At 40.6% G+C, this 72,089-nt stretch overlaps 1 long non-coding RNA gene across 1 annotated transcript; it reads left to right on the top strand.

The window, feature by feature from the left end:
• Positions 1-30,890: 30,890 nt before the first annotated feature.
• Positions 30,891-62,899, top strand: LOC147626429 (uncharacterized). Its single transcript, XR_015268652.1, has 3 exons — positions 30,891-31,010; positions 31,096-31,148; positions 62,707-62,899. It is a non-coding gene; the product is annotated as an uncharacterized LOC147626429 (long non-coding RNA).
• Positions 62,900-72,089: the final 9,190 nt, after the last annotated feature.

The raw sequence follows: 72,089 nt of genomic DNA, 5'->3' as shown, positions 1-72,089 counted from the left end.
CCACGTGATAGAGCTAGATCAAATGCAATTCTAGCTCCTTGGTTCTTGTCATGTGAAGTAGGTCTCTTCTTGGAGTAATTGGATTTGTTAATGTGTATGGAACACAGCTAGATCGATGCATTCTTACTCTACCACATGGTACAGCTAGACCTCAAATGCAATTCTAGATCCACCACATGGTAGAGCTAGACCACAAAGCATTCTATCTCTACAATGTGCTTTAGGTAGAATACAGCTCTACCACAGTTACATTCAACCTCAGCCGGTTACATTCATTGAAGTCTAGCTCTACCACATGGTAGAGCTAGAGGAATGCATTCTAGCTCCACCACATGGTGGAGCTCGACCTTAAAGCTATCTAGCTCTACGATGTGGTTTAGGTAGAATACAGCTCTACCACGTGGGAGAGCTAGATCAAATGCAATTCTAGCTCCTTGGTTATTGTCATGTGAAGTAGGTCTCTTCTTGGAGTAATTGGTTTTGTTGATGTGTATGGAACACAGCTAGATCGATGCATTCTTGCTCTTCCACATGGTAGAGCTAGACCTCAAAGCTTTCTATCTCCACGATTCTAGCCCCACCACATGGTAGAGCTAGACCTCAAATGAAATTCTAGCTCCACCACATGGTAGAGCTAGACCTCAAAGCATTCTATCTCTACAATGTGCTTTAGGTAGAATACAGCTCTACCACAGTTATATTCAACCTCAGCTGGTTACATTCCTTGAAGTCTAGCTCTACCACATGGTAGAGCTAGAAGAATGCATTCTAGCTCCACCACATGGTGGAGCAGGACCTCAAAGCATTCTAGCTCTATGATATGGTCTAGGTAGAATACAGCTCTACCACATGGTAGAGCTAGATCAAATGCAATTCTAGCTCCTTAGTTCTTGTCATGTGAAGTAGGTCTCTTCTTGGAGTAATTGGTTTTGTTGATGTGTATGGAACATAGCTAGATCGATGCATTCTTGCTCTACCACATGGTAGAGCTAGACCTCAAAGCTTTCTACCTCTACGATTCTACCTCCACCACATGGTAGAGCTAGACCTCAAATGCAATTCTAACTCCACCATATAGTAGAGCTAGACCTCAAAGCATTCTATCTCTACAATGTGGTTTAGGTAGAATACAGCTCCACCACATGGTAGAGCTAGACCTCAAAGCATTCTATCTCTACAATGTTGTTTAGGTAGAATACAGCTCTACCAGAGTTACATTCAACCTCACCCGATTACATTCGTTGACGTCTAGCTCTACCACATGGTAGAGCTAGACCTCAAATTCAATTCTAGCTCCACCACATGGTAGAGCTCGATCTCAAAGCATTCTAGCTCTACGATGTGGTTTAGGTAGAATACAGCTCTACCTCGTGGTAGAGCTAGATCAAATGCAATTCTAGCTCCTTGATTCTTGTCATGTGAAGTAGGTCTCTTCTTGGAGTAATTGGTTTTCTTGATGTGTATGGAACACAGCTAGATCGATACATTCTTGCTCTACCACATGGTAGAGCTAGACCTCAAAGCTTTCTACCTCTATGACTCTAGCTCCACCACATGGTAGAGCTAGACCTCAAATGCAATTCTAGCTCCACCACATGGTAGAGCTAGACCTCAAAGCATTCTATCTCTACAATGTGGTTTAGGTAGAATACAGCTCTACCACAGTTACATTCAACCTCAGCTGGTTACATTCATTGAAGTCTATCTCTACCACATGGTAGAGCTAGAAGAATGCAATTCTAGCTCCACCACATGGTAGAGCTGGACCTCAAAGCATTCTAGCTCTACGATGTGGTCTAGGTAGAATACAGCTCTACCACGTGGTAGAGCTAGATCAAATGCAATTTTAGCTCCTTGATTATTGTCATGTGAAGTAGGTCTCTTCTTGGAGTAATTGGTTTTGTTGATGTGTATGGAACACAGCTAGATCGATGCATTCTTGCTCTACCACATGGTAGAGCTAGACCTCAAACCTTTCTACCTCTATGACTCTAGTTCCACCACATGCTAGAGCTAGACCCGAAATGCAATTCTAGCTCCACCACATGGTAGAGCTAGACCTCAAAGCATTCTATCTCTACAATGTGGTTTAGGTAGAATACAGCTCTACCACAGTTACATTCAACCTCAGCCGGTTACATTCATTGAAGTCTAGCTCTACCACATGGTAGATCTAGAAGAATGCATTCTGGCTCCACCTTATGGTAGAGCTAGATTTCAAAGCATTCTAGTCAATACATTTATTAATCTTGCTCTGCCACCTGGTAGAGATAATATCCATTGAAAAACGAGCACTAGAATACTTTGAAGTCGAGCTAGAATGCATTTATCTAGCTCTACCATGTGGTAGAGCAAGACTAATAAATGTATTGAGAGCTCCAAGATGGAGTAATTGAGATAGAATGCTTTGAGGTCTAGCTCTACCATGTGGTGGAGCTAGAAATGCATTTGAGGTCTAGCTCTACCATGTGGTGGAACTAGAATCGTAGAGGTAGAAAGCTTTGAGATCTAGCTCTACCACAGTTACATTCAACCTCATCCGATTAGATTCATTGAAGTCTAGCTCTACCACATGGTAGAGCTCGACCTCAAAGCATTCTAGCTCTACAATGTGGTCTAGATAGAATACAGCTCAACCACATGGTAGAGCTAGACCTCAAATGCAATTCTAGCTCCACCAAATTGTAGATCTGGACCTCAAAGCATTCTAGCTCTACGATGTGGTCTAGATAGAATACAGCTCTACCACGTGATAGAGCTAGATCAAATGCAATTCTAGCTCCTTGGTTCTTGTCATGTGAAGTAGGTCTCTTCTTGGAGTAATTGGATTTGTTAATGTGTATGGAACACAGCTAGATCGATGCATTCTTACTCTACCACATGGTAGAGCTAGACCTCAAATGCAATTCTAGATCCACCACATGGTAGAGCTAGACCACAAAGCATTCTATCTCTACAATGTGCTTTAGGTAGAATACAGCTCTACCACAGTTACATTCAACCTCAGCCGGTTACATTCATTAAAGTCTAGCTCTACCACATGGTAGAGCTAGACCTCAAATGCAATTCTAGCTCCACCACATGGTGGAGCTCGACCTCAAAGCTATCTAGCTCTACGATGTGGTCTAGGTAGAATACAGCTCTACCACGTGGTAGAGCTAGATCAAATGCAATTCTAGCTCCTTGGTTATTGTCATGTGAAGTAGGTCTCTTCTTGGAGTAATTGGTTTTGTTGATGTGTATGGAACACAGCTAGATCGATGCATTCTTGCTCTACCACATGGTAGAGCTAGACCTCAAAGCTTTCTACCTCTACGATTCTAGCCCCACCACATGGTAGAGCTAGACCTCAAATGCAATTCTAGCTCCACCACATGGTAGAGCTAGACCTCAAAGCATTCTATCTCTACAATGTGCTTTAGGTAGAATACAGCTCTACCACAGTTACATTCAACCTCAGCTGGTTACATTCCTTGAAGTCTAGCTCTACCACATGGTAGAGCTAGAAGAATGCATTCTAGCTCCACCACATGGTGGAGCTAGACCTCAACGCATTCTAGCTCTATGATATGGTCTAGGTAGAATACAGCTCTACCACGTGGTAGAGCTAGATCAAATGCAATTCTAGCTCCTTAGTTCTTGTCATGTGAAGTAGGTCTCTTCTTGGAGTAATTGGTTTTGTTGATGTGTATGAAACATAGCTAGATCGATGCATTCTTGCTCTATCACATGGTAGAGCTAGACCTCAAAGCTTTCTACCTCTACGATTCTAGCTCCACCACATGGTAGAGCTAGACCTCAATGCAATTCTAACTCCACCATATAGTAGAGCTAGACCTCAAAGCATTCTATCTCTACAATGTGGTTTAGGTAGAATACAGCTCCACCACATGGTAGAGCTAGACCTCAAAGCATTCTATCTCTACAATGTTGTTTAGGTAGAATACAGCTGTACCACAGTTACATTCAACCTCAGCCGGTCACATTCATTGAAGTCTAGCTCTACCAAATGGTAGAGCTAGACCTTAAATGCAATTCTAGCTCCACCACATGGTAGAGCTGGACCTTAAAGCATTCTAGCTCTACGATGTGGTTTAGGTAGAATACAGCTCTACCTCGTGGTAGAGCTAGATCAAATGCAATTCTAGCTCCTTGGTTCTTGTCATGTGAAGTAGGTCTCTTCTTGGAGTAATTGGTTTTGTTGATGTGTATGGAACACAGCTAGATCGATGCATTCTTGCTCTACCACATGGTAGAGCTAGACCTCAAAGCTTTCTACCTCTATGACTCTAGCTCCACCACATGGTAGAGCTAGACCTCAAATGCAATTCTAGCTCCACCACATGGTAGAGCTAGACCTCAAAGCATTCTATCTCTACAATGTGGTTTAGGTAGAATACAGCTCTACCACAGTTACATTCAACCTCAGCCGATTACATTCGTTTAAGTCTAGCTCTACCACATGGTAGAGCTAGAAGAATGCAATTCTAGCTCCACCACATGGTAGAGCTGGACCTCAAAGCATTCTAGCTCTACGATGTGGTCTAGGTAGAATACAGCTCTACCACGTGGTAGAGCTAGATCAAATGCAATTCTAGCTCCTTGGTTATTGTCATGTGAAGTAGGTCTCTTCTTGGAGTAATTGGTTTTGTTGATGTGTATGGAACACAGCTAGATCGATGCATTCTTGCTCTACCACATGGTAGAGCTAGACCTCAAACCTTTCTACCTCTACGACTCTAACTCCACCACATGGTAGAGCTAGACCTCAAATGCAATTCTAGCTCCACCACATGGTAGAGCTAGACCTCAAAGCATTCTATCTCTACAATGTGGTTTAGGTAGAATACAGCTCTACCACAGTTACATTCAACCTCAGCCGATTACATTCGTTTAAGTCTAGCTCTACCACATGGTAGAGCTAGAAGAATGCAATTCTAGCTCCACCACATGGTAGAGCTGGACCTCAAAGCATTCTAGCTCTACGATGTGGTCTAGGTAGAATACAGCTCTACCACGTGGTAGAGCTAGATCAAATGCAATTCTAGCTCCTTGGTTATTGTCATGTGAAGTAGGTCTCTTCTTGGAGTAATTGGTTTTGTTGATGTGTATGGAATACAGCTAGATCGATGCATTCTTGCTCTACCACATGGTAGAGCTAGACCTCAAACCTTTCTACCTCTACGACTCTAACTCCACCACATGGTAGAGCTAGACCTGAAATGCAATTCTAGCTCCACCACATGGTAGAGCTAGACCTCAAAGCATTCTATACAATGTGGTTTAGGTAGAATACAACTCTACCACAATTACATTTAACCTCAGCCGGTTACATTCATTGAAGTCTAGCTCTACCACATGGTAGAGCTAGAAGAATGCATTCTAGCTCCACCACATGGTAGAGCTAAATTTCAAAGCATTCTGGTCAATACATTTATTAATCTTGCTCTGCCACCTGGTGGAGATAATATCCATTGAAAAACCAGCACTAGAATACTTTGAAGTCCAGCTAGATTGCATTTATCTAGCTCTACCATGTGGTAGAGCAAGACTAATAAATGTATTGACAGCTCCAAAAAGGAGTAATTGAGATAGAAAGCTTTGAGGTCTAGCTCTACCATGTGGTGGAGCTAGAATTGCATTTGAGGTCTAGCTCTACCATGTGGTGGAGCTAGAATCGTAGAGGTAGAAAGCTTTGAGGTCTAGCTCTACCATAGTTACATTCAACCTCAGCCGATTACATTCATTGAAGTCTAGCTCTACCACATGGTAGAGCTAGAAGAATGCATTCTAGCTCCACCACATGGTAGAGCTGGACCTCAAAGCATTCTAGCTCTATGATGTGGTCTAGATAGAATACAGCTCTACCACATGGTAGAGCTAGACCTCAAATGCAATTCTAGCTCCACCACATGGTAGAGCTGGACCTCAAAGCATTCTAGCTCTACGATGTGGTCTAGGTAGAATACACCTCTACCATGTGGTAGAGCTAGATCAAATGCAATTCTAGCTCCTTGGTTCTTGTCATATGAAGTAGGTCTCTTCTTGGAGTAATTGGTTTTGTTGATGTGTATGGAACACAGCTAGATCGATGCATTCTTGCTCTACCACATGGTAGAGCTAGACCTCAAAGCTTTCTACCTCTATGATTCTAGCTCCACCACATGGTAGAGCTAGACCTCAAATGCAATTCTAGCTCCACCACATGTGATTTTTGAATATGATATTTTAAGTTTTTTTTTAAAGTGTAAGAATACAATAACTATAATTAACAATTGTGGTTTTTTGTTTCAGGTGAAAGATGTCTCAGAAAAGAAAAGTGGTGGAAGTTCTGGTCAGTGTTAACTTTGCCTCTGCTGATCAACGACGACAGTGGTACTTAGATATTTGGGGTCTTTAGGGTTCACAATTTAACAAAATTCATCTATTTGTTGCTAGCGATGTGGGCGTGGATACTTTTGAGGATCTAGGACCAATGACTCTATCTTATATTTCTGTAGTTGATTCTCATCTCGATATTGAATGCATACATATTGGGATACCTGGGATCCATGAGTATCAACTAGATCCCAAGGCATTCATTATTAAACGAATAGTAAGAGATAAACAAGATACTATGTTCTCTCAAGGGTGGAAGTTAGATTGTGCAAGCCAAGAAATAACTCTTGAAGAGTTGCAAGCTTCCATTGCTTATTGTGTGAAAGGCAAAAAAAAAAAGAGAAAATGCCCTCTAAAAATCTAGTTCAAAAAAAGGCAAAAAGCAGTACAGGTATTATGGATGTAGATGAAGCAGTTCTTAAATCTAAAGTAGAGAAAAGGCTTGGAAAATTCAACAAAATTAAGATTTGTGGATCCCAAAGTTTTGAAAAATGAGGTGCAAAAGGCACTAAAGAGTGATACAGGGGGTATGGAAAAATACTCTAAGTATTTTCCATTCAAGTACAAAGAGTATGAGATCCCTGTAGATCAATGCGTGCTAGCTCCTGATCACTATAACTCCCGTCAAATAGAACCTCACCGTGTGGATAAATGCATGTTATTTTTTGGTGCAAGTGCAAACAAGCCAGGAGCGTGTGCATACTTGATGCCTGTAAAGAATGGTGGCAAAAAGAAAGGAATTTCAATGAAACTAAGTGAGGTAACAGAGGAGAAACTCACTGAGTATTCATATTGGATTATTGATGGCCAACATTCCATCTATGCTGCAAAATTCTTATGGTATTAAGAAATGGAAAAAGATGGTCGTGCTCAAGACCTGATACAAGTGTATGAAAAAAGGAAGGCTCGAATTTTTGTAGATCCAGAGCCACAAGTTGCGACGGCCATATTTGCTATAGCTAATGAAGAGGCCCAATCATTATATGTCAAACAACCATACTATGATGTCTTGCAGCACTTGAGGAGTCAGTGGATCTTCAATAATTCTTTGTCAAGGCCAGCATCTGGAGTACCAGACTGGGATGTATGTCCATATCCCTTGCTCTCTTATAATTATATGTTTTGAAAAAAATACTTGATTTTGATCTTTTTTTTCTTTTTGCAGAAATTTTTGTGAATGGCTAGAATTACGGTGGGAGCATCCTTCATTTCAAAGCAATCTCACATGGTCATTTACTCTGATGAAGTTTTCAAAGGCTGGCTTGAAATCATGGAGAAGCAAAATAAGAAACCAACTGCCACAGTTTTCAGATGTCTTGCTGGGCTAGATGAACAAGAAGTCAAACAAATACAATCAGAAATCAGGTCTGGAAAAATTGTTCTTTCAAAGGGTACTAAGGATGTAGATGTAATTGACATGCCAGAGCGTATCAAGCAGCTCAAGCAAGATAAAATTATTCATCAAGATGCATTGCTTGTAGAGTTCAACACTCTGAACAAGGACAAACAATGTCAAGATTGGTCAGAATTGACTATCACCTATAGCATCAATGAGGTTGTATACTCAGTTCTTTTGAAGTTATGTGATGTGTATATAAAGTCAAAGCTACAGGTTGGATCAAAGAAGATTGATTTTCCAGTAGAAGCAAGGCAATATGTGGAGTGGAATATCAGCCTTAGCAAAGAAAGTTCAACCTTGTCCTTGGATCTTCCTTGGTGTATTTATGCTGTGAGTCTTCCATTCGACGGGAGTTACTACTTGAAACGCCACCTCAACAATCCAATTTCCATTGGGTTATGTGTTCTGGATAACACTGAAGATTTGGGAAGAAATATGCATTGGGATGTGGAATCATTTTGCAATCTTTTGAACGGCATTATGATCATTACAGCAACTGGTAGATCTTTGCCATCCCAATATGTGTTGCTTATCTTTCGAAATATTACAGATTTTATTCACTTGCAAAATGCTTGAAAAAATTTGAGTGGCATAGCAAAGGAACAGTATAATGGGGCATTGCATTTTCGACGTGACAACCGATGCATTAGTGCAATAGGGTTCTTCACATCCTTAGTGTTTTTCAGCAAGGGAGATGCATTTCAAGGACTAGCAAATGTTCCTGATCCAGGTACACAAGCGACAATATTGGATACTGGACTTCTTGATATAGATAATGAAGATGTTAAAACTATCCCAGACATTGAGTTTCTAAGAATCAAGAAGAATCTTTTGATCAAGCAATGTATTCGAAAGTATTGCACAGAAGGCTGCAAGCTTGTTGATCTTTTCAGTAATAGCTATATCATCGAGCTAGGGCTAGCACTAAATAAGGAAGTGATTTGCCTAGTGGAGAGTATTGAAGATCAAAGAAAGATGGGAACAAGGCTTCTTGAGTTTGCAAAGTCAAGAAATGAGCAACCAGTTCCGCCTATTACTAACAATGCAAGGAATACCACGGAAAGATCGAGACATGGTGAAGTTTGTTCAGCTCGAGATTTTTTGGATTTTTGAAGACAGTATGTAACTTCTTAATGGGCTTTCCTTGTATCTTCAATACTTTGATTTGGTGATGTTTTGACTTGTTATATCCTTGGTTCATTTTTTAGTAGTATTTAGTTCTTTTGATTTTATACAATGCTTTTATTATTTTTGTAGCTCTCTCCAAATTGGTCTTTGGAATCTAGAATCACCAAGTTATGGATCCTAACATGTTCATTGACAAATTCACTTTTTACATAACCAATTGGTGAATTTGGAAAGCCTACTTAGTGGTCGCACAATGGCCAGTTGGTGAATCTGAAAATCTTGCTTATAAATCTAAGATGATAGAGCTAGAGATCCTCTCATTTACTTCAATCCTACCCTGTGGTATATCTAGATTTCAATAGGTCTACAATTTGGTGGAGCTAGCTACCTCTTCAAAGTGGTGGACCAAGAATCCATTAAAGTCTAGCTACCTCTTCAAAGTGGTGGAGCTACGCCAATGCACCCCCCCAAAGACAGTTTTTGCAGAGCATCCATTTAAGTCAAGCTCTACCATATGGTAGAGCTAGGCCAATGCATTTCTAGCTCCACCACATGGTAGAGCTAGCTCAAATGCAATTCTAGCTCCTTGGTTCTTGTCACGTGCGATGAGCTAGAACCCATTGAAGCCTAGACCTAGAACCTATGGAAGTCTACAGGCTCCACCCATAAAGAAGCTATCTTGATCCCCAACTCAACCATGTGGTAAAGCAAGACTTATAAATTCTAGCTCTACCATATGGAAAATCTAAAACATCTAAAATTTTAGCTTTACCATATAGTTGAGTGGTTTTGTGTTTCTCACCTCCACCTACTCTTGGAGCTCAAGGGTGGATCTCAAGGCCTACTTCCAACAAGAGCTCCCTTGCAAACTGGCTCTACCAAATGGTAGAGCTAGAATAATGGGTGTATTTGGAAATCCATTTTAAACCCTCCAATTCTAGAGTGAGCAAGTAGAATTGATAATTGGTATCCAAACATGATTTCCTTTTAGATTACACCAATAAACATGTGTTAAGAGTGAGTGTTACAATTGTAAATTCTTTTAGTTTGAAAAATTGTTGAGTCAATGTTACTTTTTTTTCTTTTAGATCCCGAAATTGAGATAGTAGCACCAAGTGAAGTAGCTACGGAATGCCACAATCAAACTGTGGATGAGAGCTTCTCCCACACATTCAGTGATGTCCATCCAGACGGTTTAAAGACAAATGCTAACAATGAAATTGGGGTACCTAAATCTCCAACAAATGAAGCAATGGGTGAGAGTTTCCAGCCCGAAGAAGAAGTACCAAGAAGTACCGACACTGCTATCTCCAAGAAATCAGTGTTGACAATTGTGTTGGACCTGAATGGTCTACTACTGAAACGTTGTCAACAACAACCATCTTCAATACATGAAACTATTCAAATGGATTCAAAACGATATATTATACTAAGGCCAGGATGTATCCAATTCTTGAAGATTTTATTAAAAAATATTAATGTTGGGATCTGGTCAACAGCGACAGAGAGTAATGTTCTTCAAATATTGAGAATGTTACAAGACAGAGCAGGAGAGATATTGCCTTTTTTTGTAGTTTAGGCTCAAGAGCCTTGTGAGAAGGATAAAAGTGGTAAAATAGCTAGACCTGATAATCGAACAGTTCAGGCAATGTTCAAGCCATTGTCAAAAATCGTTTCATGTTTTGATTGTGATGCTCGTAGAACGGTTCTTATTGATGACTCTCCATACAAGGGATGTGCTTCTCCTGATAATAATTGTATATATCCTGCAAAGTTTGATGAAGAAAAGATGGTCGACAATATTCTCATTGATGAGCTGCTCCCTTACTTATTGCAGCTTGATGAGAGTGAAGATGTGCGTGAGATCATTGGCTCTAATTGCTACGGACAACCTCCAGTATCCAATGAAAATGAATACAGAGGTGTGGTAGATTTTTGGAGAAAGCGCAATTTAAATTGGTCACAGAAGACAATCTACACTGATAGGCTACCACTATCAGAGATTATACAAAAGTTTGTCGACAATCAAGAGGTATTAGCGAGACAATATGAAAACAAAAGAGAAGAGATAATAGAAATTATGGCAAAAGAACGAGTCAGTATTGCTAGCATGAGGGGACCACAAGTGATTTCTCTAGCTAAAAAATTGGGTTCTACCACAACGCCGTTGTTGAAGGCAGCCAATGCAAGGGCTTTCATAAACAAGGTGTTAAATGAGTACAATCTTCTCCAACGGGATAGAAATAACTAAGGTACTACCCAACATAAATGATAATTATAACCAAATACATGATTTTATACAACAATTTTGTATTCACAATGAAGAAACTTAATTTATGATGGTTTCTTATAGATTTATTTCAAGGATATTGTTCCAAGGAGTATTCACTTAAAGAAGCCATTTGTCACAAGGATTGTATTTTTTTTGGAGGAATTTTATCTTTTTGTAATCATGAATTGACAAGAAATTTTGTCATGTTTTTAAAGTAGTGGCAAATGTATTACTCTTCAGATAATTTTATAAATTTTGGAGTGCACTCTACTATAAGGGGCCTCCTAATTTGAAAATGTATGGAAGCTTGATCTTTGTATTATGATTTTAATTCCTACATATTTGGACTATGGTAGAGCTAGATCAATGCCTTCTAGCTCCACCTCATGGTAGAGCTAGACTTCAAAGCATTCTAGCTCCACGACATGGTAGAGCTAGACTTGAAAGCGTTCTAGCTCTACCATAGGGTAGAGCTAGATCAATGCATTCTAGCTCTTCCACGTCACCACATGGTTGAGTTGGACTTCAAACCATTCTAGTTCTACCATGGGGTCTAGCTAAAATATTTTGATATAGCTCTACCATGTGCTAGAGCTGGACTTCAAATATTATTTCTAATTTTGCAATGGGATCGAGCTAGAATACTTTGATATAGCTCTATCACATGGTAGAACTAGATTTAAAAATATTCTAGCCCTACCACATGGTTGAGCTAGAACAGTGCATTCTAGCTCTACATTTCTAGCTCTACCACGTGGTTGATCTAGATCAATGCATTCTAATTTCACCACATTCTGATACCTGCTAGCACATTTTGTTGCATCTTTTTAGAATCAAATGGAAAGAGTCTTTGCATCTTGGGTCATTTTGTAATGCAACTAAAGTCAACATTTTGGAATAGTATATAGTTTAATGTTAGCGTGCATAGTCACATTTGTTTTGTAATTGTTTAAAATCTATCTTTGCATAAGAGTAGTTGTAACATGCCTTCCCCCACATGCCCACCTTTATCATTAAGCATGCTCATTTTTTTCCAGGTCATGTAATTGATTCTAATTGGCAGAGGCGACTTCTTCGTCACAGTGCATTAGTACGTCACATGTCCAAGAAAATCCAGAGTGTACGAAGACAGTTGGTTCAGCGCCGTCTTGACCGTCTACAGGAAATTGATGCAAGGTTGCGCTTTGTGCATCCCTTTGAGGGGGTTATCATACTGACATGGTATTTGTCAGACCCAATATGCGTACCCCTACGCAAAGAGGATGACAGTATTGCCACAACAAAAGCCCAAGTTTGCAGGTGTTCTCTCACAAGAGCATTGTTCAAAATCCACATAGGTTATGCAGAATAGACAAGTTTTCTTTAAAAAGCTTGAGACCTTTTGGGGTCTCCATCCTTTGTACAACAAGAAAAATACATTGATAATTGATGATAGCTACTATAAGGTGTTTAAGAATGAGCGAGGAACCTGGTTAATAGTCCCAAAATTGTACCATCAACCTTCCAAGGAAAGGTATAGTTTTTTTATAGAAGATTTAAGAAATTGGTTGTTTTTATGGCTACAGAATAAAGATCGGCAAGAGTATACATGGGATAATGCATTTGAAGAAAAACCTAACCAATTCTCAGATGATGTGATGAAGAAATGGCTTGAAGAAGAGAAATTGGAAGTAGAGAATAGGAAAAAGGCAGAGGTGTGGAAGCGACAGCAGCAGGAGGCTGATGCTGAGGCAGAGAGGCAGGAACAACTTGAAATTCAAAGAAAGCAACGAGAGGAGGCTGAAGCTAAGGCAGAGAGGCAAGCAAAGAGTGAAAATCAAGCAAGCAACAAGAGGAGGCATCATGAAAGTAATACACCACCATGAAGCTCATTTTGTTTGTCCCTCATATAATCAAATGTAGAGGATGCAAGAAATTTGGCCTTTTTTTAATGTAATAAAAGTCCATATATTGAAATATGATATTGTAATCAAGCCTCTTATGGAGCATACTGTTCAAATGTTTGCCTTTGCAAAGCATTGAACAAATTCTAGCACAAGCAATAAATTCATGTTCATTTACAATGTCTTATTATAATTGAGTCATAAATGGAGTGCATCCTTCTCTAAGGGGACTCCTTTTATCCTTTTATCTTTTGGTCAAACTTTGCAAATTATTATTTTTTTAGTAGAGGAGGTGAAGACTTTTAACTATCATTTTGACAAAGGGCATCCTACTGCAAGGAGACTCTTTCTATCTTTAATAATGTTAATTTGTAGTAGTTGTGTATATAAGAAAACTTTCATCATGTCAAATTATAAATTCTTGTTTCAAATTATTTAGTCTTTGTTCATTACAATGCAGTCTTAAAATTGGAGAGTGCATCCTACTCTAAGGGGACTCTCAATATACAATCTCTTGTATCAATGTTTTTACTTGGGAGTCTAGATTGAACAAATGGTAGATCTTGGTTCTTTCAATGTGTTCTTGCTCCACGTGGTAGAGCTAGCTCAGAATTCTAGCTCTACCATGTGGTAGAGCTAGAATCCCTTAAAATCAAGCTCCACCATATGGGATGGTAGAGCTAGAATTCTATGTCTATATCTACCAAGTGGTGGAGCTACCATCCATTAAAGTCTAGCTGTATAATTTCATGGAGCTAGCCTAGCTCCACCATGTGGTATCTTATTGAGCTCTAGCTCCACCATGTGGTGAAGGTAGCAGCCATGGTCTCTTCATGGAATTTTGGCCTTACCACATGGTGGATCTAGTATCCATGTGTGGTAGACCTAAACCTTTGGAAGACTTAGTCATACAATATGACTAGAATTTTGAGTCTAGAGCACCGTTTGGTGGAGCTTGCATCCACTGAAGTCTAGCTCTATAATGTCCAAGTGTGGAACAGGATCTAGAATAGATAAGTCATGGATCAAGAAATCCTTTTCAGCTCTATAATAGACAAGTGCTAGATCTAAAGTGAAGAGATAAAGTGATTGATGTTGGACCATGCTAGACACCTCAATATGAGCAACAAGGCAAATATCTCGCTACATTGTCCATTTCAGACAAATAACTACACGAGTTTTCTTCAAAAAAGTTCATTTCTTTTGGGGTCTCCATGTTTTGTACAACAACAAGAATACATTGAAACTCGATGATAGCTACTACAATGTGTTCAACAATCAAGATAATAATTGAGAGAATAATCTAAGTGTGTGATCTTGTGAGTACACAAAATGAACATGCTTAAAAAGAAGCTCAATACCTCATTCAACCAATACACCCCCATGACACTAGCACATTTTGTTAATCCCTTTTGTAATTGAATGTAAATTGTCTTTGTAAATGGTCTCTATTATAATAAAATATAAAGGGTCTTTGTAATCTGGCCATCTTCGGGAGCGTGCTGTTCAATTGTGTGCCTTTTGCAAGCCATTGAACATATTTTAACACAAAAAAATAAATTCATTTTCATTTACAATGTTTTATTATAATGGAGTCGTAGATGGAGTGCATCCTACTCTAAGGAGACTCCTTTTATCTATTGACAAAGTGCATCATACTTTAAGGGGACTCTTTAGTAGAATAAGCTTCATCAAAATGAAATCTTTTAAGCATAATTTTGACAAAGTGCATCCTACTCCAGGAGACTCTTTCTATCTTTAATAATGTTGATCTGTAGTGATTGTATATATAAGTATACCTTCACCACCTGAATTTATAAAATCTTGTTCATTTTGTCTTGTTCATTACAATGAAGCTTTAAAATTGGAGAGTGCATCCTACTCTAAGGGGACTCTCAATATACAATCTCTTGTATCAATGTTTGTAATTGGGGGTCTAGATCAATCAAATGGTACATCTTGGTTTCTTATGGACTGTAGAATGGCCAAGTGGTGGATCTAAAAATCTAAAAATCCTCCTCAATGTGTTGTAGCTCCACATGGTAGAGCTAGCTCCAAATTCTAGCTCTACCATGTGGTGGAGCTAGAACCCCTTAAAATCAAAATTACACCCCCATGATACTAGCACATTTTGTTACTCCCTTTTATAAATGAATGTAAATGGTCTTTGTAAATGGTCTCTATTATAACAAAATATAGAGGGTCTTTGTAATTTGGCCAACTTTGGGAGCAGACTGTTCAATTGTGTATCTTTGCAATGCATTGAACAATTTTTAACACAATAAATAAATTCATAGATGGAGTGCATCCTAGTCTAAGGAGACTCCTCTTATGCATCCACAAAGTGCATCCTACTTTAAGGGGACTCCTCTTATGCATCCACAAAGTCCATCTATAAATAAATTCATAGATGGAGTGCATCCTAGTCTAAGGAGACTCGTCTTATGCATCCACAAAGTGCATCCTACTTTAAGGGGACTCCTTTTATCCTTTTATCTTTTGGTTGTTAATGCAAAATTTTTATTATTTCTTTAGTAGAATAAGCTTCGTCAAAATGAAATCTTATAATCGTAATTTTGACAAAGTGCATCCTACTCCAAGGAGACTCTCTCTATCCTTAATAATGTTAATTTGTAGTGGTTGTGTATATAAGGATACCTTCACCATGTCAATTTTTAAAATTCTTGTTCATTTAGTCTTGTTCATTACAATGAAGTCTTAAATTGAAGAGTGCATCCTACTCTAAGGGGACTCTCAATATACAATCTCTTGTACCATTGTTTTTAATTGGGGGTCTAGATTGACCAAGTGGTAGAATCTGATCTTGGGTTCTTATGGACTGTAGAATGGCCAAGTGGTGGATCTAAAAATCCTCTTCAATTGTAAAATATACAAGTGGTGGATCTAAAAAATCTTGAAATATTTCTATTTCTAAGATCAAGCTAGGTTCAATCTAGCATTACTTGTTGATAAAGCAAACCATTTTTAAATTTTTTATAGGTTGAAAAAGGTAGATTCTAGATTAAATGCATTAAATTTTTCAACGTGGAAATGGGATTTTTCCCACTTTACCTAATACGGTCTTTCTAGGAAGATACATCATTGCCCGAGAGTAGGAGTATACACATCTCGACCTCATCGTGATGGTGATTGCTCAAGGAGATAGACCAAGACCATCTAATGTGAATGAGGAACAAGAGGAGGAAGACGAGGATGAGGGGGACAAAGACCTACCTGAGTTTGGCATTGAGCAGGTAACTGAGCTTGTAACATCAACTTTTCCTATATCACCTCGGCTAGACCTAATAGAAGAGGAACTACAAAAAGCTAGAAAGGACAATGATAAACCACACTTTTACATTGACATTTTTCTCGAGTCTAGTCCTTGAAACTCAGGTGTAATCCTACTTCCTGCCCTACATTGAGATTAAACAAGAACAACACAACATATGAAATAGGTGAGTGAGTCTATATATAATGGTAAGTGAACATATGTACAAGATCCCTCTAAAGTGAGGTGACTACCGACACGCCGGGAGCTCGCAATGCATGTCGGGTGCTACCTGAGTATGCTAGTAGCTATCGACATGCACCGAGAGCTACGATCATGGACCAAGAGCACCCAATTCATCATGGGTGCTTCCTAGGCATGCTAGTAGCTTCTAATGCATGCCGGTAACTACTGACATGCCGAGAGATGCCAATGCATGCTGATAGCTTCCAAATGCATACCGAGAGAACCGAATGCATGCCGATAGCTTCCAATGCATGCCGATAATAACTACCGACATGCACCGAGAGCTACCAACATGCACCAAAAGCACCCACCGCCGAGTGCTACCTAAGTATGTCGGTAGCTACTAGCATGCACCGCGAGAACCCAATGTATGCCAGGTGCTACCTAGGCAAGTAGGTATCTTTAAATGCATGCCAGATGCTACCTACATATGCCAGTTGTCGGCATGCATTAAGAGATGCACCGAGAGCTCCCAATGCATGCTAGGTGTACCTAAGTGTTTTGGTAGCTATCGACATGCATCGAGAGCACCGAATGCATGCCAGTAGCTTCCAATGCATGCGAATAACTATCGACATGCACCGAGAGCTATTGGCATGCACCAAAAGCACCCAATCCATGCCAGGTGCTACCTCGACATGCCTTGGGAGCACCCAATGCATGTCGGGTGCTACCTAGGGAGGTGGGTATCTTTAAATGTATGCTAGATGGTACCTAATTATGCCAATAGTTGCCGGCATGCACCGGGAGCTTCCAATGCATGTGGGGTGCTACCTAGGCATGCCGGTAGTTTCCAATCCATGTTGATGGAAACTGACCTTGGACCGATGGTAGCTACCGACATCTCTAGGTGCATGTAGGATTGCATGTGGGGTAGCCCATACGGCTACCCCAAGGCATGCCGGTAGTTTCCAATCCATGTTGATGGAAACTGACCTTGGACCGATGGTAGCTACCGACATCTCTAGGTGCATGTAGGATTGCATGTAGGGTAGCCCATCTGGCTACCCCAAGGCAGAGTCTTGTGCTCTATGTAGCAGAGAGGGATGTTGTCCCATAAGCTGATGCTAAAAATGCAGATGTGCTAAGTGTAGAAAAGAGGGTTGTTGTCCCATAAGCTGAGGATTAAAATGCTGATGATAAGTAGCAAAGAGTGGGCTGATGCCTCAAGGTCTACTACTAAAGGAAAACGTTGTAGATATGCTATTAACGAAGAAGATGTGCTGATGTAGGGCAGGCGCTAGTAGCAACATCATAGCAGTCCCACACGAGACTAAAAATCTAAGGGTAAAACTATAAACAGAATGTTCTTGCTCAGTGTTTCATATCAAGGTCTATAAATCTTCTCAAAGAGGACGAGGAGCTAGCCGTTTTGAGTACTAGAACATTGAAAATGGACACCGTATGCAATAGTTATGACCCAAAACGTATTAGGCTACCTAGGCACGTCGGTAGCTTCCAATGCATGCTGATGGAAACTAACCTTGGAACCATGAGATCTGGAGTGGAAAACTAATCCCATGTGAGCCCATTCTAGCCAAGGTTCCACTCTATGTGTCCACCACGGTCAAGTCTGTATTACCGTGCACATGAAGCAATGCCAGTGCGTGCTCTGATTCTCCCTCTGGAATGATGTTAGGTGATCTGTGTATCTGGTCTACTGACCAACAAGTGCCGGACATCTATAGGTGCATGTAGGCTTGCATGTACAAAAGGGGCCATCCCATAAGGCTACCCCACGACAGAGTGTATAAACACGCACACAAGACTAGCTTCGAGGCTTGAGGTAACTTGGAGCTAGGCAGGGAGATTGGCAAGCTGGGACTGACGGGCGAGCGCCCATGTGTGGATGCCCGATGACTATCCAAGAGCCTATAAAATGGTGGCCAGGGTCAGTTAGTCAGTTAGAGTCTCGCAAGGCTATGTGAGAGCTCTACGATAAAGGATCCTGGATCTAGTGTAGACTTGCACTTGCTTCATTTGCAGGCGAGAGGCCAGCAGGAATCTCGTGGCCCACGAGGGTAGCATGTTGGTAGGTAATGCATGCCGGTAACTACTACTGACATGTCAAGAACTCCCAATGCATGCCGTTAGCTTCCAATGCATGTCGATAGCTTCCAAATGCATACCAACAGTACCAAATGCATGCTGGTAGCTTCCAATGCATGCCAAAAACTACCGACATGCTCCAGAAGCACCCAATGCATGTCAAGTGCTACCTAGGCAAAAAAGTATCTTTAAATGCATGCCGAATGCTACCTAAATATGCTCATAGCTATCTGCATGCACCGGGAGCTCACAATGCATGCCAGGTGCTACCTAAGTATGTCCGTAGCTATTTGCATGCATTGAGAGCACCGAATGTATGCCAGTAGCTTCCAATGCATGCCAATAACTACAGACATGCACCAGGAGCTAGTGGCATGCACTAGAAGCACCCAATGCATGTTGAGTGCTACCTAGGCAAGTGGGTATCTTTTAATGCATGCCAAATGCTACCTAAATATGCCGATAGCTTCCGGCATGCACCGGGAGCTCCCAATGCATGTTGGGTGCTACCTAGGCATGCCGGTAGCTTCCAATGCATGCCAATGGAAACTGACCTTAGACCAATGGTAGCTACCAACATCTGTAGGAGCATGTAGAGAAGGTGCCAACCCATAAGGCTCCCCCAAGGCAGAGCCTTGTGCTCTTGTTGTGCTCTATGTAGTAGAGAGGGCTGTTGTCCCATAAGCTGATGTTGGTCAAAACACTAATGTGTTGAGTGTAACAAAGAGGGTAGTTGTCCCATAAGATGAGGATAAAAATGCTGATGATATGTAGCAAAGAGTGGGCTATTTTTCCAAGGTAATGCTACTGCAGGAAAACATTACAGATATTGCATCAACAAATAAGATGTGGTGATGTAGGGCAAGCGTCGACAATAGTAGCAACAACAGTCCCGCACGGGACTAGAAATATCAGGCTAAAACTGAAAATAGAATTTACTTGCTAAATTCAGCATATGGAGGTCTATATCTCTTGTTGAAGAGGACGACGAGTTGGTCGTTTTGGAGTACTAGAACACTGAAAATGGACACCTTATGCAATAGTTATGACCCAAAATGTATCACGCTACCTAGGCATGCCGGTAGCTTCCAATGCATGCTGATGGAAAATCACCTTGGAACCATGAGAGCTGGAGTGGAAAATTAGTCCCATGTGAGCCCAGTCCGAGATGAGTCAACCAGGGTTCCACTCTATGCGTCCAAGGTCTACATTGTCCTACACATAAAGCAATGCTAGTCCATGCTATGAGTCTCCCTCTGGAATGATGTCAGGCTCTATGTATCTAGTCTGTGAGACTGAGTGCCGGGCATCTATGGGTGCATGTAGGATTGCGTATAGTGAAGGGGCCATTTCATAAGGCTACCCAAGGGCAGAGTGTATCTACCGTGTGGCAACACACACAAGACTAGCTTCAAGGTTTGAGGTATCTTGGAGCTAGGTAGGCAAATTGGCAAGCTGGGCAAGGGATGGACTGACAAGGGACTGCCCATGTGTGGATGCCTAGTGATTGGCCAAGAGCCTATAAAAGGGTGGCCAAGGTTAGTGAGTCAGTCAGAGTCTCGCGAGGCTATGAGAGAGCTCTGCGGTAAAGGAGCTTGGATCTAAGGCCAATAGCAGCCTCGAGGCCACGAGGGTAGCCTCATGGTTGTATGGGACGTCATGGGGTAGAGGCTGATCAGTACATCTAGCTAGTTAGCTCAACTCGTGGCTTGGTGGGGATAGCCAAGTCTTGTAGGCTTTGCCCAAGACTATCGTGGCTGGGTGGTGAGTCAAGCTTGCACCCCCTTCATGGTTTTATGGCTTTGTTTTACAAGTATACCCTATGAGGAGACCTTGGGGATTTGACAGGATGAGTGTGGGGACTGATGTGAGGTGATCTGTGTATCTGGTCTATGACCGACGCCAAACATCTGTAGCTGCATGTAGGATTGCCTGAGAAGGGGCCTGCCCATAAGGCTACCGTAGTGCAAAGCCTTGTGCTCTTGTTGTGGGCATAGAGGAGGTGTAGAACCACCCCCAAGGGGCCAGAAGGGCCCAGGCTACACCCACCAGCCTTGGCTTGGGCATAAGGGGCTATCGAGTACTACCACCCCCAAGGGGCCAGAAGGGCCGAGGCTACACCCACCAGCCTTGGCTTGAGCATGAGGGGCTATCAACTACTAGCACTATGGCCCATGGACAGCCCAAATAGCTAGCCCAGTGGCTGCCTAGCAACCAAAAGGTTTGCTTGGGGTGGCCAAACCATACACAGACAAGGGGAAGCTCTAGTCCCACAGGTATTCGGGACCCAATATCGTTTCCTCTTCTCCCTCTCTCTCTTTCTCTCTATTTTTTGAACATATACTTTAGTTTTGTCCATTATTTTTGTTGATAAGATTGTCGAATTCTGAGCATTAAATTTATTGATTATCTGAGCCCGAAGCTTCCGCATGTCATACCAACGAGCTCTCTATCAATTTGGTGATCTTCAGCCCAAGACCCTAGGAAGGTGTGGAGTTCAGCATTCAGCAGTACAGCAATTCAGCATTCATAAGTCAGCATTCAGTCAAAGTTGGCATCATCATCATTACATATCTTATTAGATCTCAGTTCTCATCTAATATAGTTGCATTGCATTTGCAGCTAATATAGCTGCATTTGCATTGAAACCATTCTCTATCTCTTAAGTATATTTTTAAGTGTAGTTTAGTTCAGACTAAGGTCATCGAAAAGGTGGCTAGCCCACAGGGCTACCTAAGAGCAGAGCCTAAGTCTCTTGCAGTGGGCATGGGGTAGCTTAGAGCCACGCCAAGGGGCCAGGAAGGCCCCAAGCTGATCCCACCAGCCCTTACATGGGCTAGTCGGCCAGCCCTAGGGGCCCTGGAAGCCAACAGGGCCAGGACCCTGCCCAACCAGTCACGTGAGTGTGGGGGCAGTCCCACACTGTTTGTGCATGGTTGCCCAGCAGCCTGGACACCTCTCTCTCTCTCTCTATTTTTCTACAAATCTATTTTATTCTTTCAAACAAGGTTGCGTATTATTACCGTGAATTATCTCTTGTGCTTGAGTAGAATTGCACACTCCTGCAGAACACCTTTGTGCCTCTAGCCGACTCGAAACTCTCGCTTGAGCTATGCGAGGACAAATTTCTTGCTACCTTCGTCCTAATCCTTGCATTTAAATGAAAACTCTATGTTTATTAAGAAGTGAATTACAATTTACAACCATCTCATATTATAATCAAAGATCTCTTTATAGGGGGTGCAGGCTTGACTCACCACCCAACCACGACAGTCTTGGGCAAAGCCCACAAGTCTTGGCTTGACTCACCACCCAACCACGACAGTCTTGGGCAAAGCCCACGAGTTGAGCTAACTAGCTAGACGTACTGATCAGCCTCTACCCCATGACGTCCCATACAACCATGTGGCTACCCTCGTGGCCTCGAGATTGCTGTTGGCCTTAGATCCAAGCTCCTTTACCGGAGAGCTCTCACATAGCCTCGCGAGACTCTGATTGACTCACTAACCCTGGCCACCCTTTTATAGGCTCTTGGCCAGTCACCACGCATCCACACATGGGCACTCCCTTGTCAGTCCACCAGCTTGCCAATTTGCCTCCCTAGCTCCAAGATACCCCAAACCTTGAAGCTAGTCTTGTGTGTGTGCTGCCACACGGTAGATACACTTTGCCCTTAGGTAGCCTTATGGGATGGCCCCTTCACTACACACAATCCTACATGCACCTATAGATGCCCGGTACTCAGTCTCAGAGACCAGATGCATAGAGCCTGACATCATTCCAGAGGGAGACTCATAGCATGGACAAACATTGATTTATGTGAAGGACAATGTAGACCTGACCTTGGACGCATAGAGTGGAACCCTGGTTGACTCATCTCGGACCGGGCTCACATGGGACTAATTTTCCACTCTAGCTCTCATGGTTCCAAGGTGATTTTCCATCAGCATGCATTGGAAGCTACCGGCATGCCTAGGTAGCGTGATACGTTTTGGGTCATAACTATTGCATAAGGTGTCCATTTTCAGTGTTCTAGTACTCCAAAACGACCAACTCATCGTCCTCTTCAAGAAGAGATATAGACCTCCATATGCAGAATTAAGCAAGTAAATTCTATTTTCAATTTTAGCCTGATATTTCTAGTCCCGTGTAGGACTGTTGTTGCTACTGTTGTCGACGCCTGCCCTACATCACCACATCTTATTCGTTGATAACATATCTGCAATGTTTTCCTGCAGTAGCATTACCTTGGAAAAATAGCCCACTCTTTGCTACATATCATCAGCATTTTTATCCTCATCTTATGGGACAACTACCCTCTCTACTACACTCAGCACATTAGTGTTTTGAGCATCAGCTTATGGGACAACAGCCCTCTCGACTACATAGAGCACAACAAGAGCACAAGGCTCTACCTTGGGGGAGCCTTATGGGTTGGCCCCTTCTCTACATGCAATCCTACATGCTCCTACAGCTGTTGGTAGCTACCATTGGTCTAAGGTCAATTTCCATTGGCATGCATTGGAAGCTACCAGCATGCATAGGTAGCACCCAACATGCATTGGGAGCTCCCGATGCATGCCGGAAGCTATCGGCATATTTAGGTAGCATTTGGCATGCATTAAAAGATACCCACTTGCCTAGGTAGCACTGAGCATGCATTGGGTGCTTCTAGTGCATGCGAGTAGCTCCTGGTGTATGTCGGTAGTTATTGGCATGCATTGGAAGCTACTGGCATACATTCAATGCATGCAAATAGCTACGGACATACTTAGGTAGCACCTGGCATGCATTGTGAGCTCCCGGTGCATGCAGATAGCTACGAGCATATTTAGGTAGCATTCGGCATGCATTTAAAGATACCTACTTGCACCTGACATGCATTGGGTTCTTCTGGTGCATGTTGGTCATTTTTGGCATGCATTGGAAGCTACCAGCATGCATTTGGTACTGTTGGTATGCATTTGGAAGCTATCGACATGCATTGGAAGCTAACGGCATGCATTGGGAGTTCCTGACATGTTAGTAGTTACCGGCATGCATAACCTACCGACATGCTACCCTCGTGGGCCATGAGACTGCTGCTGGCCTTGCAATGAAGCAAGTGCAAGTCTACACTAGATCCAAGATCCTTTACTGTAGAGCTCTTACATAGCCTCGCAAGACTCTAACTGACTGACTGACCCTGGCCACCATTTTATAGGCTCTTGGACAGTCATCGGGCATCCACACATGGGCGCTCGCCCGTCAGTCCATCACCAGCTTGCCAATCTCCCTGCCTAGCTCCAAGTTACCTCAAGCCTCGAAGCTAGTCTTGTGTTCGTGTTTATACACTCTGTTGTTGTGGGGTAGCCTTATGGGCTGGCCCCTTTTGCACATGCAATCCTACATGCACCTGTAGATGTCCGGTACCTGGTATGTAGACCAGATACATAGATCACCTAACATCATTCCAGAGGGAGACTCACAGCAGGCACGGGCATTGCTTCATGTGCACGGTAATACAGACTTGACCGTGGACGCATAGAGTGGACGCATAGAGTGGAAACCTGGCTAGAATGGGCTCACATGGGATCAGTTTCCACTTCAGATCTCATGGTTCCAAGGTTAGTTTCCATCAGCATGCATTGGGAGCTACCGACATGCCTAGGTAGCCTAATACGCTTTGGGTCATAACTATTGCATACAGTGTCCATTTTCAATGTTCTAGTACGCAAAATGACTGGCTCCTCATCCTCTTTGAGAAGATTTATAGAACTCAATATGAAACACTGAGCAAGAACATTCTGTTTACAATTTTAGCCTTAGATTTCTAGTCTCGTGTGGGACTGCTATGCTGTTGCTACTAGCGCCTGCCCTACATCAGCACATCTTCTTTGTTAATAGCATATCTACAACGTTTTCCTTTTGTAGTAGACCTTGAGACATCAGCCCACTCTTTGCTACATATCATCAGCATTTTTATCCTTAGCTTATGGGACAACAACCCTCTTTTCTACACTTAGCACATCTGCATTTTTAGCATCAGCTTATGGGACAACATCCCTCTCTGCTACATAGAGTACAAGACTCTGCCTTGGGGTAGCCGTATGGGCTACCCTACATGCAATCCTACATGCACCTAGAGATGTCAGAAGCTACCATTGGTCCAAGGTCAGTTTCCATCAACATGGATTGGAAACTACCGGCATGCCTAGGTAGCACCCGACATGCATTGAAAGCTCCCAGTGCATGCCGGTTACTATTGGCATAATTAGGAACCATCCAGCATACATTCAAAGATACCCACCTTCCTAGGTAGCACTTGGCATGCATTGGGTTCTCCCAAGGCATGCGGATAGCTACCGGCATACTTAGGTAGCACCCGGCATGGATTCGGTGCTTCTGGTGCATGCCGATAGCTTGCGGTGCATGTCCATAGTTATTCGCATGCATTGGAAGCTACTGGCATGCATTCGGTGCTCTCGATGCATGCCGATAGCTACCGAAACACTTAGGTAACACCTGTTAATTTCTCCTTGATTTGTGCCACCTCCCCTACATCTAGGGCATCTTTTCCTAGAATATTTCCACACCTCTATATTCACTCATACTACCCTTGATTCTCTCATCCACTAGATTCTTCTCACCTTTTCACTGCTACCCACTCAATTATAGACTCTCTTTTACAATCTCTAGCTAAGGGCTTGCTCCTGTACACACCCATTCACTTGCATATTTCAATAGCCCGAACCTAAAACCACAAGCGTAGAGAATATTAACATTACAAAAGCATGCACATAGAATAATGGAAGTGTGGGCCATGCCATATCTTACCTCCTTGTCACACTCGAGACTGAGCTCGAACTCTTCATGCATAACTTGCGCACCTTCTTCATGCACCTTTTTATTCGCTCTTGTATCCATGTCATTGTGACATGGTAGGGGTCACCCAATGTTCTTCGCATATTCTCTTGCCATTCTTTGTCATGCTCTTCGAGCCAATTTTTGCATACATTCTGAATTGTAGATCACAAAAATACTAAAATTCTCTCATTCCGTCTCATGATCAAGATGTACTGAGAGTCCCTTTCCACATAACACCTCTTGTAATAATTTACTTGATTCTTCTGTCATCCAAACATGGGGAGCTTCCTCATCAACAAGCTGCAAGTACTAGCGAGATAGTATATGCACTCATGATGCAACCATCCCTCTGTCGTAGATCCTTCGGGCCTTGCCCTCTGATGCACAAAACGCTTCAAGATGCCCATGAATCTTTCAACCCAAGACACCCATCATGTGCTTACAACTCTAGCAAGCTCCACCTCCTCAACGAGGTGGATAAACACATTCATGGACTTGGATGTCAAAAAAGAACGTAGGCAACTCTTTTTCCATCAAGCACAGGAGCTCTATGCACTCCAACTTTTTTTGTGGAATCTCTCGAGTGTCTATTTTCTTTGACCAGTACCTTGCGGACGACCCCAAATGGTATATGATATCTTGAATTGACTTGGTTAAGCATCCATCAATTACAAGTGGCAAGATATGATGCAAATAGTCCACCTTTGACGTTCATATCCAAACAAATTAACAAATGTCAAGAATAAGGTAAGAGCCATGGCCTACCTTTAGAAGATTATGCTAGTCATGTGTCTTTAATCAAAAAAGATTGTTATCATCCATATTAAACATGTTTCGTAATGATGCACCATAGCATGTAGGTGTATGCATTGATCTTATCCTATCATTGATCGTACTCATCTCGTCCTTTGTCAGTACCCATGGTGCGTGACTATAAGTCATCTTTCCTTTTTTAGGACTTACTATAGGCCCATAAAGATGGTTTATAGTTTTGTTCCTTCAAATCCACCCTCGCAACCTCTGTATCTTTGATACCGAGAAGATGTTTCCAAAGCAAGTGTCCAACATTCTTGAAAATATTGATGGGGTCAAGAATATGTGTGATTTTCAGTTCTTTCTAATATTCCATACTATACCATATTGAGATTTGAGGTGTCATTGATTTTTTCCCTCTATGTTTGTGACAATCCTCATCTTCCTCGTCACTTGTGAGCTAAGCATGTGGATCTATGATAGGTCCAATTGTTCATTTTTTGTACCAATCCATAGGAGGCATTCGTATAGGGACTGCTCCACTCTTAATGCTTCTATTGAAATGTCTTGCCATTTTATTCGAATGTAATATGTCCTTCCAGCAGAAATCTTTTGATGGGATCAAGAATATGTGTGATTTTCAGTTCTTTCTAATATTCCAAACTATACCATTTTGAAGTTTTAGGTCCCTCTATGTTTGTGACAATCCTCATCTTCCTCATCGCGTGAGCTGAGCATTTGGATTTATGATAGGTTCAATTGTCCATTTTTTGTACCAGTCCTTAGGAGGCATTCGTATAGAGCCTGCTCCACTCTCAATCCTTCTATTGAAATGTCTTGCCATTTCATTTGAATGCAATGTGTCCTTTCAGTAGAAATCTTCTATGTCAGAGATATATATTTTTGCCAAGATTCTTGCTATATTTTGATCGTATAGCCAATCCCCGCATGGTGGACATGCCTTGTACCCCTTTGTTGATAGACCTATGAACAATCAAAGTCTTAGTGCAATTGTTATTTCATGTCACTTCAAATCCAAACAAAGTAACTACAATCATGTATGTGAAGAATAACTATAGGCAGGATAGTCAGAATAGTCTATGTTAGAATGCCGCGAACCTCAAAGCCTCATTCTCTTGTAGGCTTGGACATGTCAAGCACTTTTATCCCTTTCCAAAGTTGTTGTAGATCTTTAAAATGAGTGGTGCTAGGTACACACTGATGTCTTTGACTTATCGTTTTCCTACATTGAAGTGTTATATCGAGTCAGAGTTTTTAAGAAGTATAAACATATCGGGTGGATACAATTTTAGACCATGTTGCTTATGCATGTACCTTGCATTAGTAAACTCAATATTAGATGCTCCTTCTTTATGGATATAAATGGTGGTAGGTTGTAATTGATTAGCACCACTGGCCAAGTTGACTACTTAGTTGATCTATGAGAAAATAGATTGATTCCATCGAGACCAACACCAAGTTTTAAGTGACGGGGTTCTGACTAAATTCTGGCCATGTTCTATCAATGTGCTTGAAAGATTCATAGTTAGACGAAATGCATAGGATCCCATCCATGCTCACATTATTTGCCGTCCAATCCATAAGCTCACATTATTTCATATCCGTTTGGTGACTCCAAAGTGGGTTTTAAATGATTTTGTGCTAAAAATATGCCTAGATTTTCGTGTCAAGACATTGCAGGTCCTAAACAAAGGTCAAGAACAAAGATTTAGCCTCGAGCAAAGAGATACAAAGTCAAAGAGAAGGACTCAATGTTCAAGATGAGCTATTGAGCATCCTCATCGGATCGCCGAGGCGCAAATGGTGCACCATGAAAAAGGACTATTTTCCTAGTGTATGAAGAGAGGTTCCGGAACACGCTTTTTCCAAAAAGGGCGACATCGCCAAAAATATTGCACGTGGATCAAGAAAGCTCTAAGAGGGCTAATTTTGGCTTTTGGATGTGAACAAGATGAATACACAGAAAATCAAAGAGGAGATTGAGAGTGAGATTGAGAGTACGAGTGCGAGTGTGAGTGTGAGATTTTCATGAGAGTGAGAGTGCGAGTGACATAGCTCGCGGGTGGTTCGAACTCTTTCCTTCAAGAGTACGTTATACCAGATTATTGTAAGATTTCTTGATATATACAAAATTGTTGTCTTTCTGCCTCAAATAAGATTGTGCAAAATTCTATTTTTCTTGAAGTGTATTGTGATTATTGAGTGAGAGCGTCACATCTTTTAACATCTTCTCACACCCAAATGCCACCTTCCACTTTCATACATTTATCTTCTTTATTTTTGCTTGCCTTCCTTCTTATTCTCTTTGTATGCTTTTGGGATTCTTTCTCTCCTTCTTAATTGTCTCTTTGTATGCTTTCTTCATGTCATCTTTCTTCTTTATTCTTCTTCTTTATTTATCTTCTTCCTTCCTTCCCAGGTTTTATTTATCTTCGTCCTTCCTTCCCAGGTTTCTGAATTCTCTCCTTGTAAGCTTTCTTTATGTCTTCTTTCTTCCTTGCTTATCTTCTTCCTTTCTTTCCCTTTCATCCTTCTCAATTCTTTACTTACAAACTACTAATCCTACACTTTGGGATTCCTAATCATTTGATGTTAAACACTAGCAATCTCTCCACCTTGTCTCTAGACTCCCTAGCAGGATAACCAATTATGGATGGATGGGTAGTTTCTCTTATTGATTGGACTCAACTTGTTACTATCCCTCGAGAAATCGAGTTTCACGCTAAGCATTGGTTGAGTGAATGGGGTTTCAATCAATACTAACCACTAAGAGACTTGTCGTTTGCATTATAACCATTTTTTACCCATTCATAATAACCACATTAGTAAACACCACAACATAGTTTGTGAGGATGACAAGTATTCATAATAGTATATTGTATTGTATTCCATCCACGATAGTTGTACATGTGTAGTGTACATTCATAGTCTCTGGGATTCATTCACATAATTACAAACTTCAGACTTTTAGTAGTGGTGACAGTGACTCCTAACCAAATCAACTCACAATCATTATAATAAATGACTTGTAATTGTAACAAATGTCTTGTAATGTTGAGATTTTGTCCCTTTAATAACTTTTTAGGGTCACAAGCTATGCCTTTGAGTTGTAATTTAGGTCTTTAGTTACGATATTCCCATCAGCTTAAATCTAATTTATCCTCCCTTGCTTCTTTCATCATAAAGTATTCACAAAGCTTGGCAAGTCAAGATGGATTATTGATTTTTTAGGGCTGCTAGAAATTACAAATGTTGTAATATGGGTCTTTAGTTATGACGAAATGGCCATCATCTTAAATCTAACTTATCCTCCCTCACTTCCCAATTAGCTGCTTTCTTTGTTAAGGCTTCACAAATCTTGGCAAGTTAAGATGGATTATTATAAGTATTTAAAGGGGGCCACATATAAAATACATGTAGTTTAATCTCTCTCTCTCTCTCTCTCTAAAAAAACATTTAACTTTGCATAATAAAGGAAAATACCATATCACGCCTATCTCAAGAGCACCAAAAAAGTGACTATATGTTATAAACAAAAGTTAATCCTTGAATGGTTGTAATTTTATCATATGCATTGTATGGCTAATGGTTTAATCTCGGGGGGTGCACCTCAAAAAATGTAAGTCTACCACGTGCGATCATTAGGTGGGGTTTTTTTAATCCAAAATATTGGGTAAATTTACAGAAATACAATTACAAGAGGGGTATTTTAATTGTACTTTGGAAAAAAAACCCGTAAGTCTATAAAGAAAAAGGGGTAGTTTTATCAGCTCAAAATTCACAGATAAGGGGTTTTTTAAATACCCCTTGAACGCACGTCATAGGAGGGGCTTCCATATAGTGCACCCCCCGAGGGTTTAATCATCTGAATGATGTGTGCAATCTTTTCTTCTTTTATTTGTTGCATCCTCACGTAGTTAAAATTTCATGTTTACCCTAATATGGATTCACAACTACCCATGGACAAAAACTCTAGTTAAGATGTTTGAGAGAACTCCTATTACAATTGTAGGTGGCTGTTACTCTCTTTACATGGAGTAGGCAAACATACAAGTTTATAAATATGCCGTTCCACCTATATTCAGCGGCCAAAGTGGTTGAGCCTTGGGGTTGGAATTGATGAAAGTTCGGAACCTTCTTGACATTAGGCATCAGCCATGGACTCAACTCATTAGGAGAACTAATACGCATGTCCCTTGAAGACATTTATTAGCGTGATGTTTTCAAAAAGCGTTTTCAAATAAAAAAAGATACCGTAGGTCGTTTGTATTATACGGCACTTGATTTGGAAAATTCGTGTCGTGGTTGCTATTTCCTATTTTAGGTCGTCTCAAGCCCTAGGATCATTGGTGTGACATCTGCTCGTTGTCCCACCATACGCACACAAATAGAGGTTCACACACACACACACACACACACACGGGGCCAACATTTGCGACTTCGGGCTTGCGACTAGGCCTGAAAGGTGGACGTGCACTTCGCTTGTTCGTGTACAATTTGAAGTACAATGAGAATCACTTTTAGTAGCCAAGAGGGCGTGTGAATCCTCCCTCCCTTAATGCGTTTGTGATCTGATGAGTCACTAGACGGCGGTTGGAGAACAACGGCATGTCCCGAGAGTCGTCAACGATCGCTAATTATAACTAACTCAACATAATCGGAGGTGCTGCTGCGGTGAGCGTTTTCTGCTCATCTAAGGGTCACATAATCATCGACCGTGTCTAGAGCCTTGATTGATCCGACGATTAGGGCTATAAGCGACAGGTCTTTATTAGGGCTATAAGCGACAGGTCTTTATTAGGGTTTGGCCTTACGTTTGCTGTGTTCTGACCCGATCTTTCTTGTGCAGGGTCGACGATGATGAAGAGCAGCTAGGTTATCATTGCCGAGTTTCATAAAGAGGTATGTCAGCAGTTGTCTCATTCATTATTCCTGTTCCGGTGTTATGTGCAACACCACCATTAACTGTCTCATTCATTCAATTGCCCAAAGAGTCGTCAAAAACAATCAGAAGTTTGAGTTTTTAGTCCTCTCTGTGCTCTTGAAGTAGAAAACATCCTTATTCTTCAAGCTAATCATAAGATGCTTCTCTTCTTCACCTAAAACATTATTATAGAGTCTTTTTGTGCTGTAAACTCTACTTCCAAGCTGCCTACCAAGGTCCCAAATTCCATGATGCTTATTGGACATTGAAGAGAAGGGACGTGACTTTGTGTGATGGGCATGCTTCTGCATTCTGTTTTCAAAACTATTGGTGTGGTAAGAATTACTACACCATGGTTGAGGGAAGTTGTCGTGCTCTTGATGAGCTGAGATAGAGGACCTTGTACTGCTCATTTCTTCTCTGATTTCCATGCCAAACAGCACCATGAAGAAAATCGGGGCCTACGACATCTATGGGGTGAAGAAAATTGGGGGCTACGACCGGAAGCAGTGTCACCACCTCCTTGAGTGAACTGAGGTCAAAGGAGAGGCAAAGGTGATGTAGCGGGCAGATGAAGGTGGTGGGGTTGTGGGTGGAGAAGTTGGGTCCAATGCTTCGGCGAGGAGGGAATTGCCAATGCTCACCAGGCTGCCGGGCGGGGGGGTTGCTGGGAAACCCACCCCTTCCAAAGTTGAGTCTGGTGGAGCGGCGAGGGAGAGTGGGGCTCCTAAGACGTCACCTCCCTGGGCACGTAGAGTAGCCTAATTCAATGACCTAGTAATCAATGCAAGTAACATCTCAGGGAATCCCCACTGCCTTGCGACCCTAGCGAAAGCCATAGGGGGGAAATCCCAAAACCTTGACCCAAATAAACAATAGAAGACTAGGGCCATAGTAGTCTTTAGATTTTTTATTTTTCTCTGAGTTATGAAAGTCTCATTCATACATCTGTTGGAACGTCGTGGCTTGGACGTCTACATAGAGTCCCAAGCAATGGGATCATCTATAAATAATAGAAGACTAGGGCCATTCTCACCCTTCCACCAATTTTCGTGGCTTGGAAGGGATTAGAGTGGTGGAGGTTAAGCGCGTAGTGGTGTGAACAATACTTGTTGCCAGTTCCTCTCAACGGAGCTGAACGAAGGCCAAATGCGTGTATGAGTAGATGGACAAGCTTGCTGACATGCTGAGTGTAATCACGGGCCAAAAAGAAGATTGCGTGGGTAGATCCTAAAGGTACCAACCGTGACATAATTCACAGTGTGAGAAGCCTTTGAGCTCCGTATTATCAAAGCCTCTCTGGGTACCCTACATCCTAGCTGCCAAGGGAGGGTGTTGGAAGGTCGTGGCCTAGTCGCCTACATCCCAAATGCATAGAGTCCCAAAGAAATGGGATCATCTATAAGTAATAGTAGACTAGGGCTATTCTCATCCCTCCACCAATCTTCGTGGCTTGGAAGGGATTAGAGTGGTGGAGGTTAAGCGTGTAGTAGTGTGAACACTACCCAAATGGGTGACCTCCAGGGAAGTGGCCACCAATTTCCAATAACATCTATGCTTCATTACCCAAGTGTTTCGGTCACATGGCTTTCTCAAGACTTTGTATTTAGAATAAAGCTTCTTTTGACCGGTCAATTAGACGAAACTAAAATATGCAAAAGAGACACTTATTCCCATATATCACTCCATTTTAGCTTTTCACTCTCCTTGTTGTTGAGAGGTTGTAACTCAACATGTGTCATGAATTGAGTCTGTTACCTCACAGCTTGCTAGGTTTGCATTATTTTTCCACCCCACTATCCTCCATACTTGGATATTATAAGCATCCCAATAGCTATGACTTGTTGTTGCTATTCTAGACAAATGAGCAAAAAAGTGCTCATGTCAGAGTTAAATTATACTGAGCTGCAGCTTTTGAGGAGCTTCGCTATGTGCTTATTGTCCCTTTGCATTGTATGCATGATATTTGTGATGCATCTTTTAAGGAGCTTAGGTATATGTTTATTGTAGCTCTTTACATTGTATGCATGATATTTTTGATGTTTGAATCTACTAAAATGCTAATGAGTTACCATGTAGTCTTTTAACGCTCTCTTGTTTGTGAGTGTAGAGGATGTCACTGACTGCGGCGGCTTTGCATTGGTGGCAATTTTATGTCTAAAGAGTGTGTATGTGAAGTCACTCACAAGGTACCCACCATCACTTATTTGGACATCCAACTAGCAATATTTCTTCTCAAATTTAGCCATGGAAGTGTTTGGCAGCATTGAAAGTTGCATACTCACATGAGCGTACCTTTGAGCAATAATGAAGGCTGCCTAGCCATTTCCCAACACACGCCACAAATGGAGTATCTCTTAAGTGAGAGAAGTTAGTGTCTTTTGTACCGGAAAATGATATGGTTACTGTCTTTTTTGTTGATTATTAGATCTATAGTCATTCCAATTTCACTATTTTTAGGACATCTTGAAGTGTCCCTGCCATTTTCCTTGGAGGCTTTTATAAAATCCCTTCCATTTTCATTATAATAATCTCATATTAGGCTTTGGATGAGTGAAGTATAAAGGTATAAAGTTGTTAAAGCTTTACTACTGAAATTTGAACATAGAGTATGATCTCATGTGGTGAATTTCAATGTGCATCAAATGATGTGCAAAGTGTTTCTCTTCTTAAGACCTTATCTATGGGAGGTAAAGTAGACAAACTGTCCCATAGGTCCTATAGGTCATTGCTTGACAAACTGTTAAGAACTTAGCTATGGCAGGTAAAGTAGACAAATTGTGCCATAGGTCCCATAGGTCATTGCTTGAACAAATTGTGCTATAGGTCACTACTTGAATTCATGCCTATCCCATAAAGAATCAGTAGTAGGAGCACCTAGCAATAGCAAGTGACCAATGGGCATGATGATCTTAAGTATAGTGTGTCCATGGTGAATATTAGAAAATCATGCACCCATGGTGCCAAAATGTGCCCCATTTTTCTTTAAATAGTGAGCACATTGAACATTCGTCTTCTGGGCACCTTTCAAGTAAGATGCCTTAGTAAGTGTCCCTTTCTGCAAGCCACCGATTGTCTTGCAAAATGCTTTTGAGGTTCTAGAAATAGGTGATAGAAACTTAGTTCTATGATTTCTCTCCTTTCTAGGTCTACATACTTTAAAGATGACTACTTAGCAGCAAAAGCAAAAAGTTGTACACCTATAGATAGAAAACATCATAATTAGGCCTAATAACAAATCCATCTCTCATGCACTACTCAAGTGATATCATACATTTATAATTGATGCCTACATGCAAGGAAGCAACATCAAGGTCACATGTCTAGTATATTGTAGCTAGCATTCATCCTTAAACGTGAGGTTATCCTCAAACGTGAGGTTATAGGTGACATTCATTGTATACGGAATGCTTTATTCTTTAGAGTATATACTTTTTAATCTTATTCTCTCTTTCAGTGAGATTCTATGTACGTCTTGCCCTCTCCAAGAAATAGTTTTATAAGTATTTCTTGTGCATGTGATTTTTTGTCTTTCCTTACTCTTCTCTACTTTCACGTCACCACTTGAACTTTAGAAAAATATTCATTACTCATCTCTACTTGCATGTCACCACTTAAACTTTAGAAAAATATTCATTACATTTAACAACTTTGTTTTCTAGCCATTCTTTATAGTGATAGAATGTGCAGCGGAAGAAGGGAAAGTGGAAACACAGCAGAGAGAGTGAGAGAGAGAGATGGAGAGGAAACACAGGTGAGAACCTGCTCTCAATATCATCATCAAAAGGAATACATGTCCTGACGAGCAAGAGGGGAGAACCTCGTATGTGAGGGATTGCAGCTAGACAAGCTAGGCAAGCAATGAAATATGAGGAAGGCATGTCGGCTCTACATTGTTGAGACATCGAGCTCATCTAGTGAGGTAGTGGACACTGATGACCCTGGGGGATAGGCCCTACACTTACACAACTGGCATGGTTGGTGAGATCATGGGTGATATGCGGCCAGTGGGATGACAGGCTGCAGCCATTCTTTAGACTGGCATAGTTATAGCGCCAGCTCATTTAGCTGGGTTCACACTATAGAGAACCCTAGTATGTATTTGGCTGAGTACCTTTTCATATTGTGTGTACTCTTATCTTTCTATATGGTGTGTTAAGTGTTGTGTGAAGAAGAAGAAGATTTTCAGCCTCTCACCTTGTGTGTTCTCTTTTAGGGTTTTGTGAGTGTCTGTGTGCTTGCAAGAGCTCAAGCTCTCTTCTCCCCTGCATCTTTTCATGGTATCAGAGCCTCGTTCATGCTAAGGGCTGAGCTACAAGCAATAGAAGCATAGAAAATGGTACGAGGGTAAGAGCTTCATCTACTCTCCCCTATTTGTGTTGGCGACTACACCCTTGTCGGGAGCTCTACGGGATGCATCGGCAAAAACGATCTCTGATTGAGGAGCTTTCTTCGCGGGAGTAAAGCTATAGGGCAACTATATCATTTTAACGGACAAAATTTTTTGGGCCAAAAACGTGTTTCGGGCGTGTTAGGACCTCTATTTTTCGAAAAGCAGGCAAGTTCGAGCAGTGCGGGTAAGTCATCGATTCTATGTAGAACTCTGTTTTAAGAACTGCAGGAAGACAGATTGGTTGTGCAGACATTGTGTGTGCTACAAGGAGGTCAAACAATTACCATTGGGTGTATGTATGCACATTGAGGTCATTGGTTGTGACATTTGAGTATAGTACAGTACCGCTGTAGAAAATACAGCGTGCAGGACAAACCACAGTGCTGTTTTTGGTAAATTTGTGTGTCTAGCAAGATGTCAAATGATGGCATAAACCAGATTGTTGCTGAGAAGCTTGACAAGAACAACTTCCATGCTTGGAGGTTCAGGTTGACAAATTTCCTGATGGAAAAGTGTTACTCTGGGACTACATAGAAGGTGAGCATGAAGAGACACCGGAGCTACCAGAGATCAATCCAACTACTACAGATGTGAAAGAGTTCAAGGATTGGAGCCAAGGAGCCAGAAAAGTTATGTATTTGCTCTCTATCCAGTATAGTACGACACCATGATCGGGCACGTACACGATGCCAAGTCCCCCAAGGAGGCGTGGGACACCTTGGTAAAACTCTATGAAACGAATACCAAGGCACGAAAGATACAGTTGAAGAATGAACTTCACACTGTGGAGAAAAGGAGTACGTCTGTGAATGACTATGCATTGAAGATCAAGGGTATTGTGGAATCCCCTGCATCTATTGGCATTTCAATAGATGATGATGATAAGGTGGAAGTCTATTTACGTTGTCTCAGGCCACAATACAAGGCGTTTAAGACGTCTATTCAGACTCGGGAAAACATTCCTAATTTCACAGATTTGGTGTCTATGTTGATTATAGAAGAGAAGAGCTTGGGTGAAGACCAACAGTCTTCATAATACAGAAACAGTTCAGAGCAACAGGCCTTCTCAAGTTCAGGAAGAGGACGAGGTAGACGAGGCCGTGGACACGGCCAAGGAGGTGGCCGAACAGGTAATTAGAGTTATGGCCTAGCCACAGCAACAACAATAGTCCCAGAAATCATAACAACAACAACACGCAGGTGGAAGAGGCCAATTCAGAGGTAGGGGGAGTCAAAGAGGTCATGGAAATTGGCAAAGGCAGTATAATGATACACGTGGATGCTTTTATTGTTGTAAGCCTGGACATGTGCAGGCAGATTGTTATAAGAAGCAGGCTGACATGCAAAATGGGAAATTGCAACAAAACAGCTATGCATCCTCAAGCAAAAACAATGAGGATAATGAAAGGTTGTTTGTTATGCAGCAGATCATGGGTGATATGCAGCCAGTGGGATGATAGGCTGTGTAGTTATAGCGCCAGCTCATTTAGTTGGGTTCACACTATAGAGAACCCTAGTATGTATTTGGTTGAGTACCTTTTCATATTGTGTGTACTCTTATCTTTGTATATGGTGTGTTGAGTGTTGTGTGAGAAGAAGAAGAAGATTTTAAGCCTCTCACCTTGTGTGTTCTCTTTTAGGGTTTTGTGAGTGTGTGTGTGCTTGCAAGAGCTCAAGCTCTCTTCTCCCCTACATCTTTTCATACATGAAGGCAGTATACATCGATGCCGACCTTTTCAGAGGACGCTTTTTACAGCATTTGTCTAATCTTGGTACGGAGTTGGAGCATATTGACTCTATTTCTTTTGAGGGTTCTAGTGAGGAGTAGTTTGCTTCTCCCAAGATTGGTTATATACAAGATCTGATCTTGGTTGCTTATGAGGTTTCTCTTACCTTCTCTAGTCTCTGGTGGATACACGACATTGGACTTCAGGGAGTGTTCTTACACTAGGGTTTAGAACCATTATTTGGAGCAACATGTCACAACCTACTTGGTTGTTTTCTTCCAGAGGAGCGGTGTACTTGGTAGCTTGTTCTATTTCTTTTGTAGCTGAGTTGCTGAGGAGATTGCTTGTGGAGCTTTCTTGGTACCTGTTTCTGCAGTCTTTCATCTTTGATCCAGGACAGCGTCTCTAGCTTCTTGGAGTTTGCTCAACATCCGCCGGTGTGCTGAGAGGGGGTGTTAGACATCCTCCCCTACTTGTTGGCTTCCTTTTCATATCCTATTTTAGCCTCTAGGGCTGACCATGTTAGTCAGAGGGGTTGGTCACCCCTCACATATATTTTACCCATATTTATTTCCCATTTATAGTCCAGGGTATTTTTTCCCAGTCGTGGAGGTACTTTTGCTCCAGACTCTGTAGAAAAGATGGGGTCCATCTGCTCTCAAACTCTATACTATGAGTTGCCCAATGCTGTACATAAGTACATGCCATTGAGGTGGGCATCCCAAGATGAAAGGACTCCACATCCCCCTCTGAAAAAAGATGTCGTTGGAGTGATATAAGCCCAACCTGATTCTGACCCAAATCTAAAAGACTATGGAAGTACCATTGTGCCCCACGCACGGTTACCAGCCAACAGATCCAAAGCATCCCACCAGGTCCAAAAAACCATCCTCCAAAACAACAAGCCTGCAGAACTGGTAGGGGGAGGGGCATCCTTAGAAGCATCACAAAGAGAGGCAGAGGTAGACTCCTCACAATGAGCAAGGGAATCAGGAATATAAACTGCAGTGGTAACAAAGTCCTCAAAAGCATCACATATAGCAGAAGACTGTTCGAGAAATAGAGCCAAATCCCAAGAATCAGCAACAACAAATAAAGGATCCATGTGAAAGGATCACACCGCAAGGGCAAAAACACCCTTTTTTTTCCTGCAAATACTACAGAGAACACAAGCCTAGACAAAATAAACTCCGCTTAGGATCTCTAAAAAGATCACTGCTCTCCTCCAAAATCTGTAAACTCCTGTCACACAAGAAAGTCTCCACAGATACAAAACAGCTCCCAAAACTGATCCTCAAGTGAATTAGCTGGAGAAAGGCCCCCTCTAAGTGTAGAAAACTCTTGTGAGAAGCAAAACGCAGCCAAAACACTGCTATCCAGTAAAAAATAGCACTCCACCACAACACAAGGCAATGAACATGTAGAAACCGGGAAACCGTGTAGGCCAGGAACAAAACATAGGTATAGATGCTCCAAAATTAGGAAAATGCTGACTAAAATCTTAAATTCAGAATCCTCCTCAAGTACCAAACTTCCTCCAAAGCCACAATCCAAACAAGAAACCCCCTCTGCAAGTGATCTGTGTACTGGAGAAGAAAACGTAGCCAAACAAGGGCTACAAACCTGAAAATTCAGGTCAACCAGTGTCCACACCTCCTATGAGGAAAAACACTGAAGAGAAGGTACCTTCGGGTCCAACAGATGAAGCCCAAGTGAAGGTAGAGCTACCAGCAGCAGCAAGATCGGTTCAGAAAAACGCAGCAACCATGGTTGCGAATCTGAAAATGCAGAGGTATAAGGGGCTATAGAATAGGCTGAATATTGAAACGCTGGAGCCTCAGTCAAGAACAGCTGCGGAGAACAATCAAGGGGGAAGGGATGGCACAGCATAACCAGAAGGGACAGACAAAAGGGAGGCTAGAGAGCTCCAAGATCAGGGCTAGGGAAAGCAAGCCCAAACAGGCCAAAAACGTAGCCTGTTTGGGACAACTATGTTGCTGTCGAGACCTAAAAAAATGTCTGACAACCCTGAAAGAAGGTACCGCGAAGAAGGGTAGGTATGCTGTCCAGAAAAACACGCCCCTGTTAGGCTGCCTAGAGGTTGCCAATTGACGCCCTGATGAGGAGGTACAGCCCACTAAAAGAGGGATGAATCAGCCCTGAAAAGCTTCAAAGCAAAAAACGCAAATCTGTCCATAGGTAGAAAAACGCAGATTTGAAGAGGTAGAGGAGGGAGCATCCAACGCTCACAATCACCGGTGCTCTGATACCATGATAGAATGTGCAGCGGAAGAAGGGAAAGTGGAAACACAGTAGAGAGAGTGAGAGAGAGATGGAGAGGAAACACAGGTGAGAACTTGCTCTCAATATCATCATCAAAAGGAATACATGTCCTGAGAAAGAGGGGAGAACCTCATATGTGAGGGACTGCAGCTAGACAAGCTAGGCAAGCAATGAAATATGAGGGAGGCATGCCGGCTATATATACACCTATATCAAGGCAACCAACTGGAGCAAAAGTACCTCCACAACTGGGAAAAAATACCCAGGACCATAAATGGGGAATAAATATGGGTAAAATATATGTGAGGGGTGACCAACCCCTCTGACTAACATGGGCAGCCCTAGAGGCTAAAATATATGTGAGGGGTGACCAGCCCCTCTGACTAACATGGGCAGCCCTAGAGGCTAAAATAGGACACAAAATAGAAAGCCAGTAAGTAGGGGATGATCTCTAACAAATAGTTGTTTGTCAGATTATTCTCATTCTTAATTAACGTTATATATTTGTGAAGAAAACCCGTCGTTTGCACCCTACCTTTATCTTAGTCTTCTTTTCTTATATCATTATGTGTTTCACTAAAGCAATGGACACTTTTCTACTTCAACCATTGATTTTCAAGAGAATATGTCTCCTCTTTTGGCAAATCGACTTCTATAGAGTAGTTGTGACATATGACTTGCAAGTAGCATGGTAGTAGAAATTTGTCAATATGTAGAAAAGCCTAAACCAACAAAGAAAGGCTACAAGAGTTTAAAGTTAGAATGTCTTAGAGGGGGGATATTAATGGCTAAATTACAAGGATATGAATACTAGAACAAGCCCCACAATTCTTTTCATGAAAGTCGCTAACTCTTCAAGAGCCACGAAACCCCCCACACAAGAGTTGCCTATAGAAGCATATGCTCAAAATAGCACGGGAGGCATTTATGATAACTTCTTGGTATCCATCCAGGCTACAAGATTTTAAAGTTAGAATGGCCTAGAAGGGGGAGATTAATGGCTAAATTACAAGGAAATGAATACTAGAACAAGCCCCACAATTATTTTCATGAAAGTCACTAACTCTTTAAGAGCCACGAAACTCCCCACATAAGAGTTGCCTATAGAAGAATATGAAATAGCATGGGAGGAATTTATGATACCTTTCTTGGTATCCATCCATCTTATACATCCTACGTATTTGTAATTTTATAGAAACACTCATCGAGATGTTCCCTTTATCCCCACAAGCATGTGGATCTGAGGCATTTGAGCTTTATACTTTATCATCTCGGGCTCTCCTCTTGTGGAGTCTATTTGAAGATTCATTTTTTTACGTAATTTAGATGGATGATATCAAAACATTTAAGTAGCTCACACCATTGAATGATCAACATAGTTTAAAAAGACAACACAAGTTTTTTGAGATCCACAATAGAACAAGTAGGTTACAACATAACTAGCTTCTTTGAGAAAGACGTTATTCATGCTTCACAAGATTTTTAGGATTTCTTGGAAACTCTAGTTGAGACATGAAAAGGATTTTAAGTATATTAGTGCATAGTAGTAGCTTCAAAAGGGCAAGAAGTCAAGACAAGGAAGGGAAATCCAAGGCTTAACGCTCATGCCAAGAGGTTTAGACCAAAGAGTCATAGAAGCATACTGGCACGGGTAAGATATTAAGGGAAAGGGTATTAGGAGATCCTTGCTTCATCATCACTCTCTCAAGGAGGCTCATGCCAAGAGGTTTGGACCAAAGAGTCATAGAAGCATACTGGCACGGGTGAGGAGAAAACATATCATGAGTGAGAGTGCCTAAGGCATGTCTTCAGATTACAACTTTAGTAGCAAAATTTTCCCACACTCCGATCCCATTGGGTATTGTAATTCCCATTATTAACTACATCAAATTGAACTTTGGTTGCTTTTATTTACACACATGAGGTAAAAGATAATAGCTTGAAACAAAATTACAAAAGATATTTGAGAATAGTGGGGCATTTTATTTCCCTACTAGCATGTTGTCTCATAAATTAATTCATTTCCCCACTAGCACATTGTCTTGTAAATTAATTCATGACAAGTTTTAGAAAAGGCATAATTAAAATAATCCAATTATTTAAGCTACACTATAATCAATATTGAGACACACTCGGCTTTTTAGTGTGATGTAGTAGGGACTCCGATATATACAACATGTTTGTAATATCTCGTAACTTAATCAATGCCATGTTTTAGAAAAGACATAATAAAGATAATCCAATTATTTAAGCTACACCATACATCAACATTGAGACACAATGAGCATTTTAGGGTGATGTGGTAGAGGGGCTCCAATATATACAACATGTTTGTAATGGCTCTAGACATTCATCAAGAGACCATACTATCATTATGCTAAGTATTTAGATGAACAATTGTTACCTAGGGGGGATAGCACCTCACCTACATCCATCCAATAGAAAAGTCTTTATTATAGCTAGATTTTTTTTTGGGTATGTAGATTGTATAAACACTACTCAATTGCCACCCATATCGAGGTAATTATTTGTTCAATTTTTTATTTCTGTATGAAGGTTCCTTCGAAAAGGTTTTGAGGTTTAAGAGAAAACATATCCTAGCAATAAAATTTGAGTCTCATGTTTTTGGAAGCCATCTCATAGGTGTGTTCTAGTGTTGTTGTGATTACAAAAGAATAATGTTAAGTTATCAATCCTAATAACTCTCTAAAAAAACGTGTAAATTAACATTATACTTGATAATAAAGTATACCAATCAAGATATATTTTTGTAGGTGGGAGCAGTAATATTTGCTAGCATAACATTAGTTTTTGCAAAAGATAGTATCTGGGTTACATTTAAAATTGCCTAGAGATAGTTGTATACTTAAACCCCTTAGTCCATAATATTGTATTACAAAAGTAGAAAGAGTTTTCTCCTCTATTGGGGTAGAATTCCCATTTCAAATTCTTACAATACCCAATATAGTATCTACTTGATTTGTGGGTATGCTTAGTAATTGGATTCCATAGCACTTGCAATACCAAATCCACTACACTTGTATTTTTCTAAGAAAATCCATCTAAAATATTGTATTTTTCTAAGAAAATCCATCTAAAAAATATTTTAGTAGAGATTATTAGTAAGATAATGCACCCTTGTAGGTATAGGAAATTTATAAGCCGATAAGCTAGTAAACCAGTAAGTCCTTAATTTTGCAAGTGTTAAGCCTACAAGTCATTTTATGCTTGAAATAATAGCAGCTATAGGTAAGAGAGCAAGTATTTGTATCACAAATAGTCATGCATCTGAAGTGGCATAATATTTATAGGGGTGGGAATGGTGAGTTATTTTTCTTTTTTCTAATGGTGTATAAATTATACATGCAAAGCAACCTTAGAAGTTACATACCTTAGAGGTTTTAAAATCTTAGCTCCCTGATTAGTTGCAAAAAACCTTATCGTTAGGCCATAAACATGTTTTCTATATGTAAAAACTAAAGCTTATAATAATCCATAAATGAGGGCATTGAAAATATAAGTGAAGTTGATAGCCTAGAGGTGTATACAACAACTCAGGTTTTTTTTTAAATTGTTGATAATGTAGTGAACTTATTAAGATTAATTTATCTTTTGAACACTATGGTCAGTATCTTTTTAGCACAGCGAGTCTCATTAGCACATACTTTATAAAATAATTAACCAAAAATTAAGTCTTTCTAAAATCAATTAAGTAATAATCAACCCTTTACCTTTCATTTAAAGGGTGAACATGCATTTTGAATACAATGTTAATGCATGTATGTCCAAGCGTAGTATCTTGCTCTCAAAGAAATGGGATCGTGGAATGGCTACATTTGAGGAGAATGTGTGTCCAAGCATAATATCTTTCCCTTCAAGAAATGTGACCGTGCAATGGCAAGAGACTAATGACATGTAAGGACCTATCAATGCACGATTGGCGAGGGAAAGGCTTGAGGAGTTATCATCGGCAAGGCCATAAATGTAGCCTCTAGTTGTCATTATCTATTTGATTACTTGATTGGTTGGTGCATTGTATGTTTCAGCATATTGTTCACTAATATAGGCTTCAATATATGTAGCCTCTAGTCGTTATCTATTTGATAACTTGAGCGGTTGGTACATTGTATGTTTCAACATATTGTTTAGTAATATATCTTCATTATATGGAGGCTTTTGGGCATAATATTGATAATATGAAAATCATTGCTTGAAAAAGTGTGTGGTTTACTAATGCAAGGAACAATAGTCACATAATTTTAGATATGTATGTATACATCATGTGGGATACTCACCATATATTAGTCTAGTCAAGAGATAACAAGGTGTCATTGCAAACATATGGCACTCAATGTTAAATATAATATTAGTAACTTCAGATAAAAAGCCATGTTACATTTCCCAAGGGTATGGGTGTATCGTATGTCTCCCATCCACCAAGGAAAGTTTTAGTATTCGTCTACATTATATAAATAAAAGAGAATGAGAATATACAGTTACATTGATGTGGATGAGATTTACTTGTTCATGTACCTTCAATAGAAACCATGTAATGGAAGGGTCCCAAAAATATTGGTATTTAATACTATAAGATATCTTGCCAATAAGCTGATCAAATTGTAGTCACAATTTTTCAATAATGAGTCTACTAAAAAATAATGATCATGTCCGGCAGGACTAGGAAATTACCTATATCATATGGATAAGTCTCATTTTTGAAGTAATAACCATATGTAAGAGAACCCTTTGTGACGATTGTCAAGAGTAGACATATAGAATGATAGACTTCATTCATAGTGATTGTTGCTTGAAAATGGAAACGATGATATTATATACTTGGTGGATGTGCTAGAAAGATGAAAGTGTGGACGGCTATCCCAAAAAATGTATGTACACATATGTGTTCTGTTTAGCACCATATATAAGAGAAACCTTTGTGACAATTGTCAAGAGTGGCCATATAGAATGATATGGTTATTCACAGTGATTGTTGCCTCAAAATGGAAACAATGACATTATATACTTAATGGATGTGCTAGAAGGACGAAAGTGTAGGCGTCTATCTTAAAAAATGTGTGCACTCATATGTGTTGTATTGAGCACTATCCTTCAACATGGCTAAGTCTACCCTTCACGTCTAGAAAAGTGATAGAATTTAATATGGTGATTATTTAATGAATACTTTTTCATCAAGGTGGAAATATATAAACCTCAACTTCTCTTGCATGTTGATGATGTGAATGGAGATGTCATAGCATGTAATCGATGCCAATTATGATAAGGTTGATGTTTTGAAGCTTTGTGTGAGAAAGCTCTCATGGAGTCAAGATTGCAATCTAGTTTTTGTAACATTTTGAGAAATGCCACTTTTTAATGGTATTGTGCTCAATTTTCTTGCAATACCATTAAAAGGTTAGTTTGGATAATAGAGCAACTATGAAATTATGTAGAACCACATCTTGTGAGTTTTCACCAATATATATATATATCTCGCGCCCCCCCTCTCTCTCCCCCAATCGCGTGATTTTTCACCAATATACCTCTCTCTCTCTCTCTCTCTCTCTCTCTCTCTCTCTCTCTCTCTCTCCCCTTTTAAAAACATTACGAGAGACCACGTAAAACTTACAAGTTTGTTTAATACTCATGCCTCTTGAAAAGTGTTATAAGGCCTCCTTTTGTCGTAAAATAAACAGAAGAAGGTCTTATTTTCCCCACAACAATTTTAATTGACAGTGGCCGCTTTCAAAAATCAATTGCTTTTCGATACTGCATGTAAGCATTTTGCATACCTGAAATCGAAAACATGTCCTCAAGCTTCCACGAAAACTTTTTGAAAATTTTCTTCCTTCAACAGATATAAGAGACGTTTGCTCTAGTCTTTTCATTAGGTTTCTTGATTGTAAAACATAGTAGTTCAATAAATTCTACTTTAAGCCAACTCTCAAAATCCAATACCTCTAGGTTTTTGCAACTTCTTGATATGGTTAACATGACTTTCTTCAAGAACATTCCTAGACACTTCTATCACTAAAAGATACTCCAACTGTGGCATGTGCTAGGCACTGGCTAGGCATTCTTTATTACAAGTTGAAAGTGCACTGAGATGAGTGAGAGGTTAACAATGCAACCCAAAAGATTCTATGGCTGGTTTTGAGAAGAAGTTGCAGGTGTCCAAACTTGTGATGGAGGCTAGCTTGGGAGCAACTTCGCATACACACACTCTCGAAATAAAATTGTCACCAACGTAAAGTTTCTGCAGTGAGTAACCTCCTCTACATACAGAAATAGGAGTTGAAAGATTTTAGCCCACCTCACCCAACATATTAATAGACCGAAACATCACAAAAATGAGGGACAACCAATGCCAAGATACATTATGGTGACTGCATCAACTATATACCTAGGCTCTTCAAAAGGTACACCTAAATATAGATTATCTTTGGCATTTTCTAAGAATTGAATAAAACTAATGATAAAGATAGAATGAATGTAAGGCTATTTGTTTAGTGCAAATGAGTAACACAAAGAAATCTACAGGTTTTTTTCCTTGTCAAATTGATCTTATTGTAGACTAAGACTTAAATAAAATTATTGACAAAGATAGAATAAATGTTTAAGTGCATACAAGTAACAGACATAAATAGAACCCCAGAACATTTTTTAGGGTAGTATTAATTAATTGGTGTTTGTTACCCACCAAGGAGTTTGCAAGGTTATGTAAAAAAATTTTAATATACGTTTTTAGCAAGAGAATAATTTCCCTAATTTTTTTGCAACGTGTCTTACACGCTACCACTCTCCCTTTATAGGATGATTTTGAGGTCGTCTTGAGTCTTCAACTCGAAAACAGCTCCTTCACCATTTCCATGCCTCTAATCCTCCACCCCTTTTCTCTCCTCCCTGATCTCATCGTGTAATGGGTGGGGTCCTCAAGAACAGAAACTGGGATAGAGATTAAAGAGAGAGAAAGAGAGCGCGACCATAGCTCAGTGAGGAAAGCTACAGAGGGTGCATGAGATAGAGAGGGAGCGGAGCAAGTGATACTTTAGTAGATAATGACAACGAGACGATTGAGCTAGAGAGAGAAAATGATGTAAGGTTCTCTTCTACTGCGAGTCCTCTGAGAGAATGGGCAAGGGGAGGAGATAGGGGGCGGCATAAATGGGGAGAGGGAGAAGACGGTAGACGGAGAAGCAAGGTGGCTAGGTGGTGTAGGTAGGATTAAGTTATAGTGTTGTATTAATTAAATACCACGTCAAAGGCATTTAATCAATACAACACAAGTAAAAGTTATGAATATACAACACGCATGTTAACTGAAACACAGGACTGCTTGGTCTCCATAATACAAACACGGACTTGTGTTGTATATTGAACTCGGAACTACCCCTCCCCAAGTCACATAATTACACCGCTGCCCCTCTCCCGCACAGATTGCCCCCAAGTTTCTCTTTCGTCCCCCCCTCCCCGCTTCCTTTTCCGCCACTGCTTGACGGGTGGGACTGTGCGATGGCAGTCGCCCTCTCGCGACATTTGTTAGATGGGGACGGATGGCGCGTTCATATTGTCACCTAATTTTGGCCCTTGGCTTGCATGGAGCTAGGGGCCTTATTCTTCTGGAAGCAAGACAGAGGGCTCTTCAAGCCTAGAGGTGGTTTGTTCATTTTCTTACATGTGGCAATGACAATCCCTCTGATGTCGGCATACTACTATCTTCATTACAAGGGAGGGAGCCCCAAGTATGCCCACAACAGGAATAGAGAAGAGTCAGCCTTCATGGAGAGCAGGATCAACGATCAGGAGAGTAGTCGCAATCTTTGTGGTTATCGAGCAGGTCTCACTCCTCCCATGCCTAGTTATTGAGGGGGGAGCTCCTCCCTCTCGATTAAGGTGGTCTTCCCTGGTTTGCTGAGATTTTTGAGCTCGCCCCCTCTCGATTAAGGTGGTCTCCCCCAATCCACAGAGAGATTGTTGAGCTCCCCGAGTCTTCTCACCCCCCTAGTGGAGGTAGAGGAGGGAGAGAGAGAGAGTGTGTGGCAGCACACACGAGAGGTGGTCTCCTCCAGTTTGTAGAGATTTTTGACCTCCCCCCTCTCAAATGAGGGGCTGAGTGATGCCCTCTAGGCCTTGCCTTCTTGTGGTGGCAAGTGGTAAGTGCCCCAGAGCAGATGGACTCCCGGTTTTCCTCTTCCACTGGCACATCATGTAGGATGGCTTTTGGGCCGCCTTCAATGAGATCATGAGCATTGGACTCATGTTGGAGAGGTGCTTTCAAGAAGGGGCTCATTCACTTGATTCTTATGGAGGGTGGTGACCATTTAGAAGTACCACAGTGGCACTCACCAAAGCCATTAGCGGCCACCTACAGCCTCACCTCCTAGATCTAATTCATGGCATAGAAACATGTTTCTTTCAAGCTAGCAGCAGCTTGGATAACATGTTCACCTGTTGGGAGGCGATTACCATGGCCTGCTTTTGCCGGGAGGATATGGCAATGTTGCTCTTGGACTTGAGAAAGTAGAGTGAATTGGGATTTTCGGCACCATGCTTTTGATATGGGATTCTTGGCCGAATGGATCTGGGGAGTCTTTGCACTTTACTCTACCACACCCACAGGCGGGTCCTCATTTAGGATGCCAAAGGGAATTACCCAATCAGTCCGTCGCGTAAGGCATGCTGTGTCACCCCCTTTCTTTTCCTCTTTGTAGCAAAGGCGGTGAGGAGTCTCTTGGCCATCCAGGGGACTGGGTTGCAAGGTCTTCATCTCCCCATCTACTCAATAGAGGAGCTTCTAGACTTTGAGTTTACAGATGATACCACTGCCTACCTCTCATGAGAGTAGGAGAATCTACAGAGATTTGTGCAACCCCATCGAGGTTTTCTGCCTAGCTTTAGGAGCTCAGTTCAATTGGCACAACTCATGTGGTTTTTGGGTTTGATCCTCACCCACCTCGGCTTGGAGATCAGTTTAGTCTTTTTAGTGGATTCCTCACCACAGTACCCTGGTCAGATATTTGGGATGTCAAGTGGGGATTGATCTTGCTGGAGCAATAGCTTGCCCCTCTTCTTTTGAGCATTCGGAAGAATCTCCTTTACTCGAGCATTGCCGGATCTCCCCTCCCTCAGTCACCACATGTGGTAGCCAACCATGTGCTCTTGGCAACCAAGTGATACATTACCTCTTGTTGGGTGTTCTCCCGAGCATGCCTTGGTCAGGTCGAATGATGAGCTTTCCTAAGAGGGCACTGCTATAAATAGCTAGATCAAATGCCTAATCTACCACGATGATGAGGCTAGATAATAATCCTCTAGGCCACCTTGGCCTGCATAAGATGGCACTGTGTCCCTGTCCCCAAAGAAAGTTTCGGATCATCCTAGAAGGCTTTCCTCCTTGCTTGGCTTTCGGCCTACATGATGTACCTTAGTGGACCCTGGATCCTTAAGGTGCAATGGATCTTCGCAAAAACCTAAGCCCAAGGTCTCTTCTCCTTTCATGACCATTTCATTGTGAGTTTGGAGCCACCTCAAGCTAGCTCTCACCTAGTTACATCTGACCTTTGACAATGAGAGCTTGGAGCCACCTCAAGCTAGCTCTCACCTAGTTACATCTGACCTTTGACAATGAGAGACTTTGATAGCCATTGATTTTGGATTCTCCTCTTCAAGATGCCCAGTGGTCTCCCCTTGGCACTCGCTCTCACATTGCATTGGGACCCCTCAGCATGAGTCCTACTTAGTCTCTGCTCAGAGCTTGGAGCCACCTCAAGCTAGCTCTCACCTAGTTACATCTGACCTTTGACAATGAGAGACTTTGATAGCCATTGATTTTGGATTCTCCTCTTCAAGATGCCCAGTGGTCTCCCCTTGGCACTCGCTCTCACATTGCATTGGGACCCCTCAACATGAGTCCTACTTAGTCTCTGGGAGAGTGGGCCAGCTTCAATAGGCTCCCCCTAAAGACACACGACAGGGCCATGATCAGATTGTTAAGGCACACCATTCGACTCAGCCATCGTCGCCGTTCGCCCCTCCCTCCCCCGATTGGCGTAGCCCCCTTCAAGATCTTGCCTCCCCGGAGTGGTCAGGTGCTTTCACTCGCCATCATATCCCCCTAGCAATCCTTGGCTCCGATGGGGGGCCCACACTCATCTTGTCCATTGGTTCCCCAAGGCTAGCTGACCCTCTTTCCCTTTGAGGATTACACTGGTGGATCTCTTTAGTGGGTGAGGATTCTTGGCTTTCATAATCATCATTGGCACATCGACCCTCCTCTGACCAAGGTGGCTTGTGAAAGTTCTTGGTGACTACAGTTTTGGGAGAGCCATCTTTTGACTCGATCCAGGTGAGTGGGAGTGGTAGGACCCTTTAGCCCTTTTAGCTTCTTGGAGAGCCCTACCAGCCCCTTTTTTCATTACACGGCCAGGATAGGTCGTAGGATCAAGATTCATGAGATAGATGGCATCCCAACAGAGCGAAGGCTGGTTCAGACCACTAGGCATCCCATAGCATTTCCTCCCATTTCCTCTATGATTTTTGGAAGTGTCTATGGGATTACTATCGGCCTAGGAAGGTAACACTCTTCCTTTGGTAGTAGATAGCCCATCACAGCCTCCATGTTGGCACTTGGTTGGCCATTGGAGGAGCAATGACAACCACCCATGGAGTCGCAAACATTGGCATTGCTTTTGGAACTGTCCTAAAGCGCAACAGGTCTTTGGGACTTTCCCAAAGCGCAATAGGTTTGGCAGAGTATCCTTTGCCTATACACAACGGTGTAGTCCGCAGTGCCGCGGTCTGCACTGTAATACTCCTATGATCCAGGAGCCTATGAAATGCATAGGGTGCTCATTGTGTTAGGCATTCATTCCTTTAGGGAGTGGATCCTTAGGGTCCAAGTAGGGACCAAAATTTTGGTGTTTATCACCCTTTTTATGAAGATAGAGCCTAGGGCTATATAAGAGTACCTTTTTGTACTATTTGATATATACTGAATTTCTAGCATATCTCACTCTCTCTACTCTCTCTCCATATCTGCGTTTTGCATCAGCATGTTTCCAGGAGTGTTTAGGGCTGAAAGAAGACCCCCAGAGCTTCCGCGTGTTACATTGGTATCAGAGAATCAGGCTCAGCAAAGCTAAACACAGCCCCATATGATGGTGTACAGGTCCAAGGTACAGGAAAGTACACATATGCGAAGCCCAAAGCAAGGAACACAGAATCGAGAAGAGCTCCTAGGAGGCTTGTTGGTGGTGTTCCACAGAGCCAGAGAGGGGATGGTAGTCCTATGAGCCAGATAGGTTCTCGGGCAACAGTCCCAAGGGGGAGGACTATCCTCCAAGGGGTGATGTGAGAGTGCGAGACTCATTTCTCAGGAATGGAGACCAAGACAATGATCAGAGTCAGGGTAGGAATGGATTGTGGATGGAAAAATAGATGCATAGATCTTAATATGAGTCAGAGTGGTTTTGGAGACCGGGCCGAGCTTTCAGAGAAAAGGGTTACCAGGGATGGATGGATGACAGAGGGACTCCGGGAATAGAGTGGGATGATGACAGTCATCCAAGAACAAGTTGGAATCCCGTCATCAAATTTAGCAGAGGGGGATGTCATGTGCATGGATATGCCATGGACATTCTCAGAGATTATCCAGAAGAGGGCAGCCAGAAAAAGACAATAAGAACCATAGTTTTGGAGCACAAGGCATAATTTTAGACTTGGAGCATGGCATGGAAGAGGCTGTCAGCTGCCAGGACTGGTGCTGTCGGCTGCAAGACCAGGGTGTCGGCTGTACCAGAAGAAAGGGCTGCAGGCCCTTCAACGTTTGTGGAGAACGAGCATAGTCAAGATGACCGACCAGCATTTATGGAGAAAATAGGCCGCCCAGTTGGCTGACCGACCGTAGTACTCCTATGATCCAAGAGCCTATAAAAGGCATAGGGTGCTCATTGTGTTAGGCATTCATTCCTTTAGGGAGTGGATCCTTAGGGTCCAAGTAGGGTTGTAGAAGAGTATCTTTTGTACTATTTGATATACACTGAATTTCTAGCATATCTCTCTCTCTACTCTCTCTCCATATCTGCATTTTGCATCAGCATGTTTCTAGGAGTGTTTAGGGCTGAAACAAGACTCCAAAACCTTCCGCGTGTTACAGAGAATGTGGGGGAGAGGGAGAGCTTCAAACCCTAGCAAGCAAACATACACACACAAGAGAGAGCAAGACACAAGAGAGAGAGATAGATAGCTGAATTTTCTTCTATCTTCTTCTTCTCTACTCAACCAACATAACATAAAGATAAGAGCACACTATATGGGTTAGTACTCAACTACTACAACATACAAGGGTTGGTTCATAATGTGAACCCGACTAAATGAGCTGGTGCTATAACTATGCCAGTCTCTAGTAATCCAAAATGGTTGTCACACAGCCTGTCATCCCACTCGTCGCATATCACCCATAATCTCACCAACCATGCCAATGGTGTAGATGCGGAAGCTATCACCCAGGCGGGTCCCGTAGCACTAGTTGAGCTCAATATCTCAACACTCCCCCTCGAGCTCAACTCTACACTGCACTCCAAGTAAGCTCCTAAACCTATGGAGCTTCTCTGTGCCCAATGCCTTCGTGAAGATGTCAGCTACCTGATCCTCTGTGGTGCTGATATATACCAGATCTACATCTCTTGCTAGAACCTTCTCCCTCACAAAGTGATAATGCATCTCAATGTGCTTCATTCTAGCATGATATACTAGGCTACTGGCCAAATGTATGTTGCTCATGTTATCACAATATATGACAACTACCTTATCCACGGGCTTTCCCATGTCACCAAGTAGCTTCTGAAACTAAGCTACCTCACAAGATGCCATAGCAGCACCCCTGTACTATTCCTCTGTACTCAACAAGGCAACTGTTGGCTACTTCTTATTGCTCCAACTCACAACAGCACTCCGAAATGAGAACATAAAATCACTGGTAGATCTTGTGTCTACAATACTACCAACCCAATCAGCATCTATGTACCCATGCAACCGTATCTCTGTACCAGCCTCATAGAAAAGTCCATAATCAACTGTGGACTTTATGTACCTGAGGATCCGTCTAGCCGCATCCAAGTGTGGCTTCCTAGGGACCTGCATAAACTGACTCACAAGTCCAACAGCATAGCTCAAGTCTAGCCTTGTAATAGTCATGTTCTTGTTTGACCATGCTCTGGGTGCCTGCTTCAAGCCATACAAGGCTTTACGTAACCTGCACACAAAATCTGGATGTGTATCACTCTCATAACCGGGTGGCTGCATCATGTACACTTCTTCTTGCAAATCACCATGTAAGAAAGCATTCTTTACATCCATTTGATGTAAATACCAACCCTTCGCTACATCCATAGCAATGACAGCTCTCACAATTGCCATTCTTGCAACCGAGCTAAAAGTCTCCTCATAGTCTATGCCATAAGTCTACGCATAGGCCTTGGAAACCAATATTGCCTTGTACCTGCTCACTGAACCATAGCATTGTGCTTGACTTTATACACCCACTTACATCCGATTGCCTTCTTTTCCATAGGCAAAGGCACTAACTCCCATGTTGCATTTGCATCCCATGCTCCCATCTCCTCATCCATGGCATCTTCCCATTTCTTATTTCCAATTTCCTGCTCAAAGCAAGTGGGCTCAACCTCTTGTATTGCTTTTACCATCATGTAAGCATAATGATGGGTTGTATATCCATCATATCTCAACCTGTCAATAGGGTATCTAACCCTGGTAGACTTGCGTACACCTGGATCACTGCTAGGAGTTGTCAAAACAGCCCTGGTTCTCCTTCTTACACCAGGATTAACCACACAGACAGAATGCCAAGCTCCTCATCAAGACTGTGCTGAGAGCCACTAGAGTCACCATCCACATATGAGTGACTTGTTGACAGATCAGGCACAAAAGGTTGATCTACCTTTTCCTTCTCTTTTCATGATACATGTGTACCTACATCATTCCTCAACTTTGTTAAACAATCCTAAAATGGGATTGATCACGGTGATAGACATAGATTAAGCAACATATTTGGGTGGATTAAACCACACTAAGAACTCCATAAGAGAGAGAGACAGAGAGAGAATGCACACTCAACACTCAATTCTATTGCTCTATCTCAAGTGAACCATACAATGATATAGGCTTTCTAGCTTTATCCCACTTTACACATCATCATCCATGTGGCACTTCCTTTTCCACTCTTTTGGTCAACACTCACACACCATACAATATTACATGTGACATTCTTATCTTGCCACAATATCTTGCACCTCTAGGGTGCTTTCCCACATACACACAACACCACGATTACATCTCTCAACACCCCCTCTTAATCGAGGTGTTCCACAACTCACCCCCATCACCCATATCAATGTAGCATTACACAACCGCAATCGCTACCTCTCAACAGATGGTTCATAAAAAACTTGACTATGGAAGAAAAGGAGCAATTCGAGGTTCTCTTTGATAAGTATCCAGAGTTATTTGCAAGGGAATATTCCCAGATGAGAGGGACTTCTAGTGTGGCACACACATGAGATTGAATTGAAAAAGGGGGTAAGGCCAATGGCACAGAAGCTTAGGAGGCTTGGGACTATCCAAGGGCAAGTGTTGAAAACAGACTTCGACAGGATGGATTCATTTACAGAGTTTCTGAATCAGATTGGATGTCCCATGTGGTTATAGTGCCTAAAAAGGAAATAAATGGAGAGTATGTGTAGATTATAAACCCTTAAATGCAACCACTATGCAACCGGAATCTTATTCTAGGAATTGATTGTGGAAAAGTAGAGAATTAATTCAATCATAAAAACCATTGCTTGTAAGCTTCAACTAAATCAAATCAATTGAAAAATTAAACACTTAAACAAAAATACTTAGCTCCAATAAGACCATATTGGGTGCAATCTTCCCCCCTCTTGTGCGTGGCCTCTCCCCACACAAGAGTATTTCTTTATTAGCTTTCCTTTTCACCAAAATTAGGCCATAGCCCCCAAAATACAAGATGTGCTTTTTAGAGAGCACGGCACTCTTCTTTAACAAAAATAGAGTGTCAAATTGGGACTAGGGTAAAGCCATAGGCTTTAATAAATTCCACAAAAATAAATGTATCTTTCCTAAAGTTCAAAATGGAAAAATCATCTCTTCAATTCCCATAGTCTTCATCACCTGAAAATATAAGCCTAATTAATTATTAAATTAATCCCACAAATATTAAACAGGCACAAATCATCACCAACTCATGACTACCAGGCGTAAGTACCCCAGGAATCACCCTGCCGCCATACAAACCTAACTGAAATAATCATAGGTGGCCTCAAACATACGTCATATACCGCACGTATTAATATTTATAGCGGTGTCACCCACGATATTAACCTAGCCGGCATGACGCAAGAGTAATCTAGGCGTCCCCAAATTACTCAAGAGAGGATAAATAATATTTTTATAGAGGACTTAAAATATATTATCATGACATCCCTCTTGCTTGAGTTTGCAATTGTCCTCAATTGCGGATTTGCTGGGTTTGAAAAGAATGAAGAATTTCAGGGTAAACTCGGGAAAATTTCTCAGGCATCCATTTAGCATCTTCTTGTGGATGATTCTTAAAAGTCAAAAGATACTTGAAGTATTGATTACCTGTCCTTGTTGTTGTTATCTCTTGGTCAATGATAGCATCAGGAACTAGTACTTCTTCCTCTCCTTCAATAAGAGGTGGTTCCTCATATGTTGGGTGAGTAGGAAGTGTTCCTCGAAAAGGTTTGAAGAGATGGATATGAAAAGAATTGTGGATATTCCAATTAGATGGAAGCTCTAGTCTATAGGCCACATCATTAATCTTTTGAAGGATTTTAAATGGCCCATAATACCTAGGCGCTAGCTTCACTGCAGGGAATTTTTCCACTCTCTTTAATCGACGCTTTTCAATTCTCAAAAAGTACATAATCACCTTCGTGAAATGAAAAATCTTTGCGCTTCCTATTTGCTTGAGATGTATACTTCTCTTGAGCTCTTTGAATACAATCACGCACTTCAGATAGAATGCGATCAAAGTCTCTAACATATTGGTCGACTGCTTCAATCTTATGAGAGAGTCTAGTAGCCGGAATAGGCAATGCTCTTCCATAGATAATCTCAAATGGTGCTCGACCAGTAGCAGTATGAGGAGTATTATTATAAGCAAATTGGAGTAGGTGTATGTACTTATCCCATGCACTAGGTTGCTGGGAAACATAGGCTCTAAGCATATCTAAGATAATGCTATTTGTAACTTCAGTTTGTCCATTCGATTTCGGATGGAATGCCGTGGAAAAATCTAACTTAGTGCCTAAGTTTGAGAAAAGAGCAACCCAAAAGTGACTACAAAATTTAGAATCTCTGTCAGAAACTATCACTTTGGGTAGACCATGATGAACAAAAATTTGCTTAACAAATATGTTCGCGGCTTGCTGAGAAGTTAGTGTCTTTTTACATGGAATGAAATAGGCTTGCTTACTAAATCTGTCCACTATTGTCCAAATCATGTCATGGTGACTGGAAGTAGTAGGGAAGCCAGTAATGAAGTCCATAGACACTTGTTCCCATGGTCTATCAGGAATAGGTAGAGGCATAAGCAATCCTAAAGCTTTGCCTTTGTAGCTTTTGATTGTTTGGCAAATGTTACATTCAGCTACAAACTTAGCTACATCATTCTTCAAATGGGGCCAATAAAATTCTCGAGAAACTACTTGAAGTGTTGCGGAAACTCCTCTATGTCCCACAAATGGTGGTTGGTGCATCTCTTCCAAGACAAGCTGTCTATAAGGTTGAGTAACACACAATCTCTTCTCAAAGAAAAGATAGCCATCATTATGAGAATAACTTCCTTGAGGTGTCCAATTGTTTTCACGCAATTTGATCCATATTTGAGAAAAATCTGGATCAACTTCATAAGTTTCTTTCATGAGGACAAATGGTTCACTTTCAATTATGGAAATGTTGTTGATATTTGGTCTTCGACTCAAAGCATCGGCAACAACATTTTCTTTTCCAGGTTGATATTGAATCATAGGTTGGAAACTTTGAATGAAAGCTGCCCATTTGATATGTCTATCTGAAATAAGAGGTTGCGTAAGCAAATGCCTAATGCTTTGTTGGTCTGTCTTGATAAGAAATTCAGAGCCCATTAGGTAATGCTTCCAGATTTTTAAAGCATGCAGTACTGCTGCTAATTCCTTGTCATAAGTGCTATAATTTTGCTCTGCAGGGTTAAGCTTTCTACTTTGATATGCAATAGGATGGTTGTCGTGCATAAGAACAGCTCCAAATCCTTTGCCACTAGCATCAGTCACTACTATAAAGAATGGTCTTTGGAAATCAGGTAGTGTTAGAACTGGTGCTTGTGTTAAAGCATTCTTGAGTGTTGCAAAAGATTTATCTTGCTTATCAGTCCAATTGAAATTTGTAGCTTTCTTAAGGAGTTCAGTCAAAGGATTGGCAATACAAGCAAAATTCTTGACGAACTTCCTATAATAACTACATAAGCCAAGAAAAGATCTAAGATCATGTATGTTTCTAGGCGTAGGCCAAGAAGCAATACACTCAATTTTCTTAGGATCTACACGAATCCCTTCGGCCGACACTATATGTCCTAAGTATTTAATCTCCTCTTGAAAGAAAGAACTCTTTTCAGGATTGACATACAATTCATTTTCTCTCAAAAGATTGAACACTTGTTCCAAGTGTTGTTCATGCTCTTGTCGATCCTTGCTAAAAACAAAAATGTCATCAAAGAACACTATAACAAAACTTTGAAACTTAAGGAATATACGATTCATCATACGGCTGAAAGTAGCTGGAGCATTGGTCAAACCAAATGGCATAACCAAAAACTCATAATGACCAGTTTGGGTTCTAAAAGCTGTCTTGAAAATGTCAGATTGAGTCATACGAACTTGATGATACCCAGACTTTAGGTCAATCTTGCTAAAGACCTTTGATCCTCTAAGCTTATCAAGAAGATCATCTACCCTAGGAATAGGATATCTGTTCTTGACAGTAATCTTATTCAATGCACGATAGTCTACACACATTCGGTAAGTTCCGTTCTTCTTCTTAACAAGAAGTACTGGAGCTCCAAAAGGTGAACTACTAGGTCGAATAAGGCCTCTCTCTAGCAAGTCTTCTATTTGGCTTTGGATTTCTCTTTGCTCTAAATTGTTGACTCTATAGGGAGCTTTACAAGGCAGGGAATTTCCAGGCAATAAGTCAATACTATGATCCTCAGGCCTAGACTTAGGTAATCCTGGAGGCAGATCTTCCATGAAACAGTCACTAAATTTGGAGATAAAAGAATCAAACTTTGGTCTTTTGGATGTGTCCAACTCAGCATCAAGCTGGTTAACCCATACCATATAAGTCTTGTCTCTTTTTTCTTAGAGCTCTCTTTGCTTGAGTGTGACTCAACAAAGGACTCATTTCTCCTTTGACTTGACACTGGAGGATAATATTTTCATTGTCCTTCCTTAGAGAAATACTATGAGTGTCATAGTCTATAATAGGATTGTATTTGTGTCTCCAAGGCATACCCAAAATTATATCTACCCCTTGTAAAGGTGCAACTAAGAAATCCCTCTTTTCTGTTAAAGGTTTGATGCATAAATCCAAATCTTTCACCACTTGCATGCAATTATACTTTGTTCCAGTAAATGCTGCTTTGACTTTATAGTGCGTAGGTGAAGAATGAAGATTTAATGCTCTAAGTACCTTTTCAGAAATGAAATCATGTGTACTACCATCATCATGCAAAATAAAAACTTCATGTCCATTTATCGTTCCTTTTATTTTAAGCAAAGAATGAACATGAGGTTTACCTTCTTGTTCTGAGTAATCTGGATCGGAATTACCCTCTTGCTCGAATGATTCTTCTTCATTGTCGTCTTCTTCAATCATGTTGACTCGAGCTGCTGCTGCTGGTGTTGAATTCTTGGTACGCTCCCGGACAATTCGGTGCTATGTGACCTTCTTTGTGGCACTTGAAACATTTGATAGGAGATGTCTTCGGTTTGCCACCATTGACTTTCTTATTGGTACTCATGTTGCCTTTAGCCTCTTCCTTGCCTTTGTCATAACCTGGTTTATACATCTTCTTTGAAGCATAAAAAGATTTAGTAAATGGTTTAGAAGAAGTACCCTCATGTGCTTTAATCACTTTAGGAAAACGCTGTTCAATGGCTTAATTGAATTCTCGTCGCCTCAAACAAATCCCGAACGATTTCGCGTGATTCAAGAGTCTTGGGCTAGTCGAATTGTTGATGAAATAATTTTTCTGCACTTTAAAACCTGCTGAAACAGTCTTGTAAACCTTGCCCAAACTCTGTAATATTTTTCTAAAATTTTCAGAATTTTTCAGAAGCGATTTCGGAATTTTCTGGCCTTTTCTAGGCAATTTTGAAGCTTTTTAAAACCTGTAAATCACTTTTCTGCACCCAGAAATTTTCAGAATTGGAAAACCTTTGAATTTCTCCTCAAATTTGGAAATAGGAAAAAGTAGAGGTTGAAAAAGTGATGTGACTTGCATGGGAATTGGGAAAAGTAAACTTGATTAGAAAGTGGATTAAAGAGGTGATTAGCTTATGGGAGATTAAGCTTGAATTTTTTTTTTCTTCTCCACTCCACGCTTTTGCGCTGGCAGGCTGCCGGCGTGCGCCCCTTGCTCCAAAAGCTTATTGAGAATTATAATATGGCTTTTACACAGATTTATCTCCCCCGTCCATTATAGATTTGCTCAACCTTGAAGCTTTCTGATTTCTGAGAGTTACCCGTGAGGTTTTTGGCTATGAGGATTTCATCCATACGGTCAGATTCTGATTTCACAGAGTATTTGGAAAAACCGCTTTTTGATAGAGAGGGATGGTTTTGCAGGGTGGTGAGTGGGTTTGAGAGTAGATCTAGTTTTGAATCTTTGACCTTTGGGTAAAGACCTGCAAAACACCCTTCTGTCCACTGGATAAATTCCTGCACTTTCTTGATTTTTGAGAAGTTGAAGCCCTTTCCTACCTTCTCCACAAATCTCCTAGCCCAAGCTCTGATACCACTGCAACCGGAATCTTATTCTAGGAATTGATTGTGGAAAAGTAGAGAATTAATTCAATCATAAAAACCATTGCTTGTAATTCAACTAAATCAAATCAATTGAAAAATTAAACACTTAAACAAAAATACTTAGCTCCAATAAGACCATATTGGGTGCAATCTTCCCCCCTCTTGTGCGTGGCCTCTCCCCACACAAGAGTATTTCTTTATTAGCTTTCCTTTTCACCAAAATTAGGCCATAGCCCCCAAAATACAAGATGTGCTTTTTAGAGAGCACGGCACTCTTCTTTAACAAAAATAGAGTGTCAAATTGGGACTAGGGTAAAGCCATAGGCTTTAATAAATTCCACAAAAATAAATGTATCTTTCCTAAAGTTCAAAATGGAAAAATCATTTAATAAGGTTACAAGCTACTATGCTTGCCAAAAATGAAATGTGATGATCCAAGACATTTCTTCCAAAGTAAACTCTTCAATTCCCATAGTCTTCATCACGTGAAAATATAAGCCCAATTAATTATTAAATTAATCCCACAAATATTAAACAGGCACAAATCATCACCAACTCATGACTACCAGGCGTAAGTACCCCAGGAATCACCCTGCCATACAAACCTAACTGAAATAATCATAAGTGGCCTCAAACATACGTCATATACCGCACGTATTAATATTTATAGTGGTGTCACCCACGATATTAACCTAGCCGGCATGACGCAAGAGTAATCTAGGCGTCCCCAAATTACTCAAGAGGGGATAAATAATATTTTTATAGAGGACTTAAAATATATTATCATGACACACTAGAAGACATCACTATCCTCTGCCTTTTCAAGGATGCGATTTTGGATCAAGCTGCAGGGAGTGAAAGATACTCTGTTTGTGATAGGTTAGTGGTTATTTCCAAAACAAGATAACTCAAGAGGATCAGAAGAAGACAAGTTTCATTGCTCCTTTGGGAGTGTTTTTTTATAGAGTGATGCCTTTTGGACTCTTGAATTCATATTGTAAGCTTTTAGAGTTGGATTAATAAGATACTTGGTCCTTATTTGCATATTTGTATCACGGTTTGTATGGATGACATATGTGTTTACAGTGATAGGTTGATTCATGTTAAGAAGTTGGATCTTGTATTTCAAAGGCTTGATGAGGATGGGGCTCAGTTGAATCCAGGTAAGTGTAAGCTCACAAGAGTAAGGGTAGTGCTACTTGGGCATGAGGTTAGTGAAAATGGGATAGCTCCTGACCCTTCTAAAGTGGAAAATCTGCTGCAAATGGAAAGTCCCAAGATAACCAAGGAGCTCATTGGCTTCATTCAAAAGATGAGATATTTATCTAGGTCATTCTGTATGCTAGCTGAATATCTCTATCCCTCACAAAAGATAAGCCAACAAGACCCATTTTTTTGGAGTGTTGTTGAAGAAGAACTCTTCCACAATATCAAGCACCTTCTTTCCACCTTACCATAATGATGCCACCATATTGGACATGAACCTTTTATCTGAGTCTCAGTGTAGGTGAGAATGCAGTTGGAGCAGTTCTCATGCAAAAAGGAGTGGAGCAATCCTATATGAGGCATGTGTACTACATCAACAGAACCATGGTGGGAAATGAGAGGTATTGGCATGAGATGGAATTGTTGGTGTGGACATTGGTCTAGGCAGTCAAGAGACTAAGCTACTTGATTTACATTCCTTTTGTGGTCTTAACATCTTGCAGCTTGCTACCCCATCTACTGAAGTGGACCTTGGTGCCAGGAGTTTGACATGAGCTTCATCAAGAAGGACAGTGTGAGGGCACATATGGCAGATATGTTAACCTAAATAAAATTCTACGTGAATTCTAAACCAGTTAAAGATGTTGAAAAACAAGTAGTTCTTAGCAACAGTTTACATGAGTTATAGGGTGCTGAGGGAACCATGTTCTGTGATGGTGCTTTCAAAGGACTATGGGCAAGGAGGGGATAGATATGTATTTTTGAATGCAGAGGGAAAAGAGGTTTGGTGTGGTTGCCATGAGATAGAAGTGAAGAGCAACAATGAAACAGAGTATAGTAGCTTGTGCTTGGGACTTGAGGAGTGCAAAAGGAGGAAAATCAGAAAGTTGATGGTAAAAAGAGGTGCAATGGTGATCATTAGGAAAATCCAAGGAATTTGGAGAGTTAGTGGTTCTTCAAAGCTAGGAGACTGGTTGAGAGTTTTCAAGCTGCTCAAATTTGGCATATATCCAGGGATCAGAATAGAAGAGCTCATGAGCTGGCTGAAGAGATATTTATTCCAGTTGTGCATGGGATAAAGTTTCAAGGACCTTTATATCTAGGAAGAGAGTCTTTACATGAGGAGGAACATGTTTTGCTTACTGGTTTTTCAAGAAGGGATTTGCTTTGCAAGAAGTGACTAGAAGGGCCATGAAGTATGTGCTCATAGGAGAGAAGTTGTATCACAAGGGATTTGAGTGCTTCAAGCAGACACAAAGTGACTAGAAGGGCCATGAAGTATGTGCTAATAGGAGAGCAGTTGTATCACAAGGGATATGATGGGGTTCTAAGGAGAGTATTATATCATGATCAGATACAACAATGTTTAACATGTCACGAGGAAGGTTGTGGAGGACATTATGGGGTGGATATCATTATAAGGAAGATCTTGGGAGCTCAATTGATGTGTCCAAGTATGAATAGGGATGTCACCCACTAGTGCAGAAGTTGTGTTGAATGTCAAAAGGATGTTGGTACATGATCCATGCAGCATGTTATGAGTTATGGGGTATTTAAAAAATGGGGAGTAGATGTCATAGGACCTCTTTCAAGAACCTCTTTCAAGAACCAAGAATAAAAAGTTGTACATCATCACTATAATAGATTATTTGACCAGGTGGCTAGAGAGAAGGCAACCAGTAAATGAAATGCATCTTATCTCCATCTTTTCAAAGTGGTATTGAGGCATGTGTGAGTAGTTACCATGTTATTGCATCAATAGGATTGAAATAGGCTATTATATACCTTTTTGTTTTATTGGAACCCTAGGTGTGACGTATAAGAAGTGAAAGTTTTCAGATGGAGGTGGTTGACTCATTCCGAATGGAGTTCGAGTGGTTTGTGTTGATCATGCTTCCTTCATGGGATGAGAAATGTTACCATACCTTGATAGCTGCTTGAGGAAATCAGAGATTCCAAATTGTATAATTATGATGAAGTAGATTGATACCTCCTTTTGTACTTCAACCACACATCCATCTTGATGTTTTGTATTTAAATAAATGCTTGCTGTTATCTCATATATTCAAGATATCTACTACAATTTTATAAATCCAGTTGTTGAGAACTATTACTTTAATTAAAAATAGCCTATTTCCCTATTCATGTCTAGGTTATATTGTGCTTTTGGAGGGTGGATGTGAAAAAGCATTAATTGTATATACCTTGTGACTAGGTGTTGTGATTCTGTTGATGTTCCAATGTGTAAGGTTGGGTTTGCTATCGAGGCCCTAGTTTTGTTTTTCTTAGACACACTATTTTGGTGTCCCCATTGAGGAAGAATTCCTTTTGAAGCATGGTGAGGAAGTGGAAGTGTAGCAGAGAAGTGTAAAGATTGTATTTTCAAGTCCCACAAGAAGACACCATGGCTCAAGATTTTCTTAAGTTTATGGGGTTACCCAACGAATATGCTTCCCATTTCTTAGAGAAGCTGGAATTCACAGCCTTGATTAAGGACAAGGCCGAACGTGATGTTTTGTTAAGGATCTTGGTGGTTTTTTTACTTATGTGACCTCTTTTTGTGGAGCTACTACTCCACCACGAGATCCTAAGTATCAGGATGTGAAAGCAGCCTTCCTATTACAATATGCAAGGACCAAAAACCCTGACAAAGCTTGGAGGGAGTTGATCAACTACCAACAAGAGAAAAACCAGGATGTGGATCATTACCTCACTCACTTTGGAAAGCTTTGGAGCCAATGGAAAGAGGCTCTCGACAATGAAGCCCCCCCAAAGATGCTAAAAAAGGAACATTTCATAACTGGCCTCAGGTCAGATCTTAGACTTGAGGTGGAATTAAGGAAACCTTCAACTTTCAAAGAAGCTATCTAGCTTACTATGGAGAAAGAGTGAAAAATAAAGAGATTGAGGAAATTGGGAATAAAGGAGGAAGTGAAAGGAGAGAGTAGTAGACTTAAGGACTTCACAACAATATCCCATAACAACGTCAACTAGATGATTTCCTCAAGAAAGAGCTACATGAGGTGGTTGAGTTAATGAAGACAATGATTTTAAACTTGGTAGGTGGAGGAAGAGGAAGAGGAAGGGGCCAAGCCAATGGGAGAGAGGATAAGGTTGTAACGTACTCATATGTATGTATTTTTGGGTCAAGTTGACTTGGTGATTTTTAGCATCTATATCAATTGTTTAAAAGTGGAAAATACTTGGGGGACATAAAAGATTGATTTTGGTCACAAATTGAGTGATTTTAGAGATGTCAATTTTTGGTCAATTTTGGGGTTTTTATGCCTATTTTGTGCTATCACTTGTAAGTGATTCCTATACCATACCTAACCATGTTAAGTAATGCATAAGAGGCTCATAGTGGGTAGTTTAGACTAAAGAAAACTTATATGGGGGTTTACATAGTTAATATTTCTGCACAATGGCTCGGGGGGGAGGGAGGGGGGGATCACTCATAAATATGTAAGCATAGCATGCGGGTTCAACAGAAGCGATTTTAAAAATCCATTTTTTACACATTTTTTACATACACAAGGATACCATTTAAAGGAGGTATTCATAGGTTGAATAGAAAAAGGATATGTTTTATTCATGAAAAATTCACAGATAAGGGATTTTTTAAAGAGGCCTTGAATGGACGTGATATAGAGGGTTTACTTATAGTGAACCCCCCGAGCACAACAGGCGCACGAAACAGGGCCCAGACACCAAATTGACCCTTAATTTTTAATAACGCTTTGCATGAGGGGGTAGATAACTTTATTTCTCATAGAAAATAATTAAAGAAAGATAGATACATCATAAGAGGAAAAAAGTTCGGACCATTTGGAGATTCCGCACGGTTTGTCCAGTATTTGGGAAATGAATCCGATATCGCTTTTCAGTGTTTTTTTATTTTAAAAACATATCATCTCTATTTTGGTTAAAGAACATGTTTTTAAGAAAAGTTTTGTATCTTTATTGTTTTCGTACATTGTAATCTAACTAATTCTTATGGGCTTCTTTTTGGGCTATTCTTTCAGAGCCTTGAGGCGATTTCGTGCAGGAAGAGAGAGAGAGAGAGAGATTTTGAGATTTGGGACAGTCGGTACTGTTTACCTATCGCACAAAGAATGATATTGAAGCCCTCTAGGAGCCATGTGGTAGAACCCAAAGAGGATGAGATTAATAAGGAGGCATACCTGGGATAGCCACGCGTCTAGTGTGGAGGTTGGGTGGACGGGAATTGGAGAAAATCCATAGATTGGCTAGATTTTTTGTTGATGATTATCTCTCAGATTTTGAGTAATTGTATTAGCAATTATTATGTATTTTTGGATTCTTTGACATAGAAAAATGATTATATTATTAGTGGAAATGTCTTCTCTCTTGAGGTGTGATGTGATTTTCTGAAAATTTGAGAAATATTATGAATATTTGTGATTATTTAAATGAAACAGAACATGGGGTATGTTACAGTTGGTATCAATAGAGTATTGATAGAGAATGAGATCGAAGCCCTCTAAGAGCCATGTGGTAGAACCTAGAGAAGACAAGATCGAGAAGGAGGTGTGCCTAGGATAGCCACGACATCCAATGTGGAGGTTGGGTGGATGGGTGTTAGAGAAAAGCCCTAGATTGGCTAGATTTTTTGTTGGTGATTAGCTTTCTGATTTCGAGTAACTGTATTGGCAATTATTAAGTGTTTTTGGATTCTGTGACATAGAAAAATGATTATTGTTATTGGAAATGCCTTCTTTATCTTGAAGTGTGATGTGATTTTTTGAAAATTTGAGAAATATTGTGGATATTTGTGATTTTTTATATGGAACAGAACATGGGGTACGTTCCATAGGTGTCTATCCTAGCCAAGGTGGTCCATGCAAGTGGTATGTAAGACAAAGAGGGAGAGGTGCATATCCCATCAATGCACACTGTTTCAACTATGGTGAATGGGGTCACATCAGCATTTATTGTGATAAACCTCCTAGTCTGGGGGTGAAATGTTTCCCCTACCTCAAAACCTCAACAATAGAACCAATGATTACGGGGTAGACAATTAAGGATCCATGAAAGCCTGGAAGTAGTGGTCTCACTCATAAAGAGAAAGGGAAAGCAATGAGCCTGATTGGCAATCCATAACATTGTGCCAGTAACAAAAAGGGCTAGAACTCATGAGGTCGAAGAAGTGGGCGTAAGTAAAAAGAAAGGAGAATAGGTTGTCCAAGAGAACCAGCCAACCGTCAGAAAAAGCAAAGAAGTTTCGGAGGCATTTTCATACCTTTGATTTACCCTTGGGAGGCAATCAAAAGGATTACAACATGGCAACTGATTTGACAAATGAGAAAGTGGACATTACTTTTGAGAAATTGTTGGCCCTTTATCCTAAATTGAAGAAAGAGTGGAAGAAGTTGGTCAACTAGAAGAAGCCAGGAGAAAACAAACCAAAGAAAGGGAATGTTATACACTTGAGCTACTAGTAATCTCAACTGGAACATACACATGAGGGTGAGAATGCCCAAAAGTTGATGTGTTTGAAGACCACTAGAAAATGAATGATATTCTTAACTGATAGGTCTTTAAAAAGTAGTAGTTGTTTTTATTTGCTGTTTTTATGACAGAACAGTCATTTTTAGGACTGAATATTTTTTTCATGGTGTGGAATTGGGCTTTGGTGTGAACTGAGAAGTCTGAGATCTCTGGACAGACTTCAATTTGTCTTTTGGAAGCATTTCCATCTGGAGTATGCATCAAAAGTTATGATGTGTACAAAACTGCCAGAAGTTGCTGTGAATGAGCCATAGGCTGTCTTTTAAAGGTGAATAACTTCAAATCCGTGAAGATCTGGGATCTGCACTGAACTGAACAGCTATAGAGCTATCAAAGTTCTCCAAGTTTTCTTTTTATAGCAATCGCAACTGAGCTATGGTTGAAAAGTTACTAGCTGCCCAAAACAGGCCGGTAGTAATGCAAACTGCTGCTACAGCAGTAAAAAGTGTGCAGGTGGCTGTTTTCAACAGCAAAATTAAAAACAATCTGTAAGGATTTTGGACCTACTGTAAACTTAGAAGTTTTAGAGTTTCCTACAAGCTCCATTTCTTCTGTTTACATTTTTTGCACTGGAGCTACCGTGCAAAAGTTATTGGCTAGTTTTGGGATGCCCTGAGGTCACTTACAGCAGAACATGTATGTGTGACAAGTGACAGTGGCTATTGTCATTGCAGTTGATATTTTTTGGGCTTGAGTTTGGTGCATTGGAGCAGTGTATCTGTAAGATTCCTCCCCAGCCTCTCAAAATGTCCAGCATATTCCCCTGTAATCAATTCCCTCTTCAGAAATATAAGAGATCTCGTCTCTGCCTGTTTTGACATAGAGAGAGAAAATATTCTAGAGAGAGAATATTCAGATTATGAATATTTTTGGATAGAAAAATAACTCATCTTATTAAAATAAGTTTCCCTGAAACAGAAATTCAAAAAGAATTTTCCAATGTGCAATTGGAATTAATTGGAAATAGGTATAAAGGACCTTAGCCTAAGGGTCTAGATTTTCAGAAATTTTTTTATTATGGTCCAATTAAGGTTCCTTTGGGCCAATAAGATCAATCCATGTGTAGGGAGGAGATAAATCCAATTTGTAAAAGAAGATACCCAAAAATGAGTAAATGCTCACATAAGATGAAGAGTTGAATATGTACAAGGTTTATTAGTAAAAAACTATGAGTAATATCAAAAAAATGAGATAAATTGAGTATCCAAAAATGAGTAAATGCTCACATAAGATGAAGAGTTGAAAATGTACAAGGTTTATTAGTAAAAAACTATGAGCAATATTAAAAATATGAGATATTTTGGGTATAATCATTCCATTTTGACACATATGTAAGGAAGGGGAGTCCATTAAAGGAGGTGTATATTTCACATGCTTGAATGAGTTTTAAACTCAAAAATAATGTGATATTTTTATCTCTCCTCTCTCTTGAACCAAACCAAATCAAAAGGGAACCAAACCGAATAAAAAAGGAACCAAACTAGGTCCAAATCTAGTCCAAATTCAACCAAACTGATTTGGAAAATTCTAGAATTAGTTTGTTTAGTTAGGAGCTCAATTTTTCCTATAAATAGAAGCCTCACCCTTGTTGAAAATTAACAATGTTTAATGCATTGTTACTCTACTCCACCCAAGCCAAGAACTATGAATTTGTTAATAATTCATTAGTTTTTGACATTTCCCTCTTCCAAAGATTGGTGGCCACTCTTGTCCAAACAAAAGTTGAACCCTCAAACCATCAAGCCAAAGGAAAGCTATCAAAGTCATTAGTAAGTTGGTGATTCTTCTTTCTTTCAATTATTTTATGGATTTTTATGGTTTTGAATGGTTTTTATGCTTTATGTCTTCTCTATAATGTTAGGCCTCATTACAAAAGACATTCCCCTCTCTTCTCTAACAAAACCAATCATTCTCTATCCTAGGTGAATGGTTAGGTGATTAATGTCAAATTTTTATCTCAATTAAGTGGAAAAAAATGTTTACTTTAGGATAATTTCAATATGGGAGTACTTTTAATTAGTTTTAAAGACGTAGAAAATTGAAAAATAGTCAGCCATACAAAGGAGGTTATGGCGAAATTTTTAGAAATTACTAAAAGAAAATTCATCTTTATTTTATTATAAAAGAGTTATTTTTAGCATAATTGAATTTCATGCATCGAGGTATGCATAAGAGATGAATATTTTATTATAAAAGAGTTACTTTTAGCATAATTGAATTTCATGCATAGAGGTATGCATAAGAGATGAATATTTTATTATAAAAGAGTTACTTTTAACTTAATTGAATTTCATGCATAGAGGTATGCATAAGAGATGAATATTTTATTATAAAAGAGTTACTTTTAGCATAATTGAATTTCATGCATAGAGGTATGCATAAGAGATGAATATTTTATTATAAAAGTGTTACTTTTAGCATAATTGGATTTCATGCATAGAGATATGCATAAGAGATGAATATTTTATTATAAAAGTGTTACTTTTAGCATAACTGGATTTCATGCATAGAGGTATGCATAAGAGATGAATATTTTATTATAAAAGAGTTACTTTTAGCATAACTGAAATTCATGCATAGAGGTATGCATAAGAGATGAATATTTTATTATAAAAGAGTTACTTTTAGCATAATTGAATTTCATGCATAGAGGTATGCATAAGAGATGAATATTTTATTATAAAAGTGTTACTTTTAGCATAATTGAATTTCATGCATAGAGGTATGCATAAAAGATATGGGAAGTGATAAGATGTGATAAGATGTATATGAGATGAGTTAGGATGTGATAAGATGAGTTAAGAAGTGATAGGATGTGTATGGGATAAGGTAAGAAGTGTATGTGATGGGATAAGATGTATATGGGTTGTGATAGGGTGAGAATATGGATGTGAATGTGGATGGGTATGTATGGATGTATGCATGTAGATGTGGATGCATGAATGTGGATGTATGGATGTGAATGAGGATGTGGATGTGGATGCATGGATGTAAATGTGGATGTGTATGTATGGATGTATGCATGTAGATGTGAATGTGAATGTGGATGTATGGATGTAAATGAGGATGTGGATGTAGATACATGGATGTAGATATGGATGTATGCATGTAGATGTAGATGCATGGATGTGAATGTGAATGTGGATGTAGATGTATGCATGGAGATGTGGATGTATGCATGTAGATGTAGATGTATAGATGTAGATGTGAATGTGGAGGTGGATGTATGCATGTAGATGTAGATGTATGGATGTGAATGTGAATGTGGATGTGGATGTATGCATGGAGATGTGGATGTATGCATGTAGATGTAGATGTATGCATGTAGATATAGATGTATGGATGTGAATGTGAATGTGGATGTGGATGTATGCATGGAGATGTGGATGTATGCATGTAGATGTAGATGTATGAATGTGGATGTGGATGTATAGATGTAGATGTGAATGTGGATGTGGATGTATGCATGTAGATGTAGATGTGAATGTACGCATATAGATGTGGATGTATGCATGTAGATGTAGATGTATAGATGTAGATGTGAATGTGGAGGTGGATGTATGCATGTAGATGTAGATGTATGGATGTGAATGTGAATGTGGATGTGGATGTATGCATGGAGATGTGGATGTATGAATGTGGATGTGGATGTATGCATGTAGATGTGAATGTACGCATATAGATGTGGATGTATGGATGTGAATGTGCATGTAGATGTGGATGTATGGATGAGGATACATGAATGTGCATGTAGATGTGAAAATAGATGCATGGATGTAGATGTGGATGTATGGATGTGAATGTGGATGTGGATGTGGATATATGTATGGATATATGTGGATGTGGATATATGTATGGATGTGAATATATGATATGTGATGTGAAGGAATCTGAAGTGATGAGATGGAAAATGATGTGATGAGATGAGTACACATATAAATGGAATGTGGAATAAGTAATGTGGATTGATGGTGGATTGATGAGGGATAATGTGGAAAAATGAGGGTTAATATCTGTATTTGTAAACTGTTTGTAAATGCTGTTTGTAAATGGCTATTTTATGTCAAGAATGCTGGGGAAGCATTTTGACCGTCTTGTGATTAAGGTCGTGGAGACCTAACTGATAAAGTTGCAACTGCTGCGGAGAGTCAATGGAGGACGTCTCGCGTAGCAAAGTCGGCCGAGGTCTTGACCAGCCTCGGTTCGATTAAAATGGTGAGCTTCCGGTACGGTGGATGAGGGGCCAAGGAAGCGGCCTATGAGTGAAGCGCTAGGTCACCTGCGAAGGATCCTAGAGGGTGCTGACCATACGGTGCTCGGGCTCTGGGTCACCTAGGATACCCACACGTGTGTCGAGGAAGATATTGGAACAAGGAGTAAGAGTTGTTTTCTGAAACCAAGCATGGATCTGGTTGATTGACCTTGCTGGTCTTCAATGGATGAGTCCATGGCTCTTTATATGGATCTGTTGGTTGATCTTGCTGATCTTCAACGAGAGTCCATCTTGATTTTTATAAGTGATTATTTTGCCGAGTATTATGGGCTAGGAACTATTGAAAAGACCCCTGAGTGGACAGGTGGTGAGCGTTCTGGTTGCCAATGATGCCATAGATACTCTGATGAAGGAATGATGGGAAATTAAGAATCAACCGGATAATTTGGAAGATTGTGATCAGTGATACTATGGTTTTATTAAAGGATTGTTTTAAAACTGGTTGAATCTGTGAAAAGGCAATTTCATATGGGTGTGTAAGTGGTGTGACTAGTTTTATTTTGCATGAATATCCTTCTAGGGGGCCTTGGAACTCTTTTCCTTGGTACCCGGAACAAAACCTAACCAAATTCCTAATTGGATCCCATCACTACAGTGGTTGGGCGGTTGGCTAACCCATGGGACTGGATGGGGTTAGGCTGGACTGATGGATCCGTAACTCGAGACTCAATTTCTGTTACTACGATAGATAAAGTAAATCCCGGATAGTAATTGTACTATGGATAGGAATCAACGGCTGTGCCTCTTGATGGGGAAAAAAGCGTTGATCCTAATGATCCAAGTGCAAGTTTCTTCCTTGATCTGACCAAGTATCTTTATAGATACAGTCGGATCAGCTTGATCAGAAATGGTCTTGACTACGTTAGAGTAAAAGTTATCCTGGTGGAATCGCTCGTGCTTTCCGGGTAAAGGAAGTTTTTCTGGGTCCGGTTTTGGATAAATTGACGGATTAGTCTCTTGTCCGGATATCCGTGGGCGAGGCCCCGAGAGTGTGAGACCCCTGGCCGCAAAAGATGTGCTACTTCCGCTGCTAGCATCCGAATCTATTGCATGGTGGGGACAGGGATCTCACAGTTGTATCCTGGTTGTTTTGTCAGCTGTTGTGATGGCTTCGGCATCGGAGAATGCATTCTTTAACATTAAGAAGTTTGATGGCACGAACTTCTCGCTCTGGAAGGAGCAGATCCAGGATGTACTCATTCAAAAGAAGTAGCTAAAACCCTTGAAGGGGATAACGGCTAAGCCCGCATCCATGTTTGTGGATGATTGGAATGAGCTAGATGCATTAGCGAGATCTACTATCAGGTTGCATTTGGTAGAGAGAGTCTATTTTACCGTTGGTCACTGAAAAGACTACAGAGGCTTTGTGGAACAAGCTATGTGCTAC

The sequence above is a fragment of the Cibotium barometz genome, chromosome 22 (assembly GCF_041138505.1).
Source record: "Cibotium barometz isolate CiBa-2024 chromosome 22, ASM4113850v1, whole genome shotgun sequence".
Classification (NCBI taxonomy): domain Eukaryota; kingdom Viridiplantae; phylum Streptophyta; class Polypodiopsida; order Cyatheales; family Cibotiaceae; genus Cibotium; species Cibotium barometz.
Note: the sequence above shows the minus strand (reverse complement) of the source record. Positions and strands in the feature narration are given on the sequence as shown.